Source organism: Carassius auratus, chromosome 9, assembly GCF_003368295.1.
Source record: "Carassius auratus strain Wakin chromosome 9, ASM336829v1, whole genome shotgun sequence".
NCBI lineage: Eukaryota > Metazoa > Chordata > Actinopteri > Cypriniformes > Cyprinidae > Carassius > Carassius auratus.
Window position 1 is genome coordinate 5,473,860 of NC_039251.1, and position 72,089 is coordinate 5,545,948.

At 33.8% G+C, this 72,089-nt stretch overlaps 2 protein-coding genes across 5 annotated transcripts in view; both read left to right on the plus strand.

Annotated features, from left to right (window-relative positions):
- The first annotated feature begins 5,831 nt into the window (after positions 1 to 5,831).
- LOC113108210 (rho GTPase-activating protein 6) lies at positions 5,832 to 40,668 on the plus strand. 2 transcript variants are annotated; one of them, XM_026271094.1, is made up of 13 exons: positions 5,832 to 6,535; positions 20,274 to 20,433; positions 20,565 to 20,633; positions 24,309 to 24,565; positions 27,132 to 27,333; positions 27,604 to 27,659; positions 28,517 to 28,667; positions 29,466 to 29,614; positions 32,421 to 32,600; positions 35,067 to 35,164; positions 36,571 to 36,743; positions 37,768 to 37,848; positions 39,843 to 40,668. In XM_026271094.1, exons 1-13 carry the CDS (start codon positions 6,104 to 6,106, stop codon positions 40,274 to 40,276), a joined length of 2,442 nt encoding a protein of 813 aa, XP_026126879.1. In that variant the 5' UTR covers positions 5,832 to 6,103; the 3' UTR covers positions 40,277 to 40,668. The 2 variants fall into 2 exon arrangements, with proteins under 2 accessions (XP_026126879.1, XP_026126881.1); XM_026271096.1 differs by lacking the exon at positions 5,832 to 6,535 and adding an exon at positions 15,885 to 16,358.
- Positions 40,669 to 54,913: 14,245 nt separating this feature from the next.
- mid1 (midline 1) overlaps positions 54,914 to 72,089 on the plus strand; it is a 47,538-nt gene continuing 30,362 nt past the window's right edge. The window contains exon 1 of one of the 3 annotated variants that reach the window (XM_026271100.1): positions 54,914 to 54,975. The gene's annotated coding sequence lies outside the window, so the exon portion shown is untranslated. Of the gene's footprint in view, positions 54,976 to 62,278; positions 62,364 to 67,169; positions 67,352 to 72,089 lie in introns of those variants that run through there. The other 2 variants (XM_026271099.1, XM_026271098.1) reach the window with 2 other exon arrangements.

Consider the following 72,089-nt stretch of genomic DNA (forward strand, 5'->3'; position numbering starts at 1 on the left):
TACATTTTCTGTATTAAACATCCAATGGAAGTGTAAAACATGCATGATATATATTTGTCTGTAAACTGACCTTTTTCACCTCTTTTTCCTTGTTTCTTCTTGTTGATGCATGTGAAATGTTCTTTGTTATACAGAGGGAGATGGCATTGTAGATGCTATTTGTTGACAATAAAGCATTAAAAAATGTAAAAAAAAAAAATTAATAGATGACAACTTTGAAGTGAATGTCAGTAGAGAAAGATGCACTTTTGTGCCAGATGGTGTATGACGACACCCCACGCTAACCAAACCTTGACCCTCGGAGTGAATCTCATGAATGAGAATTACAAAAACATGCATTATGCATTATGAAAAACAGTCACATTTAAAAGACTCTAAAGTTTTAATCATGCTATTAACCAAAATTAGTTTATAAAGATTTATAGCATAAAAAGTCAAAATTATGTCATAAAAGTTATAAAACATGACATTGAAAGTTGACATTATGACATACTATGTTGGAACATCATGACAAGTAAAGCATGGGATAAACATAAAAAGGTAAAAGTAGGTCAGTAAAGTTAAAACATAAAAAACATGACAAAAAGTCAAAATTATGACATGGACAGTTTAAAATAAATGATATGAAATATCAAAATGATGAAACAGAAAATCTAAATTATAACATAAAAGGTCATAACTATGACATAAGAAGCAGAAAACATTACATAAAATGCCAAAATTAAGACTTTAAAAGTCAGAAATATGACACAAAAATATGTGAATTTCAGAAAGTGAAATTATAAACACAATTTTTTTAAAATTATGACATAATTATTACCATTTTAAAAAGTGCAACTAAACATAAAATTATGAGAGAAAAAAATTAACATTTATAACATTAAAACTTGATACTCAATATACAATATACAAAGTCATAAAGACATGAGTCAACATTGAAATTAAAGGTTATTATAACTATGACATAAAAACATACTAAACAGAAATTATGACAATAACAATAAGGTTCCATTTGTTAACATTAGTTCAAATGAACTAACAATAAAACATTACTTCTAAAGCTTTTACAGTATTATTCTCACTCAACGTTCATTTTACCATTAACATGGAAACAGTTATTGTCTCTGTTGTATTTCTATTAACTTGCTTTAACAAAGATGAAAAATTACTGTAATATGGACGTATTTAAAGTTTGCCAGAGTCACTGTTATTTTTTGTTTTGTTTCCAAATACAGTGTAACAGCGGAGACTAGTGTCTAACACTGGAACTGACTCTCTCTCTCTCTCTCTCTCTCTCTCTCTCTCTCTCTCTCTCTGTTACAGTGGTTTTAACTGTACTGTGATTTATAAGGCCACCAGTGGATGACACACACACACACACACACACACACACACTGCACATCACTTACATCTTTATGGGAGCTCAGAAACACTTACATCTTAACAACTACTCCACAAGCACACAGAAAACTCAAACCAGTCACAAAGGCATCAATTATTCATCTCTTTTCGAAAGAGTCAAAATTGAGTGAATTAATAACTGAAATGCTATTTCTTTCTGGGAAGTTCTTCGAGGACAGTGTTTCTTAACTGGTTGTTATTGTTAACTGGAGGTAAACTAACATTTTAAAAAAGTTTGATCCAATGCTTTAAGTGGGCCGGTACGCACCTGTACTCAGTATACTGCCACTTCCAAACATAACTCTTGAGCATACGGTACCTCTCCGTGCGCCGCTTTTAGCGTACCGGTACGTTCATTTGGACATCTGTTTCAATAGCGGTTTGAATCCTTTGCCTGCGCTGCCGCTTATCAGAGCGCCCTTCACAATGTACGCTTCCTTATTCTTCCTAGTTCGGAGCGTGAATCAATTCGAGAGTTCGTATAGGGTTCGCGAATCATTTGAGTCAGTTTGTGGATCGCGAATCATAGGAATCAGTTCGGGAGTTCGTAGCGGGTTCGCGAATCATTTGAGTCAGTTCGGGAGTTTGGAGCAGCTTCGCGGATCATTTGAATCATGTGTGAAATCGGAGCGGGTCGCGAATCATTTGAGTCAGTTTGGGATTTCAGAGCGGGTTCGCGAATCATTGAGTCAGTTTGGGGATCGCAAATCATTTGAATCAATTCGGGAGTTCGAAGCGGCTTCGCGGATCATTTGAATCAATTAGAGAGTTCGTATAGGGTTCGCGAATCATTTGAATCAGTTCGGGAGTTCAAAGCGGGTTCGCGAATCATTTGAGTCAGTTTGTGGATCGCGAATCATATGAATCAGTTCGGGAGTTCGTAGCGGGTTCGCGAATCATTTGAGTCAGTTCGGGAGTTCAAAGCGGGTTCGGGAATCATTTGAGTCAGTTTGGGGATCGCGAATTATTTGAATCAGTTCGGGAGTACGGAGCATGATTCATTTGAGTCAGTTCGGGAGTTCGGAGCTGGTTCGCGAATCATTTGAGCTCTTTCTAAAGGTACCTATTTTTTCAAAATCCTTTTGCACATTTTATTTATGTTCAGTTGTTCTTTCTAGCTCAAGCAAATCCACAAACTAATAAAATGATTAATTATTAAGGTTGCCTGTTGGCCTTCTGTATATAAAAGCCCTTCAATATAGTTGTTGTTACCTCAGGGGATGAGGGGAATCATCAAAAAAAAAAAACAACAACAACAGAATTTTCAGAATTTTAAAAGCAAAACTGAAAATATTAAAATAAATACGAATGAAAAATATCAATAAAAATTATAATGGTACCTCAATGATATAAAAAATAACACTGTTCTCAACTGATTTAGGGAAAACTTCAACCTAATCATAATTTGAACATGAAAAGCAAAGTATTTTCCAGACAAATTATGAATGTTAGCTTTACAAAACCTGACAAAGTAAAAAAATAAATAAAAAGCTTTAAAGATAGATTGCTAAATAAAATGTATCTCCTGTTCATGGTATTTAATAAACTAACATGTTGATTTCACTCAAAAAAATTTAATGATTAACTATCCTTATTTGAAGTTATTTAGTTTAACCACAATTTAATTTATTTCATTCAAATTCATTAATTTGTTAAATTTATTAACTTCAAGTCACTTTCATTAGATTATCATATAGCTGGATTAGGTCATTATTATAAGTGTAAATTAACTTTATTAGGTTTGTTAAACTAAATCTTATTTTGTCACTCCTGTTTCACTGAAGGTTTATTTATTTAATTAATTTAATTGTATTTTTGCTACTTAATTAAATGGATTTAGTTTTATTTAATGAATTATCAAATCTTGTTAATGGTTTAACTAAATGTTATATGTTGGTCTAATTGAAAAGAAAATGGAATATATATATTTTTTTAATTATTCTGTATTGTTTTTATGAGTCATTTGAAGAAATTGTGCAAGATAATCAAATGCAAAACATGCCAGCATACAAAACAGATTTGCAAACACAAACATGCAGTAAGCTTCATGTCTTACTTGTTTTCATCACAGACATGAGATCCATTTATGGATCAAGACCCAACAGAAATACAAGACTAATAACTTGTTTTTGTCACTGAACAGTGTGCAGTACATTCTTTTCTTATTTCTAAAACAAAGGCCAAAATTTGTCACGTCAGTCTAAATTCCCCAACATCCAGGCACAAACCTCAGTGTTTATCACGTCGTTGTGATAATGTCCTGCCAGCGTGGATGTCTTCAGAGTCTGAATGCATTGCAGTTATTGTGCAATCAGTCAGACAGTTGAGCAAGAGTCCAGAAAATATTCAGACGTGAAGACAATAAACTGACTGAAAAATATAACGGCATGAGTGGCATTGTGTCTGTCTCAGGCTTCTGTTTCTTCATCTTGTCTTTATGATAGGTTGGCTTGACAGTCAACATACAGTTATTGTACACACTTGGATTCATTTTTATTTTTTTCAATATCCCTTAATAATGTGCAGCTCTTAAAGTATTTGGGGTACAAAAGACCTTTTTAACTTCAGGCAGGACTTTGTCAACCAACATTCAAATTTTGTCTTGATGACCTTCATATTTCTAGCTTTATCTGGGCTCATATGTGTGACTGGTTTTGTTGCATATGATCCCAAAATGTAATCTGTGTGACCTCAAAATATATTTGGGAGCATGCAAATTTTTAATGCAGTTTTTAGATCGGTTAACATTATTAGAATGTTTACAATTAAAAAAGTCTTTTAAACATCTTTTGTGTCTCACAGAACAACAAAATGCATTCAGATTTGGAACAAAACAATTTAAAAAGTGCTTAAAAACACATGTACACTTTCAGTCTGAATATTCCTGACTATTCAACGCTGCTTGGACGAGCAATAACAGAGTTGTTATCATAACTGGTATCAAAATATTACTATTGTATATAAAAGACTCATACATAGATGTTTCTTACACTTCATCTATCTTTACAGTATGGAGACCTTCGGACATGCTCTCGGTTACACCCTTATTTGTTTACATTCACAGACCTTAAAAGAGGTCTTTGGAGATCCTTCTTCCTGTGCTAAAATGAGATAATAACCCCATGTCGGGAAGCTCTGGGGGTATCATGTAAACTCTGGAATAATATGTTGCAGATCTAAAGCAAAATCTTGGCTCTTTGGGGCAGATTTGATGGCTTTTATTATGTCTATGGAGTTTTTAACCTCTATTTTCTTCTTCTCTGTCTTCCCCAGCAGTCACATCCATCCTATTTCCCCATTGTGAAGACTGTTTTGAGCTGTTATGAAGTCATGCAGTGTTATGATATTCAGATTAAGATGGATTGTTCTATTCTGAAGGGGAAGATGGTTTATACGTGTGTGTGTGTGTGTGTGTGTGTGTGTGTGTGTGTGTGTGCAGCCCTTGGGGACTGATTGCTGTCATGTTGTGAGGATAAATTAAGCAGCGTTTGGGTGTGGAAGTGAAGAATTGTGACCAAAGCTTATATTTTCTGAAACTGTATTCTCTGGAGACCATTGTACTGCTGCGGTGGACAAGCAAAGCAGTCAACATTACTCTTTTAGTGTGTTTCAGGCTGGAAATCCTTCAGGAGAATTGGCTTTCTTTCCATTTACTAAAGCAATTCAACAGACAAAAACGTGAGGCATGCTTATGTTTTTTGTTTTGTTTTAACCTTTTGCTTTAGATTTACATGTAACAATTCATTTTACAGTACAGTACATTTTACTATAGCTCGAAATAATGCAACATTTATTATCTTAATCGATTTTGAATTAGGCTCTGCAAAGTAAAAAGTTTAGGCACATCTGGTCTTATGCAACAGCACAATATAAAACATATGAGTAATGATCTTGTAAGCTACTTCATGCCGGGTTTTTCTTTTGCTAACTTCGAGATAGTCCCAGACTCCCAGTATACACATATATACACACATACATACATACATACATACATACATACATACATGCATACACACACACACACACACACACACACACACACACACACACACACACACACACACACACACACACACACACACACATATATATATATATATATATATATATATATATATATATAGCTATATATGTTTTATCATTTATTTACCTAACCCTATTATTACCTAATAAAACAATACATAAATATTGTCATTATGCATCAATTTAATATATATTTAAATAGGCTACTGCACATATTTTGCAAACGTATTTATTTGATAAATCTGTAGAACAGGCCTAGTAGACTCTGGGCAAACTGAGCGAGACGCGCCAAAAATATTTGAATTGCGCAGAAATTCTAAAATTCTTTTAGATTCCACGTTATTACGTCATTAAACCTTCTAGCTCAACCGTCAATCAGTGAGAAGAGTGAGGGTCTAGCTCCTTTTCTCAGACTCAGGGAGGAGGAGGAAGAGGGTGGGATCCTTCACGGAGATGTAGTTGAGAAACTTCACTGACGCGCTTTTTGGCTTGAAATGTGGAAACAACCTCGCTGACAAGAACAGCACAGATGGATACGAGAATGTGAGAGGTTTTTAAAACACATTTTCGCGGTTTCTGTTAAACGGCGGATGAAAGCCCGACACCAGCAGCTGTTCAGTCCGTCTCGTTCACATGGGGTTTGTGTTTGGGAAGTCAGTCTGTGTCTCATATCGCAGGGATGTCCGCGCAAGGCTTGCTAAACAGCGTCTTCTCGTGTTCCTCATCTGGCTCTAAAACCCTCGCGAAGAGGAAACTGCAGCAGACGCGTAGTTTGGACTCTGCGCTGCTCAGAAACAGCGCGACGCTTGGAGACGCCAGCGGTCCTCGCTCGTCATCCTGCTGGAGCTCGAGCTCCACCGCTGGGTTCACGGAGAGCTTCGGTACCGACCCCAGACTCAAACCGCGGCTCTCCACGTCGAGCCTGTCCACATCTTCAGACGCTTCGTCGCTCTCCAGTCTCCACTTTGACTTCAGAAGCGGCAAACGCAACGCGTCCAGGGATTTATCTCTACACCTCTCTGCTTCAAGCAACATCTTCTCACCGAGAAAGTGGCTTCAAAGAAAGCTGCCTCAGTCGGATGCTGTTACGCACAATATCTGTAAATCTGAGGTAAGATTAATATTTATTAATAAAAATCAAGATTTCAAACTCAAATGAATGTTTTGTTGCCATGGATGCTGTTTGGCTTGAATAGAAGTTTGCAGATGTCAAAGCAAATGATAAATCACGAGACTTGTCTGGTCAGGCCATCCAGGTTGATCTGGCTTTTCTCGAGGATGAGCTTTTCATGCATTGTTAGTAAATGCACATAAACTGCATGACAGATTAATTCTATTACTAAAGGAAGAGGTTTTTTTTTTTTTTACTGTCTTTTTAAGTTTTTCACCACTTTTTAATCAGCTGAATGCCTGTTGTATTTCATTTTAAAATGTCATGTGGTGTGACAGTTTTTTTTTTCAGATATATGAATGTTTCATTTAGTCTTGTAATTAAATATGAGCTCAAATGTAAACTCCACAGTAATTTTATTACAATTTAAAGAATGCATATGGGCAGTTTCTTTATCTTTCAAGTTAACACATAGCATTGGATCTTCATTAACTTAGTCTTGGCAGTATATCATGTCTGATCAGATGCATAATCATGACAAAGCATGCATCCAAGTCTCAGCATTGAGATGGACACTTTTAAGGTAATTTCTGGATCACTGTACCATAGACTCTAATTCAAAATATTTTGAATTACTAAGTTGATGTTCAGTAATTTATCAAGTGTTTTGTCCCGAGGAGCTTCACAATCATGTTATCCTTCGGGAGCCAGCACTGATTGCACTAATGCATTGCCAAGTTTCAGAAGTTAGCTTGCATAGAAACCAGAGCTGAAATAAAATGCACAAATAGATTAAAGCAAGAACAAAAACAATTTATGGAAAATTAAGGGCAAGTTTTTTGAAGGTTGTGATGGTTTCAGCAGATCATACGGAGGTGTGATGTTAGATCCACCACAGAACAACAGAGACAGTGAACGTTCTGGAAAGCGTTTTTTTTTTATTTATATTTTTGCTTTGATGGAACCACCAAGTGACCCTTGCTTACTGACCATATAGAGGATGGGAAGAAATATAGACCTGTAGGAGTGTGTTGAGGTAGGAGTGCGTTGTTCCAGTGACAGCCTGACGTCAAAGCCTTGAATTTAATGCAGTCGGCTGTAGATAACCAGTGGAGTGAGACCAAGAATCCTGCGACATTGACTCTGTTTGGTTGATTGACGCTCAGACACGCAGAGAGCGTGGACAGAAGGCAGAAGACAGCAGACAGCGCTGGTAGGATGAAGACAGATGACTTAGCGTGACTCTTGGCAGCCTCAGGGTTTCAGCAGCAGACAGCAGGGAAGTCTTCATGGAATGTCCGCTTTCCTCCACTGCAGAATCCAACACAGATATAAAATCCTTACCCTAAAGACAAATGAAGATATTGAGCTCCTACAGTGGTTTAGCTGCTGATCCTGACTTTAATAAATGCATTATCCTCAAACCATTGAACTTTACACTAAATTCCACTGAATAATTTAGAAAAAGGACAATAAGTGCACAATGGGATGAAGATAATAGGAGGCCCAAATGGATGTGCATCGTTGCTGTCATTGTCAACGGATTGAAAAATTGCATTTGCATGCTTTCTTTTTATAACAAGATAATGTGCAATTGAGTGAATTAGACTTTCTAAAGTGCAACCTGTTGTCAAGATGTGTTAAATGTTCAGAGTAAATTAAAGTGGCATTAATCTCACACATGGCCGAAGTGCCAGGAAATACCAAGGTGTTGTGAAAGTGCTTGTTTTTTTGAAGTAGCTTTGCAAAGATCAGGAATGTGAACTAATGAAATTGGATTATTATTAAAGCATCTACGATTAGAGACCAATCAACAAACCCCTCTTTATAATTAATGCATGCTTTTTTTTATCAAACTGTGGCCATACTACAATATTGAGAAACCAAAACACCAAATTTGTAGATGTTTATGTTGGGCAGCCCAAAGGGGAGCTCTCTTTGTAACAGTTACCTAACCTCTCAGGAATCTGGAATTTATAAAGCTCCTCCTATAAAGCAGTTCAGCTGTGTCTTTTAGAGCACTGCTCTTTCTGTTATCTGGACAATGAAACTGACAGCCATGAAAGGCAGACTTTTTGTTTAACCACATTCAACTCAAATGCATGCATTTTTATTTGTTTTTTACAATCTTGATTGATAGGGCCGCATTGCAAAATGACAATAAGTCCTAAATATTGGATTTGAAAATCAATAAAGTCTGGAATCTGTAGGCTGTGAATTCATGTTTTCTCGCATGCAATGCATGCTTTAATTTATCTTAAGCAGCCACAGTGGCTCGTTTGCACAGACAACACACATCTTAAAAATAGTAAACTTGCAATACACAACAGTATTACGTGTGTATCTGTGCTTCCCTTTGACCTCTTTGCCAGTTACAGACCGTTTCAGGGAATCTGTTGCAGTAACAAGCTTAACAATGTTTAGATCTCGAGACAAAGTGCGCTGATATATCTCACTAAAATACAGCCACATTCAACTTTTATTGGGCTGCTTTTATATAAATTCCCATTTTCGGTCAAATTGCATTTATCTGTGCTCTTGTGCAAAGCTTAAATTGAGACTCGGCTTAAAATATTAGCTGTTATGTTTAATGTTTTACTTTAATGTTTTAATTTTCTTTTTTTTGTGGATTAACGAAACAGGAAACGAACAATGAAAACGTCATGTTCTTTCACTATTTTCTGTTTTGCTGAATTGCAGAACACTCATATTGACTGAAAAGAATTAAACTGAATGAGTTTTTTGTCGGGAAGCCCATATTGTTCTTTTATAGTCCCGTATACTTAGTGTCGCAAATAGCTTGTCTGCAGTAAGTCTTTGTACTGTGCTAGAAGAAACCGTGTAAGAGCAGAGCGTAGTTCTTCAGTGAAGTGACATCTGGTTTACATGAAGTCTGCCTCAGCTTCTATTTCTCACAGCAAAGCACCATGACCTGATCTTTGGCAGCGCTACCCATGCAAATAGTTCTTCCCACTGGAGACTGTCAACTGAGTACAACAGCACATTGGGGTCTTTTTAAGGTCTTCTTTCATGTTCAATAGTTTGGTGAATCTTCAAGCTTGCAGTAGTCTTTACCACCAATAAAACGAGCATGCACTGTTGAGTGCCAATGGGGAGTCTCTTGGGAATGTCTAAAATTAGGCAATATCTGAAGTCAACAAGTTCCTGGCCTTATTTTGCTATTTGTCCTCCTTGAATATCCTGTTTCCCTTAGAAATGCATAATTCTATGCAAGTCAGAGTGTTTTTGTGGTTTCCGTGATCCAACACTATTGAGTGTAGATAGTAAGATGTTTGCAGAACATGTGGTCCGTTCACAGACCAGTGAATGTAGGGCATGTTCATGAATCTGACTCACCTTAAGCTGTTTTCAGCTGGAACAGATCCAGCGTAAGAGACCTAAGATGCTTTAGATTATCGCATCTCCTCCAGACAAGTACAGTTGCAACATGCGATAAACATCTCCGATCCCAAAAGTCATGCATTTGGTTTTCAAGAATGATGAGTGGAAAAAGCTCGTCCTCTGAGGTTGGACCTCTTTAAACTTTATTTTCTAGCTACATTAAAGCAATTGCAACATCAGTGGCAGCCTAACCTTTAACCTTTTTATATTCCTCCTGCCAATCATCTCAGTGTATTGCTGCTCACACACACGTATGTGCAGCACATGTTCATGTTCAGGGGCGAACTGCAGATTTGTGGCCCTGTTTACACCTAGTGTTAAAGGAACAGTTCACACAAAAATGTAAATGTGCTCACCCTCAGGCCATCCAAGATGTGGATGAGTGTTCTTCCAAACAGATGAGTTTGGACTCTCATTCTGACGGCACCCATTCACTGCAGAGGAGTGATGCAAGTTTTCTGAATAAATTAATAAATACATACTAATTTAACTTAATTTGATTATAATAGATGTTTCTTAAAATCCTTTTAGAGGGTAAATATAAATATCATGGCTGCGCACATAATAATAATAATAATAATAATAATAATAATAATAATAATGATAATACATCAAATAATGATTGCACAAATAACCTTATCATACTAAGAGATGATTGCAGCATTTGATTTATATCTGCTAGTTGCAACAACTATTTTGTTGTTGTTTTTTATTTTTTATTTTTGCAACACAGAATTGATCATCTTAAGGGACATGTCTGTTTTTGCACATGTTTGCAATGATGAATAAAGATGCATTAGTCTATGAATGGTGACAGCTGTTCCTGTAATGAGTGCATGAGTCACAAATTGATGTTCTGTGTTTCACTTCTGCTCGCGGTTGCACATGATCACATCTTTGCGACAACTTTTGCATGGACAAGCATCACTCACTTTTTTTTCCTTTTTATTTTTGCAAAGTGTTGAGTTCTTATGACACGCTATATGAGTTTTCCCAGCATCATCCATTGCTAACAGCTTCAACAGTGCTGTACAGCCAACAAAAGAAGTTTGTGTGAATCTTGAATTTTCCCCACAACACTTTCCTTTCGAATCTGGTTGAAAGAGTTGTGATGAGATAGAGGAAGATGTTTTTCCGTTGTCATGCAGCTACTGTATGACTCTCATGTGTTCTTCTGTGAGGGTGTGTCCTGACTGAATCAGTGATTCATGTAGTGATGGTGAAACCCAGAATGTGGTACTTCCTGTTTCTTTGTGCCAGTCGGGGGTTTGACACTGGGGACAAGATAAAGTGATATTTAATTCTCTTACATCACCACAGCTATTAAACAGGATTGTTCAAGAGATTCCTGTGAACAGTTGAACTCTTTGTACCTTTGTGTGTTTTGTTAGTTTTGTTTGGTTAAAGAGTCAGACAACTTCATGAGTATGAGTTTGAAATGAATTGATCAAGTCCTTTTGGATTTTCAATGTGGAATTTGATTGACAGAAAGAGGAATTTTAGTAACAAAACAAATTTAACATTTTAGTTCGATACAAATAAAATGTGCAACAGATGAGAATGTCTTACTTTGAAGGTTTTTACTTTTTGTAAACCATTTTTTAGAGATTTATATTTCAAATAAATGCTGTTCTTTTGAACTTTCTATAAAATGTATCACAGTTTCCACAAAAATAGTGGGCAGCGCAACTGTTTTCAACATTAGTAATGATTCGAAATGTTTCTGAAATGTTAATGATGCTGAAAATTCAGATTCGATCACAGAAATAAATTACATTTTAACAGATATTTACTTACAAAACAGCTATTTTAAATGTAAAAATATGTAACTTCTTTACTATAATTTTAATCAAATTAATGGAACCATCTTGAATAAAAAAAATTGAGTTTTTAAGAAATTCTTAATTTCTCTATGTTCTGCTGAATTATCTGGATGGACAATGACTCATGTGTTTTTTTTTTTTTTTTGTATAACACTTGTCATTATGTACCTCTGATTCCAAAGCATTTATACAAACAATAGTGCCTCCCAAAGCATGGTTCATCTTGTTTTACTTGTTCTGAAGGAAAAGCCACACAGAAAGTGACACACCCGGAGCACTCACTTTCTACCCTTCATTGTCTCAGGAGCTGGAAGTGATAAGTCTGGGAAAGTGACATTCTTACATGAAACTTCTGGAAATAGATTTCATTTGGCATTTCCCAGCCATTGGTGCAATAGAAAGTCCAGAATTATTATTATTATTATTATTATTATTATTATTATTTGTAAGTTTTCAATAAAAACAAACACAAATGAATCAATTACTGACATGCAATTATCTTGAGATCTCAAATTTTTGGTTGCATTCTAGTTTCTTGGAAAATCTGAGTAGTAAGGTTGTTGAGATTTAAAAAACATGAGAATAACCAGCCGAAAAAGTCTCATCTCATTGCTGTCGAGAAGAAACTGAGATTCTAGGGAGATCTCAATCGTGTTTCTTCTTTCCTATGGGAAGCTGACTCCCATGATGCTTTGGCTCAAGCGTAGCGTGAAGACGACATTAAGAAAGAAAGCAGCACTGTTTGTTTTTCTCAAGATATTCTCCAAAGAAGCCTCCTAATCCCCAAGCTCTTATTTCTTATCAAAACGAAAATGTCTAAACTGATCCTGAGTGAGGAAAAACCACAGGAAAATGAGTTTTCTCATATCTGCATTTCAGTTGGTATATTTTTAGATCATGTTATGATTGAATAATTATGAATACAAACGAGATCGGGCTGGTGAAATCGTTGTGGAGGATAGACGTGTGGCCATCAGAAATTACCATCAGATGTGATGCTTATTTGATGGTTCTCAAGTATCTCTTGTTAGACAGCTGTTCAAATGAAACTGTTGCTCACCTTTCATGCTGATTAGTGAGGCTTTCATTTCTGGTAAGTGTGCAGTCTTCGAGTGGCACTACAGCACCAAAGGATGAAGCGACTCGTGTTTTATACTTTACTAAATAAGCCTCCTGCTCATTGTTTTCATTTTTCTTACCTGTGCTATTATATTTTGTGTTTTTGATGCCTTGGATGTTAAAAGACTGCAGTACATTTCATATGAGGTTCTTTTTGCTGATATCTTATTATAAAATGCTAGAAATGCTGCACTATATAAACACACCCGTTAAAAGTTTGAAATGTTTTTAAGTGTTTTTGAAAGGAATCTCCTCTGATCACAAAGGCTGCACTTATTTGATAAAAAATACAGTAAAAATTTAGAAATATTTTTACAATTAAAAATATCAGTGTTCTATGTGAATATATTTCAATATGTAATGTATTCCTGTGATCAAAGCTGTATTTTCAGCATCATTCCTCCAGTCTTCAGTGTCACATGATCTTCAGAAATCATGAAAATATGCTGATTTGCTGCTAAATGAGCATTTCTGATTTTTATGCTGCTTCATGTTTTTATGTTTGTAATATATTTTAATATATGTAATTTTTGAAAGTTCAAAAGAACAAAATTTATTTGAATAAAAAATCTTTAAAATAAATGCTGTTCTTTAAACTGTCTGTGTTCAAATGAACAGATTTACATATGTACACTCTGTAGTGCACACTTTGTAGATTTGGAATGCAGCTCATGTGAAGCCAGGCTTATTTAATTCCACATCTGTGCACAAGCGTTATCTTGTACGCTGATATTTCTCTGGATTTCAGTGGGAGAGCTCGTCTGCTGTCTGGAAGAGCAGAGATTTTATGTCGGAGAATGATGAAGTGCAGGTGTTAGCGGGGTGTGTAGTGTAGTACTTAAGAAAGAATGCCATAGTTTAGTGTTCTGATGTAATTTTCATTCATATAACATGAGTCACATGAACTTTCTCTGTGCAGAATTGACCTCAGTGGCGCAACACCTCTAAATATCTGTTGTTTTTGGTGTTCAATGTGTTCTGTCCAGGCGTTGCAGCAAGATATTTGTAGTCAGCTTTATAGGTTGCACAATGCGAGGCCCGTATAGAAATGATTTGTCGAGCCTGGAAGGACTCAGCTGGGTTGCACACAGATCTGAACACCTTTGATCTGAACCATCATCACTCAACGTCAATGCCTGACCTTAAACCCCTGCATCCATGATCCAACATCTAATGAAAGTCTTTCTAAAAGAGTGGAAGCTGCTGTAGCTGCAATGCTTTTTTGCCATGCATTTGAAATGAAGTGTTCAACAAATGTGCAACATGGTGAGGGTAACAAAAACAAAAAACAAATCAAACGACGGATCACTTTACTTAAAGCCTTTGTGTAGAATGGCAAAACACGAAAGCGAACATATATTATTTATGAGTAAATGCAACGTATTTAGCGAAAATGCAAGCAAATGCAAAGTTTCTTAGTAGAATACAAAAGCGAAAACCAATTATTTATGAGTAAATGCAATGTTTCTTAGTGAAAAGGCTTTATGTAAAGTGTAAACAGTTTTATTTCAATGCATTTGCTCTCTCTTGCAAAACTTTTGCTTTCACCTGAAAAACTTTAGCAAACACTATTTCTTTAGCAAAACCGTTCAGTTCGCATGCAAAACATTTCTGATAGAAATATGAGTTGGGAATTAAAACTATGCTTTTCCATAGTTTGTGAATACAACGTTATTTTTAGTGAAACAATCAAACAATAATGCAAATGCAATCAAATGCAAAGTTAGTTTTTCATGTTAACACAATACTTTTGCGAGAATGAACACAAAGTTTCTTAGTGTAAAGCAATACTTTTGCAGGAGCGAACAAACTTTCTTAGCAGAAAAAGTTTCTTAATGCAATGCAATACTTTTGTGGAAGCGAACACAATGTTCCTTTGCAGGATGCAATAATTTTCTGTATCTTTCAAGTAAACAGAAAGTTTTTCGGGAGAATGCAATACTTTTGTGAAAGAACAAAAATGTTTCACAAGCAAATGCTAAGTTAGTTTCTCATGGGAAGGAAAAGCAATATTTTACAAGAAGGAACACAAAGTTTCTTATCAGAATGCAGAATTTATTAGCGAAATGCAATACTTTTGTGAAAGAATGTAAATGTTTCACTAACAAATGCAAAGTTACTTTTCTTTAGGAGCCCAATACTTTTGCAGGAACAAATGCAAAGTTCATTTGCAAAACACAAAAGTGAATATAAATTATTTATGAGTAAATGCAATGTATTTAGTGAAAAATGCAAGCAAATGCAAAGTTCCTTAGTAGAACACAAAAGCGAACACCAATTATTTATGAGTAAATACAATGTTTCTTAGTGAAAAAAACACGTTTTACAAGCAAATGGAAAATTTCTTAGGGAACACAATACCTTTGCAAGATAAAGTAAAAGCACTGAAATTTGTTCCTATCTCTTTAGGTAGTTTACCATATATCGGTAGAAAAAAAATGAATAATAAAAAATATCTGATTGTTTTATTGATCTCATTTTGAGTTGAGGCAGCTAATGTCTTGCTTGTGCACATCAGTGGGTTAATTCATCTGGGTTATTATGCAAGCAGACGAGGAACTGCTAGTGTTTGGATTGAGTGTTGACCTTCTGCAGCTGGGAAGGAAATGCTCAGTGAATGTTTGACTTGTGCTGTTAGGCATGCATGTGGTCCTGTTATCCAAGTTTATGAGATTGGCTAGAGCGGAAAAGTGAAATAAAAGTGCGGTTGAACATCACATATGCTACACAATGACCCATAAGAGGAGGTATTTACTTTATGATAATAGGAGAGACAACGATCAAAATTCAGTTTCCCACACAAAGAGTCACATGACTTAAGACGTTCAACCGAGTCATATGGACTACCGTTTTGTTTTCATTTTCATTTTTGGCGCTTAGTCAAAATAAACCATTGCATTAAAAAAAAGAGCTTCTTGAAAAGAAATGCATTCCATGAAGAAAATAGATGCACAAATAACTAATGTTTTCAAAGGAATAGATCTTGCATGAATGTCATGAAGTTCACCTGTAATTGTTGGAAAGGCCTTAGAAATGGGTCAGTATTTCTCATTGTTGCTGGACTGTAAGCCTCTTTGGGCTTTGGGGCTGGACTCATATGACAGTTTCTACTTCAACATGGATCAAAGAAAGCATAATCTGGTCGAGGCAGATTTACGGGCTGGTTAATCAGAGGTCGTGAGTATCTGCCTGCACAGTCTGTTTCCTTCCTAACCGCTCATTAGGGCTGTACGATACAGATAAAGAGAGAGAGAGAGAGAGAGAGTGTGTGTGTGTGTGTGTGTGTGTGTGTGATTTCTAAATATGAGTGTGTTCCGGAAGCCACCCTTTCTGCTTGTGCATTTATTTTTACTTGCATAGACGCTCAAACATGTAATGTTAATGAACTGACAGCATCTAAAACACGACAGCAAATGTTTAAAAATCGATATTTAGGAATATTGAATTCATCGGTTAATTCTACTCTATGTAGGATCCATGTGAGTATGTTTTCATTTATATGTATTTAACGCAATTGACTCATTTTCGTCATTTAAAATGAGAACGTTTTATTCGATTCTGCACACTGTTAACCCGACTAAGTTGGCAAAACTCCGCGAGCAGACCTGGCAGATTTGTATTTTGTCCACATACCCCTTACGAAAAAGTAGTATACTTCAAGTTTATTTTATGAAGTATACTTAAGTAAACTTCAAGTATTTTTTTAAGTATACTTTATGTAGCAAGTATACAAATATGAGTGTTCTAGTAATATACTTGTAAGTGTTCTGTTTCAATACTCCTTGGGACTAAATAGGCCAACTTTCTAGCATGTATACTTTTAAGTACAACAGTAGCAAAACTTTGAGTACACAACTAGTTTACCTCTATGTTTGTAGTTTGTACTGCAATTATACTAAAAGTGAACTTATAGGTATACTGATAGTTTACTAATTAAATACTGTGTACACTCTATTAGTCTCAGTAAACTACGTTTAGTAGTTTTATCCTGCAAGTATACTCATAAGTTTTCTTTAAGTGAACTTTACATCATACTTTAAGTATACTACTATGTCCCTATTTAGGTTTGAATGTGTATATATTTTGTTACATGAACATCTGAAACATATAAAACATCCAATGAAAGAACAGGTAACTGCTTGTAAAGAAAAACATTGTATTCTAGCTTAATTTCTTTTTTTAAACACTTTAATGTGTTTCATAAAAAATAAAGAAAGAACATTTTGAACAAAAAGCTGAAAAAGACTATGAATTGGATTCAGAATGAAAATCAAAACGTAGATGGAGCTGATCAACACCCCAAATCTTGACTGTAATCATTACCTCTTCATCTGTCAACATTTTATTCAGTAACATTACAGTTTTGATGCTGTTTCATGTCAGATGATCATGTTACAGGTGTTTCTTTTTTCTTCTTCACTTGTGTTTTTGTGGAAATTCTGTGCAGAAGATGTGTACTAGCGCCCTCTACTGTATAACAATGAAAACACGGATTCTAGGAGTATAGCTCAAATATATTTAGCCTTTTTGTAAGTACAAGTCAAGTATACTTAAATGACATTTTAAGTATATTCCTGAGGAGTACATAAAGCCCATTTCTGAGAAGTACATGAAAAGTAAACTAAGAACATTTTTTAGTAGTGGAAACTTATTTAATTTAACTAATTCAGTTAAATCGTAACTGGCTCATTAGTAACACAATGCCTTGATTAACATAGCAATTGCTGAATGTAGAGCAATATAGAACATTGCATATACCTTAGCAAAAAAACTCAATCTCCCACTTAACATTAAACTTGCACAAAACAAATATTATATAAGACATAGGATTTACTTTCCCCTTCAAGGACCAATCTGTTTAATCAAAATGTTTTTTTATTTTTATTGTATACTTAAATGATAATTAAAACATGTTTTGTGTTTCTTTTTCATTTTCCTAACTTTGTAATTGGTTCTCTTTTTTAAGCTGTTAATATGTAGTAATATTAATGTTTTAGTATTTGTCCTACACATCTACACACTACTACTAAATGCCAGTATTAAAAAAAAATATTATAATTATTTATTTAAATAATTATTTAATAACAATTATATTATTTATATAAGAATTACTTTAAAATATTTAATTATTTTTTCAAATAATTACTAATCATTTCAAATGGTCATTATAGCTAGTTTACAAGTAGTAAAATATAGTACATTTAAATTAGATGCAAGTCATAAAATGTATAAAAAACTGCAGTTAAAATAATCAAGGCATGTTTTCATAATGAAGAGGGTAATTTGAAGTATAGTCCTGCCAGATGGTTTTTATTGCATAACACCGGTTGTAAATGATTTGTGAAAATGACTAATTTGTTGTTTTCTATCGTGTAATCTGATCTAACTCGGCCTGAGACTCCTGGCTAAGTTTACTTGAGTGATCATTCCCAGAAAGCCCTAAAAGGCGAAGAGGAGTAAAAGCAAACCAACAAAACACGAGCGTCTGCCAGAGTCTGGGTTCGATTTCTCAAGTCCGAGGAGATTAGGCTGATCGGCGAAGGTCTGTGTAGATGCCAGGAATTCTCCAGTGCTTGTCACTGCATGTTCACAGAGACCTGGGCTTATTCTGAGGGAGTGTAGAGACACTGTGTGTGTGTATTCACTGTGTCTGTCCAAACATCACAATATAAAGGCAGCAGAGCACAAGAGCAGGATTACTGGAGCTGAACACCCATTCATTCTCCATTGAGATACCTGACATGAGCTCAGAGGCTGCTTTAGAAAACATGCGTCAAGCCTATGATTTCATATCTGAAATCATATTTGTTTAACAAATAAAAAAAACTATAAAAGACTATCCACAATCCTGAAACGAAATGCACCAATGAGAAACATTCTCAGCTTATACATGGAATAATTCCACATTTCTTACATGTTTCGGGAAAATACTCTTCTGCTCGCCAAGGCTGCGTTTATGTGATCAAAAATACAGTAAAAATTGTGAAATATTAGTAGAATTTAAAATAGCACACATTCATGCAGAAAACACACACATTTTGAAACAGTGGTTTATTTTTCCATGTATGTTAACCAGTGTTGGGCAGTAACGCGTTACTGTAACACAGTTCCATTTGACAATAACTGATACTGTAATCATTTGAGTGAGTTCGGGAGTTCGGAGCGTGAATCATTTTAATCAGTTAAGGAGCTTGGAGCGGGATAGTGAATCATTTGAGTCAGTTTGGGGATCGCGAATCATTTGAGTCAGTTTGGGAGTTCGGAGCGGGTTCGCGAATCATTTGAGTCAGTTTGGAAGTTCGGAGCGGGTTCGCGAATCATTTGAGTCAGTTTGTGGATTGCGAATCATTTGAGTCAGTTTGGGAGTTCGGAGCGGGTTCGCGAATCATTTGAGTCAATTTGGAAGTTTGGAGCGGTTTCGCGAATCATTTGAGTCAGTTTGTGGATCGCGAATCATTTATATCAGTTCGGGAGTTCGGAGCGTGAATCATTTGAGTCAGTTCGGGAGTTAGTAGCTGGTTCGCGAATCATTTGAGTAAGTTTGAAAGTTTGGAGCAGGATGGCGAATCATTCTAGTCAGTTTGTTGTTTGCGAATCATTTAAGTCAGTTCGGGAGTTCGGAGCGGGTTCGCGGTTTTATCTGTGAATATAAAGTAATATCTAAATTATTTCTGTGATGCTCCGCTGTATTTAAAGCAACATTCCTCCAGTCTTCAGTGTCACATGATCTTCAGAAATCATGAAAATATGATGATTTACTGCTCAAGAAACATTTCTGAATATTATCAATGTTGAAAACAGTTGTGCTGACCAATATTTTTGTGGAAACCATGATACATTTAAGATCCACAGATGAATAGAAAGTTCAAAATAACAGCATTTATTTGAAAATATAAATCTTTTGTTGCATTATAAATGTTATAAATAAAATTATTAATCTGATCAATTAAATGCATCAGTGCTAGATACAATTATTATAGTTATTTTTTTTATTAATACTTTCTTTTGAATACTAATGTCATGGTTTCCACAAAAATATGAAGCAGCACAACTGTTTTCAACACTGATAATAATCAGAAATGTTTCTTGAGCAGTAAATCATCATATTTTCATGATTTCTGAAGATCATGTGACACTGAAGACTGGAGGAATGATGCTGAAAATACAGCGGAGCATCACAGAAATAAATTACACTTTAAAATATAATCACATAGAAAACATCTATTTTAAATGTAAATAATATTTTACTTTGTGTACAAAAAATGCAGCATTGTTGAGCAAAAGAGACTTATTTCAACACTTTAGACCAGCAGTGTATATTTTTTATATATTGTAATATTTTGTTGATGCTGCTGGATTAAATAATTTATCTGTTTATTTTGCATCTGTCATAGGGAGATTTCACCTGTAAGAAAACAGCCGGTCATAATTTCCACATGCAGTCGGTTTCCATTCAGAGTCTGTCAGAGCTGGAGAGAGTCCGGCTGCAGGAAGTCGCTCTGGTCAGACTGATGAAAGACTTTGATTTGGGATGCCAGATCACCATCCCCAAAGGTACACAGAGACTCACATAAAAAAAAAAGAGAGAGAGAGACATCTTGAAGTGTCACTGGTTTGATTGTCTTACATTTTTGTAGTTATTTTCTGTTCTGTTTCTGAAGTTTTGTATGCAATGTCTTTTCCAGATGGTCAGAAGAGGAAAAAGTCGCTCAGGAGGAAGCTGGATTCTTTATCGAAGGAAAAGAGAGACAAAGGTATGCATTTGGTTTTTAGATATTCGTCTTCCTGAACCTCGAGAAGTTAAAGCTGCAAGCTGACCACTAGAAATAAAGGTCAAAGCTGATTTGTCTTTGATTAGATATGTCTTCTTTTGTGTGATGGATTAAACATTTTAATGAGATCTAGAAATGCACTAAGACTATTAAATATTTTAAATGGTGTAATAAAATTCCTAATTATCGTTACTTGGCGTCGGGTGATTGTCACAATTGCTGCCTCACATGTCTGGGCATTTAGTAATTTAATGCGTTATCATTTTCTAAATAGTAATTCGATTATATTTACAAGCCAAGGTCTCTATACGTTGCTGCCACATTACATTGCTAAAGAAATGCAGTGTTTTGTAATCTAGAGATTGTGAAATGATTCAAAAAAATATTGGCAACACTATATTTCAATAGTTCACTTTAGACATTCTACTAACAGTAAGTAACTTTGCAACTATATGTCAACTAGATGTTAGTAGAGTATTAGTAGACTGTCTGCTTAATATCTTCTAACACTTTCTTTGTCAACTTATACTAACCCTAAACCTACCTTAACAGTCTACTTTGAGTTAGTAGACATGTAGTTGCAAAATAATGCAGCAATGCAGTGCTAAAATTTGCATGCTCATGAACCCTCTTTATGACACAATAATTGTAGACATTATGAAAGATTCATTATGCATATATTTGTGTTATAAGAGAAATATGTTGATGTCTTTAAGATATTATAAATGCAGCGCTCTTTGCTGGTATTGTCAGAGGCGAAGACTCGAGTGCAGGCAGATAAGGAGTCTTTATTTATAACTCGCCAAAATTAACAAAAACACATCTGAAACCACCCCAGAGGTGAAAAAACCTGAGTAACATTCATGCTTACAATAAGACATAAACTGAACACAGGTCAGCCAGACATCAGAGGCACAAGCCTGTACATATGAGAGACAAATGAGCCCAGAACAGAAAACACAGGGAGCTTATAAAGAAGAGGCAATCAGGTAAACAGCTGGGGCAAGTTAAATCAAAGAATAAGGCAACAAGAGAACAGGTGAGTGGAGTTTAGGAGAATGGAGTCCAGAAGAAAGAGAGAAACACAGGCGGAGCAAATAAAACATGGGGAAGTCATGGTTTAGTGGTTAGAGAGTTTGACTCCTAGTTTGAGTTTCGGGCTGGCAATACCATGACCTAGGTGCCATTGAGCAAGGCACCGAACCAGGGCTGGATTGGGACTCCGTTTCAGCCCTGGAGTTTCATGCCTTAGACCGGCCCACTTTAGTTCACAACTGACTATATTAAAATAATGTAATTAAAACCTCAGAATAGAATTCCCTACAGCCTTGTCTTCATACAATTCATTCTGTTTTTAAAAAACATCATCATTTCCAATTCAGTGCAAAAACAATAGCCTAGGTTGTGCTTCACAGTGAAGATTTATTAGAACAGTAAATAACAGGATAGTGTAAGAATCTCTTTTCTTTAAGATTTAGTATTCATAAATATCCAAACATTGAAATAAAGACAAAAAATCTAATAAAAACAAATATATAAAACAAAATAAAAAATAAAGATTAAAATAAAACGTATTGCACTTTCTAACAACAGTTTCATTAATGTATTGCTGAATCATCAGGTATCATTAATTATCTCAGGGCATTTTTCATTGAGCAGGGCTCTTCATTACTATTAGTTCTTCTGAATGACAATCCTAGCTGCCCATTCTGGTGTGTTGGGCTCATTACTGGAGCTTGGTAATGTTACTGGGCCTTGCTCTTCACTGTTAGCAGCAAACTGGACTAGAGGCGCCTGCTGCTGAAGAGCTACAAGAAAAAGTTTGATACATGAGCGGTGGTTTGCAAACAACGCTGTTTTGCAATGTCGCTAGCATCTTGAACTGCTCCTAACTACCTTAACGTTAGCTTATTACCGGCCTCGACGTCTCCGTTTGTTTTTTTTTTAGGAAGAATGTGCTCAGTTTAGAACATTTGGCCGTGTCAGTTTCCAAAGCTTTCTTCTTATTTTTTCTGGACTTTTCAGCGCCGCATTTGCGCTTTCTGTTATCCATTTTTATCTCACTTTTTTTTATTTTGAGCAACTTGCAAGGTGACGTGTTGGGGGCGGGGCCAGGGAGTCAACAGATAATCACGTCATCATTATCTTGCAGGCTGCACTCTGCGAGAAAAAATGTAAATAAAAAATAGTGGGACGGTGGTAAAATAATAAATAAAAAGAGTGGGGCTACGGTAAAATAATAATAAAAATATATATTTATATATATATTTCAACCCAGTGCCATGACAACAATGGCCCTCGCAGCCAAACCACCGAACCCCAAACTGCTCCCTGGGCGCCACAGCGCAAATGGCTGCCTGCTGCTCTGGGGTATGTGCACTTAGGATGGGTTAAATGCAGAGTGTGAATTCGAAGTATGGGTCACCATATTTGGCTGAATGTCACATTACTTTACACTTTTTTTAAAAACAGTAATGAGGTAACAAGATGGGCTGGGTCAGACAATAGATAAGAGAGAGTACATTGCACCAAACAAACACAACACAAGCCACGTGCTCACAGAAAGACAGTGTCATTTGGTGGCTATCCTGGGCACACCAGCTGAAGACTGTGACAGGTTTTCTGCCAAATTGTGTACGCAGCAGTCGTTCGCTTTAGTTAACAATAACAGTGTTTTGTGAATGTTGATACTTTAAATTAAATAAATACAAATGAAAATGTGTTTTATTTTGGCTTTATTTCAAAAGTAAAATTTAATTATCTAAAATAAAAGGTACCGTAATATTTATTTGTGTGCTTATTTATTTAGCCTCATTATTGAAATGTTTACTTAAAACACCAGGGGGACTTTATGTAAAAAAAATTAGCAAACAAAACAAAAAATGAAACGGTAACAATTTGTCCATTAGTTAATGTTAGTTAATTTATTAATTAACATCAACAAACAATGTACAATACATTAGTGTATTTATTCATCTTTGTTAGTTAATGAAAATACAGTTATTGCTCAGCCGTGTATTATATTCACATGTATTGATAGTTCAATAACAACACACCATAACATGGATATGTTTGATGCTTATAAATAAATACAAACCTGCCAACTTCTTTAAGCAATGTCACACAGACACTCCTGCTTATTTCATATTGCTTAATATATAAAGTAATAAAACGTGGCATATGCAAATATTTTTGTATTGTGTCATTCCACACTGAACGCCTCACACAGAAGTGGTTTAATGCGCAGAGCGTCTCGGACTGTTGTTGTTATTTCTCTGGAGCATCTGCATTCCAGCACACATTACTGCGAGCCGCACAGACAGATCACTGCCATCACGATGCATTCTGGGTAAAAGCACTACCAGTTTAGATCTTTATAATGATACATAGATTGTCAAGATTAAATTTGTCCCGTTTCATTTAATCTATTCATAAACACTGACACGTGCAAGTTGAAAGGCGTTGAGGACGAGGACGTCTTTGTGCTGGCTAAGAGGCTAACCTTTTATCTTTTGTGTTGTTAAAACATTTAAATATCAACTAAAAACCCCAGGTGCACCTAATGTAACTATTTTAGCTTCAAAGGCATTTGTTCTTTGTGAAATCCTGTACTAGAGAAGCAGAAGTGCAGTAAATCTGCGTGTGTTTGTCTCTCAGAGTCGGATCCTCAGGCGTTCGGCGTGCCGCTCTCGCAGGTGATCGTGAACGACCGGCGTCACAAGCAGCTCCAGGAGGAGCAGGAGGAGCAGCGGGGTCCAGTGGATCGAGTCTCTTCACTCCTGCACCTGACGGGACGCAGATCCACCAACAAGGAGCTCTCCAGCAGTAACTCGTCCCTCAGCTCGTCCTCCGAGACGCCCAACGAGTGCACCACACCCGGCACACCGGAGACACCGCTGCGCTCACGCAGACGGGTAGAGTATCACTTCAACTGCTTTACACTGAAGCCACACCAGTGTCGGGGAAAGATGCTTTTAAAAGCAATGCATTACGATATTGCGTTACTCCCTATAAAAAGTAACTAAGTTGCTTGGTCACTTTTTGTGGAAAGTAATGCATTATGTTTCTTTTGCATTACTTTTCAAATATGAGAAGGGCTTGATTTGTTTTAAGAAGTTCTATTTTTAGCAAATGTTTAAACCCTTTCACTCCAAAAAGTGTAATGAATAGACCTCAGGCTGAAGGAAAGGTAAACTCACGTCTAATTTTAGTTTATCTAAAGTCATATTTGCTTATCAGTATGATTAAACTGGATCATCAAAGGTCAGCAGCAAAGACATTAGTTAATAAAATGAGATTAGATACATTTGTGTTATTTAACATTTAACTATTGCGGTTTTGCATCATATGTCATTTTAATGCATTTGGATGAATACTAAATTAGTGTGAGTGGGATGAATTAATGCACATTCACGTTTAGTCACATTAATGCACATTCACATTCACATTTTACCATTCAGTCAATAAATGGTAAAACACAAAGTAAATGGCCTAACTTAAAATTAACTCAGATATTTTCTTGTAAATTAAAAAGTAATGCATTACTTTACTAGTTATTTGAAACAAGTAATCTTATAACGTAACTCCCGATACTTTATAATGCATTACCCCCAAAACTGGATCCTATTTGTTATGTATTTCATGCATAATTAACATTAATTAAATAGTGAGCAATGCATCTGTTGCTGTATATAATTATAGTCTATATTTATCTTATATAATCAATACAACTATTCATCATTAGTTCATGTTAGCTTAAGTGCATATAATAATATTTACACAAGTAAATGTTGAAATGATCATTAAAGTGCCTCTGTTATATAAAATGAGCTTTTATATAGTGTGTAGCACAGCTTTATGAATAAAAAAGTTATAAATCTGAAAGTGCACTGTGTATGAAGTTATTGTCTCTCAAAAGAAAGAGTCGACTTTGAATCAATGAAGCGGGTCATTTTTAAAATTCATGAATATGAAACTTTTAGTTGCTTTTTCTGTGTAAACTTTTGTTTAGTGCTGTTTGAGACCCAAAACTGGTGCCACACATCATTAGACCTCACATTTAGGAATCAATAATTCATTAAGTAGAAATCTTTAAATCTCTGTGGGGGGGAAACTAATGTTTCCGTTGTTTATTCATGACAACTGGGGATGATGATTTAATGCATATTAAAAAATGTATTTGCTTTGATTATGTTGGAGATAAGTAATGCTATAAATAACGCCAGTGTTGGGGAGTGACATTACATTGCATGTATCTAAATGATGTACTTTAATTGCAAAATAAAAATAATTGTAACTAGTAACCATATACAGGTTCAACTGATATCTTTCTTAAATCAACAATATTAGACAGCAATGTTTCAGGAGTTTAGGACACAGAATATGACACATGCATATTTGATAACTGTTTTATTTTCTATTTTGGTTTATGGCATGTGCATTGACTGTTTTAGTTTTTTCACTGCATTGTTAGATGCCAGTGTTTCCTGTTTTAACTATATGGAAAGATTCGATTTCAAAAACAGTATCATACTGTAGCTACTAAACTACAGTTTTTCTTGTTATGGTTTTACATCGGTATTTAACCTCAGAATGATCTCCAAGTTAGTTCTTATATTGTGGTGGCTGTGTTTAAAATTAAACTTTAATCATTGTAAAATACTACTGTAAGCATAACCCTGCCTATTGAAATATTTACACTTCTTATTGGGTCAAAGATGTTAAAAAAATTTAAAAAAGTGATTTTGTGTCCATAGAAAGCACATTAAATGTAAGTAAAATGTCTACTTTTAATGTTTCAAATAAGTTTTTGGAGAATAAAATGTCAAAATTTGGTTGAAATAATGTTACATTGTCATTCAGTGTAACACGATATTTATGCAAAAAATCAAACATCGTGCTTATTCTGACGCATACTAAATTTTATTGTGTTTTAAATTAGTAAAAATTCTTACTGACAAATGGGCAAAACCTAGGATAGTGGCAAATGTTAAAAATGTAAAATTACAACTCATAAGTATTTGGGATGAAAGTAATTAGCCTTTTAATATGTCATAAATTGATTTTTGTTGTAAATATGCCTGACAAGATTGATACACTGAATGACATTTTACTGGGTGTTGTCTGTAAATCAGGGGAAAATGTATGATATTTAATTTTTGCTCAGAAAAGCAAAAACAAAATTGCAATTAAATAAAACAGAAAACTTTTTGCATTTTTTGGGGCGGTGGGGGGGGACTACAACAGTTTATAGCAGTATTACACTTTTTTTTATGCTTAAACACTTTTTCGTCTTTAACCCTATTGCATTTTAAATAGGGTAACTTGTAATCTGTATTCACATCCTATGTAACTATTTCACATCCAAAGTGGCCTTCAGAAAACACTGAATAATGCAATGGTTTTAATAGAGTTGGAACTGTATTTCTCAGCCCAAAATGCTGACAGACGTGTCTATATTTGTGTGTTTGACCGCTGCAGGGCGGTATGTCTGTGGACTGCATCACTGATCTGGACGACAGTCAGTCTCGTCTGCTGGAGGCTCTTCAGCTCTCCACGCCTGTGGAGTCACACAGCGAGAAGAAGAAGAAGAAGACGAGCGACGCCAAGCTCAGCCTGAACCCCATCTACAGACAGGTGCCACGCGTGCTGGACAGCTGCTGCCAACACCTGCAGAAGTATGGTCAGTGCCACCTCAATACAAATCTCTTTTAAGGAGCCCCCAGTGTGAGGTCATCATGGTTCGATAAGCCCCGCCCCAACTTCCTGTTTCAATAGAAAACATCTACACAGGGAAAAAAAACAAGAAACGCTTCCTTTTCCATTTCATGGGGTCTGCAGAGTTCAGAATAACAGTCGGACTAGTCTGAGCGTAGTCTAAACACAGTTTTAAGACTGTTTCCGTGTAGACGTTGATGTAACCGTGCCGGTTATTTGCTCTGCTGCTGTTAAGGTCTGCAGACGGTGGGCATTTTCCGGGTCGGGAGCTCCAAGAAAAGAGTTCGACAGGTGAGAAGCAAATGTTTTATGTTTTAGAAATTACATATTTAAATATACCAGAATGCATAAAAAAGCTACATATTTCTAAAATTAAATTACATTAAATTGTAAAAACAAATAATATTTCAGTTATTATATTTCAGTAAAGGAATATAAAATAAAGGCATTTTATTTAATTTTGTATATTTTTCTCATCATAAAATATTTCATCATCTAGAACAGGAATTTCCAAAACCCAAATGTTATTTTATTTTATTTTTGACCTAAAATATTTATTTACAGTTCCTCTATATTAATAAGTTTAAAGATTCAACAGCACATTTTCATATTCACAGTTCTCTGATGCCAATTAATGGTCACATGACAGCAATCAAATGAAATAATTAATCTTTTATTTTTATTATTTATCTTTTATTTTTAAACTTAAAAAACAAAAAATACAAACCTAAGCAATATTATAGTCACTCTTGTTAGTGCTTAATATATAACATAATAAAACTTACCAAAATTGTGTATTTTGACTTCCAGCTAAACAAATAAATTATTTCATTTTTTTATATAGTAAGTATTGCAATTTGTTTTCATTTTTAATTATTTATTTAAGTTGTACATTTTATTTATTCAATTAATTATTAGCTTTTTTCAACCCCTTACGGTTTCTTCATAAACCCAAGTTTGCTAAGCGTTCCTGTTGAACCAAGTGTACACAAACCTTTCAAGAAGGTTATTTTCAATGAATCTAGGCTAATCTGAATAATTGTAAACTGCATTAATGATCACAAATGAATGGAAAGGTTGTGCAACTTCCAGTATGTGAACCGATGTCAGTTCTCACAGTATTGAGGTGTGTTTGTTGTGCCGTTCAGCTGCGTGAAGCGTTCGATCGGGGTGCTGATGTTGTTCTGGACCAGCGGCACAGTGTTCATGATGTGGCAGCGCTGCTCAAAGAGTTTCTGAGAGACATGCCTGATCCTCTGCTGACCAGAGAACTGTACTCCGCGTTTATCAGCTGTGCATGTAAGCAAAACAACGCTGAGACAATCTCTCTTAAAGAATTCAAATATACTCACTCTCGGATCATCTAAGATTAGGATGAGTTTGATTTGGAGAAATGTAGCATTGTATCAGTGTCTCATCAATGGATGCTCTGCAGTGAATGGGTGCCGTCAGAATGAGAGCTGATAAAAACATCACCATAATCCACAGCACTCCAGTCAATCAGTGAACATCTGGAGAAATCAAAAGCTGAAACAAATCCATCATTTAGATGTTTTTTAACTTCAAACCATTGCTTCTGGCTAAAAAAATTAAATCAAAATCCATAATAACACTTCCTCCAATGAAAAGGTGTTCTGGTGTGAATCAGGAGAGAAATCTGCACAGATCAAGCAGCGTTTAAACAGCTCTAAACAAATATGTGGCTGGATTTTGATGTGACACAACATTATTATGTTATTATGGATTATGGACTCATATATTGACCAGAAAAAAATGGTTTGAAGTTAAGAGCATCTTAATGCTGGATTTGTTTTGTCTTCTCCAGATGTTAACTGATGGACTGGAGTGCTGTGGATTATTGTGATGTTTTTATCAGACTCTCATTCTGACGGCACCCATTCACTGCAGAGCATCCATTGATCAGACACTGATGCAGTGCTACATTTCTCCAAATCTGATGAAGAAACAAACTCATCCTAATCTTGGATGATCTGAGAGTGAACACATTAAAATATTTCTGGATGTTCACTGTTCCTTTAATAAATCTTCACTTAATTCTTCTTTACTGCACTCATCTTCTCTGTGGTGTTTGTGCAGCTCTAAACAAGGAGGATCAGCACACAGTCATGCAGTTACTCATCTGTCTGCTTCCTGCCTGCAACAGTGACACCCTCCAGTGTTTACTTCACTTCCTGTCAGACGTAGCCAATCACGCGGAGGATTCGCGGGACGCTGATGGAAACGAGGTGAGCTGTGTGGTTCATTTGTGATGATTTTTACAATTAAGCAAATTTTTAATGTGTTTTATTTATTTATAAATGTTTAATTTAGACTAGTATCATGATTAGTGTGTGCATGTGTGTGTGCATGTGTGTGTGTGTGTGTGGTTGTAGGCCACTCGCTAGTGCAGGTGAACACCAAAATGCTGCTTGGAAAAACGAAACAACCAAACCAGCTGTTAATGGCCTCGTTAATGCAATAGGTGCAGATAAGATGCTTTGACAAGTATAGTGGACTATGTGCTAGATTGCAACAGTTAAACTTGCATTCTTTGTTTCCTCTGGTGATCATGGAAAGTGGATAACACTAGCTGCATTACTAAACAGAATATTATTAAAAAACTGAGTTTTTAAAGTGGAAAGCCACAACGGTAAGCCGTTTGGATTACAACTCCTGAAATATGTTACAATAATTCATCATATTCCAAAAAAAGACAACATCCCTGATGATCCATCGACATTGAGGGATATATCCCTCCTTCCTTCCATCTATAAGGTGTACATGAAATGCATACTGGCCAGAGTTCTTCCTTTGCTGATGGAAGCTGATATCTTATTCACCATGCAAAAGGCATGCATCAATAGGCAAGGTATGAATGAACATGTATTTTGCCTTAAAACTGGGATTGTTGCCTTTAAGCATGAGTCATGTAGACTGTATTCAGTCTTCTAAGACTTTAGAGATGCATTTACTACTTTATCTCAAGATGTCATGATCAGATCACTGGAGGAAATACAGCTATCTCAACTGTTCAATGACACAGGGAAAGATGTATACAGATGCTCCTTTATAGAAACTAATCTGTGGAGAACAGGAAACACACCCAACACCACTTCAGACATCATTAAAACTGGATGCCCTTAGAGTACAATTCATTTTATAATTCCCATCAACCAATGGTTAAAGTGGATGTGTCAGTGGACTGAATACACACAGCACTCGCAGCATTATTTTTCATCCCCAATGGGAAGGAGGGTTGGGGGTACCAAATGTGATATGGGTTCATACCAGCATGAAGATTTCTCACCTTCTGAACATGCTGAATAATGATGACAAAGACATTAGTTGGCTCCATCCTCTCTGTTCCTGGATCTCAGGAGATTCAGGGACTCATAGCTTCAAAAGAAAACCCAGCGAGAAGCTTGACACCCACTCTGCTGGTTTTGGTGTGTGATCAGACCGGCCGGACCTGAATGACCTCTGTGTAAGAGCTGGAGTATCAGAGGAGGGGGCTCGTCTGACTCTGGGATGGTGAGGGTATCATCACTAACCCCCTGACTTATGTAATGACTTATGTCAAGGCAACAGCTACATTCGGTCGATGTAGCCAGCTGCTAACATCTGCAGGACCTTGCTGAACTCTCATGGATTTACATCAATATCACCAAAAACAAGACTGGACTGGACTAAACCTTCAGGGATCACGCTGTTTCTCACTCATTTCTCAAGAATACTGCACTCAGTGAGGACATTGACATTTTCACAGTAAAAGCCAGATTACAAGCTCTTCCTACTAGACTCAACCTTTCTATTTGGTTTCTTACAACTCATGTTCCTCGCTGTCTGCATCACGCTACAGAACAGATCACAGAAACACTGCCACACATCCCGAACGGCTGTCATGCGTACAAAGGGAGTGCACATCGCAGGCCACGACAGAATTGTTAAAGACATATCAAACCATTTACCACTTTTAGTAAGAACATGCACACATTTGTGTATACTCATCATTTTGAATAATGAGGAGTGTAGAGAGGTGTTTGTTTTGGAGGTTGCATGCTCCTTTGACTAGTGTGGAGGAAGCTTTCCTGACTAAAGTCATTAAATAACAGTCACTCCTAAATACCATTTTAGAAATAGGTTATCGAGGAAGATCACTAGTTTTTATATTTGACAGCTTAGGACACACACACAGGTTTGTTGTAAGAGGGCTTCAACAGCTTGGGATGCCCATAAAGAGGGCTAAACGGCTAGCGAAGTACTGTGCTTCGTCTTCTATAGGCAGCCGTTATGTATGGAGGAGACACTGTTATTTATAATCATAACAACGGAGTGATATGTTTAGTGTTGTAGAGACCTGCTGCATGTCACTGGTCCATGACTTTGTACATGTATTTAACTGTAGCTAAAATATTTATGTCTCTGTAGGTTAAATCCTTTAAATGGACTTAAATTGTTAAAGTGTGTGTGTGTGTGTGTGTGTGTGTGTGTGTGTGTGTGTGTGTGTATAATGACATGGGTATGACACAGGTATTACAAGGAGAGGGTGACTTGTGAGGACATAACCCATGTCCCCATTTTTCAAAACACTTATAAATCATACAGAATTAGGTTTTTTGAGAAAGTAAAAATGCACAAAGTTTCCTGTGAGGGTTAGGGTTAGGTGTAGGGTTGGTGTGGGGCGATAGAATATACAGTTTGTACAGTGTATGTGTGTGTGTGTGTGTTTGTGTGTGTGAGTGAGTGAAAATTGAACTGATGGATGTGATTGTTTGTTTGTTTGTTTAACTTATTTAGTCAAAGTAACTCATTCAAGATTACTTATGAGTTCTTGCGTGTGTGTAATTAACTGCATTAATCCCAAAGAGCTCAATGAACTCTGGGGTGTGTGGTCGGCCTGGAGAAAAATGTTATTATTTATTCCTGTTTTCAAACTTGTATGACTTTCTTTCTTCCTGGATAGTTTCCTTTTAAGAGTTAACCTCTGTTGTGCTGCTCTTTGCATGCAAAAGAAATGTTGTCTGTGTTTGTGACATGTATGCTGTATTGTAGGTGATTGGTAATAAGATGACGTCTCTGAACCTGGCCACCATATTCGGGCCGAACCTGCTGCACAAGCAGAAGAGCTCAGAGAAGGAGTTCAGCGTGGAGAGCTCGGCGCGGATGGAGGACAGCGCCGCCATCATCAGCGTGGTGCAGCACATGATCGACACGCACCAGTCCCTGTTCACGGTACATCACACACGCAACATGACCTTATGAGTGAGAGATGAGGATGCTGAGCCAGAGAAAACACAACAATCAAAATAAATCCCCACTTCCATGGCTGTTTGTTATGACAGTTTTATGAAAGTTCTGGAGATGTAGTTTCTGCTGCTCTGTCCTCTGGCATGTCCAAAAAAGGGCTGCTGAGATGATTTGAACCATTTCCGTTTGAATGAAGGACAAGTATGCTTGCAGAATAGAAACATATGCAGCTTTTAGGCAGATTGCACTCAGCAAAAGCGGAATATTATATGTTTGTTTGTCCAAGTGTTCCTAATCATAGTTTAAACCTAATTTAGTTTCATCATTTAAATTCTATATATAATATCATATTTAAATAATTTCTAATTTATATTTTAAATATACATATCATTTTTCACACTCTCTTTGTTGACCATGAGAATGAATGAATGATTGAATGAATGTAAACATTAAAAAATATATTTTTTAGTAAATATGATATTAAATATATAATTACAATAATAAAACTGAATTAACACTTAATTATGTTTAGTAACCTTAGGACCACATGAAGTACATGCAGTAATGTTAGTAATCATAATTTAGGCATAATGTAGTTATAACATTTATATTATATATTTAATAAATGATATAATATAGTTTACATATTTATATTACATATTTTTACATATGACATATTTATACAAATTTTTAAAATGGCATCCTTGAAAGAATTTGTATTTATTTATTTATTTCCTAAATGGTCCAAATGTTACTAATCATAATTAAGTGTTAATTCCGTTTTATTATTTTAATTATCTATTTAAAATCATATTTGATTAAATAATTTAATATTATCTTTTTTTTTTTTTTTTTTACATTTATCAGATTTTTTACATTGTTTCTCTGAATGAACCATGTTTCGCTGTTCAGTCTAAGATTTCATTAATATCTTCACATGTGAAATAAGTACAAGTCAAACGGGTAAGGGTTAGTCTGGTTAGTCTGCAAACCTGACAGATGTCCTAACAGATATCTCCAACACCTCACTGAGCCAGGCAGTCGCCCCCACATGTCTCAAATCCACAGCCATAATACCGATACCAAAGAAATCACCTGTGTCCTGTCTAAACGACTACTGTCCCATAGCACTGACTCCAATCATGATGAAGTGCTTTGAGAGGTTAGTCATGGAAAACATCAAAACCAGCCTCCCCAAAACACTCGATCCACTCCAGTTTGTATACCATCCAAACCGCTCTACAGACGATGCAATTTCCTCCACACTCCACCTGGCTCTTACACACCTAGAGAATAAATACTCCTACGTCAGAATGCTGCTCATCGACTTCTCCTCAGCATTCAACACAACAGCGCATTAAGAAACTAAACCTGTTGGGCCTCCCTCTGTAATTGGATCCTGGACTTACTAACTGGAAGACCTCAGTTAGTCCGTGTTGGCCGCTACACCTCCAGCACCTCCACACTGAGCACAGGTGCCCCACAAGGCTATGTGCTCAGACCGCTGCTCTTCACACTGCTGATCCATGACTGCACTGCCAAGTTCAGCTCCAACCACATCAGCAGCAGCAATGAAACACACTAGATAGAGAAAGTGGCACAGTTGGCTGAATGGTGTCCCTCAATGTGGGGTAGACAAAGGTGGTTGTGATGGACTTCAGGAGAAACTCCATTGACCAAACACCCCCAACCTTAACACATCACAGGAAAAAATGTCTGAAACCTTCTATTTTTTTTCCTTTATTTTTTTTCTGCAATTTGAAGTGTGCTACACACAGATGAGTTGGCCTGTACAGACCACCTGTAGTAACACACTCTCCTCTATGTGTGCACTAGACAGTTTTCACACACACTGCTGTGTGTACGTAATCCCACAAAAGACTTGTGTATGTTTACATGCTTGTGCACTACAAGTCATCTTGCACTGTTCCCCAGCCAGCTGCTTGACTTACGATGTTTCTCTTTACACATGTAAAATATTTATGTGAAGCATTCGTATAGTTTGTATTTTTTAGTTTATGTATAGATAAACATTTATATATAGTATATTTATAGTCAAAATCTGTCAGTAGGTTAGTTGTGTATAGGTTGATACTGTTTTACTTCATTGTTATATGCCTGTATTTATGTAGCACTGTGATGCTGTGAGGCACGGTCCACACATGTAGAGGAACGACAATAAAGCTCAACTTGATTTGAACTTGACTGTTTAGTGTGAACTAGTTTCCCCTGCTGGCAGAAGCTGTAACTACATCATTACATCATGAGGTTATCCATCACAGCTATAACTATAGTAATATTTAAATACTGTTATAATATATTTAATATTTTGAAATAACATTTACGTTTATATTTAAATTCCCTTTAATTTATTTTAAGTAATTTTAAGACTTCAGCGTAAACGTTATTTTCCAAGTTATTCAACTAACGTTTGTGTGATTTGTGCCGCAGATTTCAGCTGAGCTGCAGAACGAGCTTTTGCTGAGTTTGCTGGACACAGACAGTGATGTGGTGCATTATCTGCTGAGGAGGAAAACACCACAGTGTGAGTAAGTGAACATCAAGACTGACACATCATTACAGACAATAGACAATAACTGTGCAGTAATCAGATTAATCACACTGCATTATATTATATTATATTTATATTATATTATATTATATTATATTATATTATATTATATTATATTATATTATATTATATTATAAATTTTCACAGCATTACAGTCAATTATATGGGCCTGTTTTATTATAATTCTTATATTCAGTTTTAAGTTTAAAAAGAAGAAGAAAGAATAAAAAAACATACATGTTAAATATATTAACAAAAATTGTAATATATAAAAAAACAGACATAAACATAGACAAAGGTCTTCCTTCTTACTAAATCAGACTATATTATATTATATTATATTATATTATATTATATTATATTATATTATATTATATTATATTATATTATATTATATTATATTATATTATATTATTTTATATTATATTATATTATATTATATTATAAATTTTCACAGCATTACAGTCAATTATATGGGCCTGTTTTATTATAATTCTTATATTCAGTTTTAAGTTTAAAAAGAAGAAGAAAGAATAAAAAAACATACATGTTAAATATATTAACAAAAATTGTAATATATAAAAAAACAGACATAAACATAGACAAAGGTCTTCCTTCTTACTAAATCAGACTATATTATATTATATTATATTATATTATATTATATTATATTATATTATATTATATTATATTATATTATATTATATTATTTTATATTATATTATATTATATTATATATTTTATTGTATTATGTTATGTTATATTATGTTGTTATAGTTTAATATAGTATTAAAAATGTTTTATATTTGTTACGTTATGTTATAATATTATAATATTATATTAAAGTTTAATATAGTATAGTATAGTATAGTATATAAGATTCCAAGTAAAAAAAAACACATTAAGGCTACACTATAACAAGAACAAAACAACATTAAACGTTATATATTATATTATATTATATTATATTATATTATATTATATTATATTATATTATATTATATTATATTATATTATATTATATTATATTATATTATATTATATTATATTATAAATTTCTAATATTATATAGAATTCCAAGTTTTTAAAGAAAACTGTTAGGCTTAGAGTGTGACATGAATAAAATAGTTATATAATATAATATAATATAATATAATATAATATAATATAATATAATATAATATAATATAATATAATATAATATAATATAATATAATATAATATAATATAATGGAATGTAACAGCAAAACGCAACATAACATAATGAATATTATTAGTTTTCACAGCAATAAAGTAAATCATTAGGGCCTATTTAGGTATAGTTTGTATTATTTTATCATAAAGAGTTGAAGTTAACGGTGTGCTTGATCTGTGTTCCTGCAGAGATGTGAAGAGCTCCAGTGGAGAAATCTCTCCGTATGACAACAACTCTCCGGTGCTCTCTGAGTGGTTTCCTCCATCAGGACTGGAGCATCAGAGTCCCACACACCTCCAGCACGCTCTCGAGAGCAACAACACTGTCAACTTCTGCCTCTCACCCTCACAAGCCAGCGCCGGTGGGTTTATACACTAATGAAGACGTCCTGATTTCAGTTTAAACTCATAACAAAAGTGTTGAATCACACAAGAAGCTCTCAGTGAATAGAGTTTGTTGTTAGGTTATTCCTACTGATACTCTAATAAGCACAAAATGCACAGCACAAATATTGGGTAAAAAAATTATTTTAAAACCAGGTTATCATAGTTCATTAAAAGTTAGACCATAGAAAAACATTTGTCATTTAAAAATAAAATACATTTTAACCTAATCAAAACAAAATACAAAAGATATGCATTTAATATTCAATCATTAATAATAATAATTATTATTATTGTTATTATTACTAGTATTGTTTTTGTTGTTGTTGTTGTTGTTGTGGTTTTATGCCTTTTTGTGACTTAAATACTTACCCCACATATTGAGACAACAGTAATGCTAACAGAAATAATATAAAATCTTATTTAATTTCAGTTAGATCACAAGGAAACTTTTTTTCCATTTAGTCAAATTTATATTAAAATAGTTAAAACTTAAATAAAAATGTATACTTTAACAAATAAAATAAAAACTTTAACAATTTTTTTTACAGTATTACAGTAAATCATATAGCCTCTTTTATTGTGATGTTTTATTATAATATTCAATTACAAAAAAAGTATAAAAACTATATGCAAAGATAATGCAAGCTGCATTGTATTATTATATTATATTATATTATATTATATTATATTATATTATATTATATTATATTATATTATATTATATTATATTATATTATCAGTTATTATATTTTCTAAATCAATTAAACTAAAATCAAACCTATATATATATATATATATATATATATATATATATATATATATATGTGTGTGTATTTTTTGTTTACTTTTTTTATTTTTTTACCTGAACTCATAACAGCACAAAATCCGATTGCTTTCTTCTGCATTCATGTATTGCTGTCTTGTAAATGTGTTGACATGAGGCAGCACAGGTTTTGTGAGAGTTGAACATGTCAGTAATGAATTTTCTCTTCTCCTCAGGGGAAACCATACATGATAAGGCGTGTATCTGGAGAACACGACACGCTCTTCTGTCAGGTCTTCATGACAAACTCCTCACAGGTACAAACATGAGACAAAAGACATCAGTCAAAAGAAATATGCATGACAGTTTAAGTACTCTTTAAGAAGAGCCAGATAATTTATCATGTATTATGCAATACACTCAGTATTTTATACAGTAGAAGTTATTTTAATCAAAGGGAAACACATTGTGCACATTAACATTTTGTCTTTACTCCGTGCACTTTTATTCTTTTGATATTTTGATACAGTATCAATCTTAATTATTTATTACAGTTTTTAAATGGTCAAATAGTGAAATTTCATGACTGTATTCTTACTGGTTCAAATATATTATTTTTCAACAACATATGTGTGCTGAATTCTGGTGTCAATTAAAAAAATGTAATTTACTAGGTCCAAAATATAATACTGATATTTTGCAGCCCCAAATATTTTTCTAAAAAGGTTAATTATGATATACTTGAGATTATTATTTTCAAGAATTCAAATACTTTTGGGAATAAAGAATATAAATAAGAAAATTTGTATAAAATGGCAGTTAAGAAGAGTTTGTTTCTAAAACAGTTTTATAATTCTTAGAAATATTAACACAGCAAGATAAATCGTATCTTCATTATAGAAAATAATGGAAATTAAGCTTGTTTGATTTTATAATTTCCTAAAAAAATTCCACATTTATGAAACCTACATATTTATATCTAACAAAACAACATAAATGTTACTCTGAAATATTTAAGACTAAATAAGTTAATTTTAATTGCATACGTTTCACTTTAAGATGAAAAAATGTATTATGTTTTTCAAGCGGAATTTCAGTATCATTACTCCAGTCTTCAGTGTCACATGATCCTTTAGAAATTATTATGATTTATTAACAATATGTTGATTAAATATCAGTTGACTGCTTAATACTTTTTTTTAACCTGTGACACTTTTATCTGGATTCTTTGATGAACAAACAGTTAAAAATAACAGCATTTATTCAAATATAAATCTCTTTTTTTTTACAGTATAAGTCTTTACCATCACTTTTATTAAAGAGTTTTAATAAATATTCATATCAGAATGATTTCTGAAGATCATGTGACACTGAAGACTGGAGAAATGATGCTGAAAATACAGCTGCACATCACAGAAATAAATAGTTTTCAAGGATATTAAAATGGTAAACCATTATTTTAAATTGCAATAATATTTCATACTATTATTGTTTTTTTGATCAAATAAATACATCTTTCATGAGCATAAGAGACTTCTTTAAAAAATCTTTCTGATCCCAAACTTTTGAACAGTAGTGTATTTTACAAAAGTTTTTTGACACTAATTTAACTTCATAGCTAATTTTACAAAACGTATTTGTGACACTAATGGTACTCCATACATACCCAGGTCAAAAATGACCCAAACACAAGCAGGAATTCAACAATACCAGTTTTTCAGATCTGTGAATCTGTGAATTGACCTGATCAACACAATTTTGTGTTTAACACATTCTGCTAAATATAAGTTCATTTTAATGAAAAATAACAAATGAAATATATATATATATATATATATATATATATATATATATATATATATATATATATATATATATATATATATATATATATATATATATATATATATATATATATATATATAATCTAAAAAAGACTTCCATAAACTAGGTTAGCGGAAAATTCAGCAGCAAAAAATACTCTAGAAACATCATGGGTGCACAATGATGTAGTAAAATCTAAACATTTAGTGAAACAACATTATTTAGTGGGGATCAAATAAAATCTAACAAGTAAGGGACTAAATCTGGTAAAATGTTACATATTGCTCTTTGTACTGTTGTAAAATACATTCATGAGAAACAGTAAATATATCAGAAAATGCCAGTATCGGACATGTTATATCTTTTGCAAAATAAAATAAATTATGTGTATTTTGAGGGTCTAAAAGCATTCGCAATGTTTCATTACAATGTTTCAAACTGTGTGTTATGAGGGTTAAGAATAAGGAAATGTGTTTCTGTCCTTCAGGTTCGGATGGACACCTGTATAAACGCGCCTCTTCTGATGTTTTCTATGATGACGATAACGACATGGAACCTGTGCATGAGACGCAAATGTCCCATATGAACGTCTTTGCTGAAGGTAAAGCGCACCTTCAGGTCACAAGTGCAGATGGCAGTCCTCTGTGCTCCCCACGCCATCAATTGCATCCTATTGCATCAAGCTGCTGGACTGCATTTCACCAGTCAGAGGAGGCGATGGCACTTCCTGCCAAACCAGATGACAGACTTCCTGCTGTGTCCTTGCAGCCGCATGTCACTTCCTGTCAGGGTGCGGCGTCACACATGCCACCCAAGAGCTTCGGAGTGGAGCAGCATCCAGACTGGCCCACAGAGAAGTGGCAAATATGGCAACTCCTGTCATCAGAAAGCATAGACACACTTCCAGAGACTATGGTGTGAAACATGCAGCTTAAAGGGACAGTTCACCCAAAAATTAACTTAGTGTCATCAAAAGAAGATATTCGAAGGACACCATTGGCTTTCAATGAATGAGGCATTTCTCCAGATATTTTCTTTTATTAAAGGCATACAGGTTTGGAATGAGTGAAGGATGACAGAACGATCATTTTTGGGTGAACTGTCCCTTTAAGAGAGTCAATTTGAATTGAATTGGATGCAACACACAGAATGTTTAATTAGGATTTGAATTGGAAAGAGAGAAAGCACCGCAAAATGTTAGCGTATTGCTTACATATCATTTTAATACAAATAATTATTGATATAAAAATTTAGGAAGAATATTGTAATGTTTTACATTTAAGTTTGGGGTCGTCATGATTTTTTATTTATTTTTTTTCACAAAAGATAATAATTTTATTGATCTAGGATGCATTCAATTGATCAAAAGTACCAGTACAGACATTTATAATGTTACAAAAGATCTCTGTTTCAAATAAATGCTGCTCTTTTGAACTTTCAATTCATCTGTGAATCCTAAAAAAAATGTAACACAGTTTCTACAAGAATATAAAATATTTTCAGCATCATAATCAGAAATGTTTCTTGAGCAGTCAATCATCATATTTTCATGATTTCTGAAGATCATGTGACCCTGAAGACTGGAGGAATGATGCTGAAAATACAGCTGCGCATCACAGAAATAAATTACATTTTAACAAATTTTCACACAGAAAACATCTGTTATAAATGTTAATATCTCACATTTTTACTGTATTTCTGATAAAATACTTGCATCCTTGGTGACTTCTTTCTAAAACCATGTGTTGGATGTAGTAACACGGCATTGGTAATTATACCCGAAAAATTACTCTTTTAGCAGTTATATTAATTTATTTGAATAGAATTTTAACTCTAATTCTATAGAATGCAAATTGAATTGTAATTCTGCATTCTGTGTGTCGTGGCCAGTTCACTTCAAAGGACCGAAAATAAGCTTACATTCTGAATTCACTTCAGCCTCAGTTGAAGCACAATTGAATTTATCAATAGAATATATTTACTTTTAGTAGTTTGGTCATTTCCATAGAATCTCAATCATTTTTTTTTTTTTTTTTTTGTAGGTGATTTTAAACACTGCAAACATTTGCGCTTTGGAGATTTAAAGATTGATTTAGCTTTATCTGTTAATAATGCCTGATATTTCCAGCTTTGTCCTTCCTCTAGTCATCGGTTGATTTCATCACTGATGATGTTTTAGGAAGTATTTGGCTTCTTGTCGTCACTTCATCATCACTTCATACGGTAACGAGCATTTCAGATTAATTACAGTGCTGCAAACAACCAGAATGTCATATTTACGAAACCCAGTGTGTTTATTTATTAATGTTATTTATTAAATTAGCCACTAGTATGTTACCACTGTGTATAATCACCACAGAATAATGTTAGTTTGTTGTCTCAGTATTGCTTTATCTGAATAAAATCAATAATATTTTTATCTCCACCATATTCAGATTTTAAAGTCAGAATGACTCTTAATTCACGTTCCTGGTTCTATTACCTGTGATTCAGAGGTGCACATTATTCTGAAGAAACGTGTTTATCTTTATATCTTTTTTTAATGTAATAATTTGCTCTGCCTTTTGAAACAATTTTATTTTTTGACTGATGTTGCTGTAAATTTCCTCACCCTCAGGTCATCCAAGATGTAGATGAGTTTGTTTCTTCATCAGATTTGGAGAAATGTAGCATTGCATCAGTGTCTCATCAATGGATGCTCTGCAGTGAATGGGTGCCGTCAGAATGAGAGTCTGATAAAAACATCACAATAATCCACAGCACTCCAGTCCATCAGTGAACATCTGGATCAGACAAAAACTGAAACCAATCCAGCATTGAGACGATTTTATCAGCTGTTTGGACTCTCATTCTGACGGCACCCATTCACTGCAGAGCATCCATTGGTGAGACACTGATGCAATGCTACTTTTCTCCAAATCTGATGAAGAAACAAACTCATCTTAATCTTGGATGGTGTGAAGGTGGACATGTTTTCAGCTAAATATCACTTTTAGGTGAACTATTCCTTTAAATTACAACCACATGAAGAACAAAGCAATCACGTCCTGTATATGAGTTTATACACTTATAAGTGAGTTTTAGTACTTCATTATTTTCCCTGTCAGTGTTCTGTTTGATATTTCTGATATTTGTACAGTCAAGAGCAATCATTTTATAAAACAAATATATATTTTGATAATCAATTACTTTTATCCAAATAGTAGGAGAAAGACCAGAATACAGAGTATTTTAATGACGTTTGTTGTGTATCAAAAGTCTCTATGTTTTCATCATGCAGTTCATACACAATAGAATGTGATGAAACTGTTTCAAGAGCCTTAGGTTGGGTTTTTGGGTTGTGCTTTGTTTGTTTGTTTGTTTGTTTGTTTGTTTGTTTTGCCTGTAGTCAAACACATCTGTGTTCACAAAAACAATAAAATGAATGTCTCTCAAAGTTCATCTGTGCAACATGAAGATTTATTTTTATTAAGATCACAGCATTGTTTTACTGACATTGAGGTACTATTATAGTTTTTGTTAATATTTAGAATTTTTTTTATTTATTTTGTGTTATTTTTACTTTTTAAAACACTTTTACTTTTATTTTACTACAAGTTAATTCAGTTAAACTTTTATTTAATTTCAGGTAATTTTATTTTAAGTAAATGATTTTTTATTTTATTTTATATATGTATGGTTTTTGTTTTATTTATAATAACCCAGTAGTAATTTCCGTTCAGAATGGGGTCATTGTACTTTATATGTACTATAAATAGATTGATGTTTACTGTAAAGATTGTGTGTGTTCATGCTTGTCGGTTTCCTTGGGCTTTGTATTTAGTCCATTGTTTTGATTTCCCAGGAGCAGCATGAAACCACATTCACATCCCCTCCAAACAGGAAGTGACAAACAGTCGAGTGAACTGATGAAGTGAAGTGCACCGAGAGGCTTTTGGCCGATCTTTGCTCTGTTCTGGGACTTTTGCTTTTGCCACATTTCAGTTTGTTGATGGAGTGACCTGTTCAAATCACACACATAAAATATTATTTATAAAAGTTTACTTTTATAACTTTATTTACTTTAAAATGATATCGTAAAAGTACTTTATAAACATAGTCAATTTTTTTTATTTATTACATTTGTATTTATTATTATTATTAATAAATTAAAATGAATAAAATAATTATAAATTCCACAAATATTTATGGATGGAAACATTTATGATCATTTTTTTATTAAATTTTATTTAGTTATTTTTGCATGCATGAAAAACATTGAAGTAGCTTGAAAATTCTCCCTGCGCTGCACTTTTGGTAAGAGATGATTATATAGTAGTTTTGTTTTATTTATTTATATACAATATTTTATGATGCATCCCTTGTTTCATACATTTACACTATTTCTTGTATTTTACAGGTCTTTATGAAGTATGTATACAGATGATTGATTACAGACATTTATTATATTCTATAAGGTCAGTTCATTTTTGTTATTTGTTTTCCCGTACAAATATTTTTTTTAATTAGTATGCATATAATCGAGAAACAAAACAAAATAAAAAAACTGAAGTCTGAAACGTATCAAAAAGAAAATATATATCCATGAATATGATTTTTTCTGCCCCTATTAGCAGATATTTTCTCTTGTTTTAAGCAAAAAGTTAGTTATATATGTATACATGACAGTGCACATATATTTAGCAGGACAGCTGTTTGAGTAGTTACTAAATGAGCCTCTAGAGGGAGACACAAGAGTTCAGTTCAATCACTGACATTAACAAACACATTCAGCATTTAAAACACTAGAGTAAAGCATCATATTAGAACAAGAAAACAGTAGTTTAGATGTGTTGAGTGATTTAAAAACTGCAAATGAAATGTTTGAGTGTACTTAAACAACTAAACAAACAATATTGTGGTCTGAGAAATTCGGACTCCAGGATCACGTAGGTTCCCACAGTCATGGAAAACCTGGAAATGGCAGGGAAGGTTAAAACTGTGGTTTGCAGGCCTAGAGAAGTCAAGGAAAGGTCTTGGAAAATCACTGTGAAAATGCGGGAACTTTGATTTGTGTCTCGGCAGGTCTGTTATTATGATTTTAAATAAAATTCACCCAGAAATCATGAACTGCCTCTGATGACCACTGAAGGATTTACATTCTTCTGTGAAAAGATCAGAAAGACCTGTGAGCTTCTGTTGATCATACAACAACAACAACAACAAAAACCTCTGTTTTCTATGTGAATTTGTTAAAATGTATTTAATATTTTCAGGATTCTTTGATGAATAGAAAGTTCTTTTGAAACATTTTAAATGTGTTTGTTGTCACTTTGGATCAAGTTAATGTGTCATTGTTAAATAAAAGAATTAATTTGTTGTTGTTGTTAAACATCTTCATAACCAAAATGTGGTTAATTAATTTATAAATGTGAATATCTTAAATAATTATTATTAATATATGATAAATAATATATTATTATGCTTAATAATAATAATAATCGTACTAACCGCAAATATAATTATACATTTACAAATATATATATTTATTCGCATTATTTATTTAAAAAAAATTTACTGAGCCCAAATATATAACAAAATATGTGTAGACAATTAAAACCATATTAATATACTATATATTCTTAGTGAAACAGTTATAAATTAGTTATATATATTGATAACTCTTCTTGTCATATTTTATCTAAAGTATAGCAAATAAACTGTGATAATGTGACAAATGTTGAAGGTGTCTGAATGCAATTTATTTTGACTGTATATTTCATTTTTACAGTGAACACCAAACTTGAAAAAACTGAAAAATATAAATGACACAAATAACTAAATAAATAGGAGGAACATACAAATTAAGCAATTTAAAAGTATCAAACATGGCCTCTCAGACCCCAGCTATGACAAACTACAGTAAAAGATCCCCCCACTTTCACTGCATGGAAAACAGCAGCTTGAACATTCTTCCAACTATCTCAACAGACTCAGTAAAAGACACGATCACGAATAAATGGTGACTGAATTTTCATTTCCGGATGAAGTTTTCTGCACAGAGTAAGACTGTTATCAGACATGCTGCTCTCCTGATGAAACAAGCTGAAACAAGTGGGATTCCCCTCGTCTAGAAACATGTGCTTCAGCTTTATGAGCCAATCTGCAGCACAGCTGTGTGTTGCTCTGACTAACACTTAACTGTGATATACGGCTCAACCGACGGACGAGCATCCGCACTGATTTATGACAGATTCTGTCTGCTGCTGCTCGATCATCAGACGCTGGCCTGTCACTCAAAGCTTTTCAGAGTGAAAAAAAAAACAAACTAAACAACATTCAGTGAGAAAAAGACTGATTTCATCCATTAGGAATTGACTGGATCACTAAGTTTGGGTGTTACCAGAATGATGGAGAGGGATGGAGCTGAACAAAGGCATTTATAATGTTACAAAATATATAAATAATTAAATTCAGAGACAGTAAGAAAGATTAGTAATAACATTACAATTAATATTTGGTTCAGTGGTTTTTTTAAAATAATAATAACAGTAATAAAAAACATATTTATATTCATACAACAGTTCTTTCTGGTCCTTGAGTCTGATTGGCTGAGAGCTTTTACCAATGATGCGATATTCTAATGAATTCTAGTTTGTATCACTCCGCTTGCAGTATATCTCACAGGAAGTGTCATGGCAGACTTCCAAAGCCATTATAATTTCACAAATAATACTGTTTTTCTATCACAGAATGTAGTTTTAAGAGTTTTTTAGGTTAGGATGCATTTGTTTAGACTTACGATTGACGTATAGACTAATTAAGATAGCGCAGTAGTAGTAAAGACTTTTATATTGAAAGAGACTGAAACATGGTTGTAAACAAGGAAGTTATTTTTAATTTTTATAAATACCTTATAAGATGCAGCCAACAGGTGCACTGAGCACCGCTGTCATCAGAAATCTCCCTTAATTAACAGATGAAATGATAGTACGATAAAGATATCGCTTCCCTCAATGGACATTCAAACTAATGTTTTATTGTCAATATGAGATTGAGTCGAAGAATGAACGCTAACTCAGTCCATCTCTCTCTCTCATAATACTCTACTACACACAAAAAACTGGTTTTAATACAGTAATACAACACAAGGGTGTAGAATTTAGTAGTGATATCCAGCGACTACTAAATTGTCCTTAGCAATAATTTTGATCAGACAATTAAATATATGTGTATGTAACCACTCATTTTGGACACATCTGAAATAGATCATAATATTGATATTATCTGAGAAGTTAAAGAAAACTGAACTTTCAATAAAGCACATTTAATACATGAGCAGAGTGTGAACATATAAGAGCAGAAGTGTTTTAAACATACGAGCACAGCTCAGCTGAATGATAAAATTACTCTTTAACTTTTTTTTTTTATTTTTTTTTTACATTGACCATCACTCTATATTGGCTTATACAATCAGATAACCTCGATAGCGATAACCTCCCCATGCTGGGTTGCATCATAATCATGTGTCAGATATATTGTCAAAAGCATCAAATATTTGCTATATTAAGAGGATTTGGCATTTCCAATAAATGTAGGCCTGTTACATTGTTCTTATTATTAGGTTACTTTAGGTTTTACTACAAAAACTGTGGTTAAACTATAGTAAATGTAACAAAACAATGGTTAATTTGTACCATTGTACCATGATTTAAGTATAGTACCCATTTTTTTTTTTTCAGTAAATTTTTTTATTGTATTGTATTTTTTTATTCATAAATTCATAAGGGATGTATTGCCAGGTTAATAAAGAAAAAAAGTGATACATTTACCACCTTGAGAGTATACAAAGGATGAATCTAGAGTTGCGGTTTTCAATGATTTAGGATTAACAAACTTTAATTTACTTTTAAATTTGCATACACTCGTCTAGATCTACTCTGAATAAGGAAAAGAGAGATTTAGAGCCAGATTTATTTTTATTATTATGAAATTCATCTAGCAGGAAACACAAATGTAGTTATATTTTCTTATATTCTCTTTTAAATAGTCCTACTGTCTAAATAAAGCATCTTTAAAACAAAAAAATTAGATTTGATGAACATTGAAAAATCTGAAATAAATTCTACTTTGATCACAACAAGAAATTACATTTTAACGTATATTCACACAGAAAACAGATATTTTAAATAGTACAAATATTTCATATTTTGATCCAATAAATGCAGCCTTGGTGAGCAGAAGAGACTTCCAGTATTGTGTTTAATGATCATTCAGAATGAACTGAAATGCTGTTTCAATCTTTTTGACCGTCTTTCCATGTAATGTCAGCAGTAAAGCATTCGCTGTATTCTGAGTTGTGGAGCCTCAGAGATCTGAACTCAGCTCTGAACAGGACATTAAATCAGAAGAGAGGAACAGAGTGAAGCTGTAGTTGTGCTGTTGATCAAACATTGGTTTCCTCACATCGTCACAGGAGAATTCATCCATCTGAACCTCAGAAACAATCACAGCTTTATCCAGGCCTGAGATGAGCGTGTGTGTGTGTGTGTGTGTGTGTGTGTGTGTGTTCCCTCGAGTGAATCTCAATCACATCACCAGATGTTAGACTGCAGATGCTCATTTAAAAACTCTTATTTCCATGTGTTTGATTCACGTGTTTTCTCTTGTGATTCGGACTTCAGAAAAGATGTTCATCCTCATGAGTTTGATTCATTTTTTTATATTGTTTTTTATATATTTTTTAAATGACATATTTTATTTTTATTTTAATGTTAAAGTTTTAGTAATTGTCTAAATAAACAAAAAATCTGTGTAGTTTTATTTATTTATTTATTTATTTTTATTAAAAATTAAATTAAATGTAAAATTAAATTAAATTAAAACAAGAAATATTTTATTATTATTATTTTTTTTTTATTATTATTTTTTTTAGTTTAGTTTCAGTTAACCCACTCTGGTTTGATTGAACAAAGGAAGTGTTTCTTCTGTCTTTAGTTGCATGGGTTTACTTGCATGCACCATTATTTCTCCTGCTGTCTGTGATCTGTGTCCAGAGTCACTGATCTAAAGCACTCACATATTTTCCCTCCACTGGCATTAAAACATTTCTGTAAACTCATCGTCAAGTTCATGCATGTCTGTTTTACAGCTATGAAAAACACATTTATATGAATCATTCAAACACAGAGCAAACTAACTCTACAGAGAATCACAGCAACCCACCGCCGCATAAACACACACACACACACACACACACACACAGACACACACACACACACACACACACACTCAGGCCCTTCTCAACGACTGCTGGCTGAATGGTAATAAATACAGCATTAAGAGGATCTTTGAATTCACTCAAACTCTGCTCCTGGATGTTTTGCTTTGATTTATTTCAGGAATTATGAAATTATTTCTTCCTGCACTGTGTTTTATTGTAAATTACATTTTAAACAAGTGTTATTTTATTATCATTATTCATTTATTTCTATGTTTTCCGTTTTCAGTATTTTGTCAGTTTTATTAGTTTTTGTCTATATACTATAGCTTTTATTCTTTTTTATTTTGGTTTTAGTTGTTTTAGTTCATATTGGTTAACTAAAGGAAAGTGAGAAATGTTGTTTTCACAAAACAATATATATATATATATATATAAATAAAATGCACACACATATTTTTTTATTAAGTTTTCTTTTAAGTAACAAGCTTTTTTTTTTTTATATTGTTATAGCATTTTTTGTTTTATAATAATTATAACCAACCGCTACAAAAAAAAATATATATATATTTTGAATTAAATTTTATTTTTATATTTTCTTTTATTTTAGGTAAAGTTTTAGTTATTTTGTCTATATTGTTTTTATTCTTTTTTAAATTTACGCTTTATTTTAGTACATCAAGTAAAACTAAATGAAAACATAATATTTTTTATTTTTTCTTGGCAACTAGCTGAAATAAAGTTTATTTTTAATTCAGGTAACATTTATTTTAATTTATATATATATATATATATATATATATATATATATATATATATATATATATATATATATATATATATATATATAGATAGATAGATAGATAGATAGATAGATAGATAGATAGATAGATAGAGAGAGAGAGAGAAAGAGAGATAGATAGATAGATAGATAGATAGATAGATAGATAGATAGATAGATAGATAGATAGATAGATAGATAGATAGATAGATAGATAGATAGATAGATTTGAATCATTTGCCTTCAATGCCCCTTATCAGAGCGCCCTTCACAATGCACGCTTCCTAATTCTTCCTAGTTCGGAGTATGGAGCGTGAATCATTTGAACCAGTTTGGGAGTTCGAAGCGGGATCGCGAATCATTTGAGTCAGTTTGGGGATTGCAAATCATTTGAATCAGTTTGGGAGTTCGGAGCTGCTTCGCGGATCATTTGAATCAATTCGAGAGTTCGGAGTGGGTTCGCGAATCATTTGAGTCAGTTTGGGGGTTCGGAGCGGGTTCGCGAATCATTGAGTCAGTTTGAGGATCGCAAATCATTTGAATCAATTCGGGAGTTCGGAGCGGCTTCGCGGATCATTTGAATCAATTCGAGAGTTCGTATAGGGTTCGCGAATCATTTGAATCAGTTCGAGAGTTCGTAGCGGGTTCGCGAATCATTTGAGTCAGTTTGTGGATCGCGAATCATTTGAATCAGTTCGGGAGTTCGGAGTGGGATCGCGAATCAATTGAGTCAGTTTGGTAGTTCAAAGCGGATACGCGAATCATTTGAGTCAGTTTGGGGAACGCGAATCATTTGAATCAGTTCGGGAGTTCGTAGCGGGTTCGCGAATCATTTGAGTCAGTTCGGGAGTTCAAAGCGGGTTCGCGAATCATTTGAGTCAGTTTGGAAGTTTGAATGCAGTAATGCAGTAGCTCTTTCTAAGGGTATTTTTTTCAAAATCCTTTTGTACATTTTATTTATGTTCAGTTGTTCTTTCTAGCTCAAGCAAATGCACAAACTAATAAAAGGATTCATTATTAAGGTTGCCTGTCCTGTTGACTGCTGTATATAAAAGCCCTTCAATATAGTTGTTGTTACCTCAGGGGACGAGGGAAGTTAATCCTATTGTGGCTATAATAGAGTACCGGCACCTCTATTGGGCCACTTAAAGCACTGTATACATTCATATATATATTGAATTTTAGGATTTTTATTTTTAAGATTTAGGAATTTTTATTTAATTTTGTCCATATTGTTTTGTTTATTTTTATTTAAGATTTAGTTATTTTAGTGCTCAGTTAAAATGACGTTTTAATGATTTTAGTTGTTGTTAACTATAATAACCCAGTCTTGGAGGGCCACAGAAGTCATGATTTAGATTGAGACCGTCTGCCCGGTGTCTGGGAGCGACGGATGATAATCATGCGGAGCGGCTAAAAGCAGGAACGTTTCTTCCCAGTCTGTGAGAAGCAGGGAAATTCCTGTGAGTGTCTCCGTGGCTCCGGCTGCAGTTTATAGCTCTGTTTCCACTCGCATTGAACCCAAACCACCAAATGTTCTGCAGCAGGACTTTATAGAGTTTCTTCTCAACATGCTGAGAACTCAAGTGTGTGCAACTATTCGCTCTGGTCATTGAGATCCTGAACAAACAATTGAAAACAGATACACAGACAACAGCACTAACATACATTATATCCAGTCTAAACCATCGTGGAAAAAAGACTTCTTGCTTCTTCAATTTCATACACTAGAGTCAAAATGTTTGTTGATGTTTCAGAAAAAAATTCTCTTCTGCTCACCACTGCTTTTATTTATTTAAAAAATACAGTAAAATTTGTAATATTGTGAAATATTATTGCAGTTTAAAATGACTGTTTTCTGTGTGAATCTCTGTTAAAGTGTAATTTATTTCTGTGATGCTCCGCTGTATTTTCAGCATCATTCCTCCAGTCTTCAGTGTCACATGATCTTCAGAAATCATTCTACTATTACATTTTAAATTGCAATAATATTTACATTGTAATAATTATTTGTAAATTGTAATATTAATTCTTCTTCTTCTTCCTCCTCTTCTTCTTCTTCTTATTATTATTTTACTGTAGTTTTAGATTTGGTAAGCAGAGAACACTTCTTTAAAAAACCTTACTCTTATTCATTCATTCACTCATTCATTCAGTTGTTTGTTTGTTTGTTTATTACCTAATAAATTACATTTTATTTGTTTATTAATATTATTTCTAATAATAATGAATTTAAACGTAATTTAAATTAATAATAATCATAGTACATATATAATTTATTTAAATTAAATTAATTAATTAAATTCAAATAATTAAATTAAATTTAAAAGTAATTCACAATTAAAATAAATAAATAAAATACATTTAATAAGTAAACTTTATTATAATATCAGTAATGATAAATAATATTTAAATAATAATAATAATAAGAAGAACTACCTTTTAACATTTATTTATTTATTTTTATTTATTTTTAAAAAAAACAGAGTCATGATCACTTGATCACAAATAATTCAATTCTTCTTTTGCGCCCAGAGAAAAAATGACTGGCGTCCTGCAGATTTAACTAAGTATGAGTGTTGTTCTGTAAGGGTTAAGTGACTTCGCTCCTGTGTGAACATGTCTGAAACACACCCAGATCTTCATAACCCCACAGATTCACTGCACTCCTCTCAGATGATCCTCAGGAACGACGTCTTCATTCCCTTCATCATCATCATCTTCATCTTCATCATGGGGAAGCAGGTGAGACTCCAGCCTCGTATAGTCTGGGATCATCAATACAGAAGTGTGTGTGTAAAGCGTGCTGAGACTTCTTCATGAATGCAGATCTGTTGTCCATCAAGATTCCAGATTTTTTTTCTAGAATCGATACGCATTCAACCCCAAACATGCGCATGTTTTTCTGATCATCTTTCTGCGGTGGAGGTCTGTGGAGGTCTGTGGTTTTCTGCACATCATTCACACCAAACCAGAGGTTTCTGTTTCTGTTTGGAGAAATATTGCTCTAATTATGGCATGTTCAGCATTAGCGGTGATGTTTGTAATAATGTCATAGAGGAGGTCTGAAATCTGGATGAGATCAGCCTCTCAGACTCCACAGACATCAGCACACGGAAAGACTTCAGGCTAGAAATACACAAATGAACATAAACTCAGCAGAATAATGCCATTATGCGTTTTCAGTTTATTCAACAACTGACTGAGAGGCCAAGACAAATATCACATAATTATGAACATACTATGAATATAATAGTTAATGCACACCAATAAGACTTAGAAAATAAATTAATATTTTTATATCATGTTTTATTTTTAATATTATTTACAGTATGCATATACATATATATATATATATATATATATATGTATATATGTGTGTGTGTGTAGTTATAGTAAATACATAAATACTATAAAATAAAATTAATTGCATATTATTAATGGCAACTATGCAATGTAGAACAATATAACTTACATAATTCAATAATTCATTATGTAAATGTAAATATATATGTAAATGTTCATGACTAATTGTATTTAATGCATATTTATATTTTTTTGGATATAATTTATATTCAGTTATTTATATAATAATAATTTATATAACAATGCAATGTAAAATCAGATTTTATGTATGTAACAAATTATATTTCCTCCTTTTAAGTTTATAGAGTTTCAGTAAACAAAAAATAAAATGTAGATAAAAATAATATGTATTTATATAATATATAATATTATAATAAATATATATATAATATTTAAATATTATTTTTTACCTAAACTACAGTTACAGTTAACCTTACATATACTGTATGTAATATTTTTATTTATTTAAATTAAGTAATATGGATAAAAAATATTGATTTAGTTTATTTATAAATTATTTATTATAGTGTCATATATCTAGAGGTAGTGCTTTTCAGAACTGTGAAAGTTGTAAAGTCAAACCAGCACAGGAAAGCGCCGCTCACTTCTTCTTCAGAAATGTGAAAGTCTAGTTATTATACACTGTTTGTAACGTGAATATTTTAATGGAGGTCAGATTGAGGAGCACTTCTCTCTACTGGTGATGGAGTGTGACGTGTGGGATGTTTTTGAAGGGTGCTTGTGAGCTCCCTCTCGGTGTTAATGTGCTCATCTGTCGATCCCACACAGATTCACATTCTGTCCAATCACAGGAGGAGCTGCTTCTGAGTGACGTGTAAAGCGACCAATCACAGTTCACTCTGAAACAGTTGACGCCACAATAACAGACTGAGTTTGACAAACATACAGTCGTGCTGGGAGATGGGCAGTGGGTTTTTCTGTATTGTAGGAGCAGAAGAAAGAGTTTTGTTCGGGTCAGTGATCTCAGAGCTCCTCACAGCCTAACGAGCCCCTGCTAATTACACAACAGCCCAGAGCCACAGAGAAACAGAGCGCATGAAGAATTCACATTCATTTACACTTTCACAACACTTGCACTGCACAGAAAACATTGCAATTCATTTATATACATATTATTTATTTATGTATTTATTAGTGTGTATAAAATATTATATAAAACGTGTGTGTGTGTGTGTGTGTGTGTGTGTGTGTGTGTGTGTGTGTGTAAAAAAAACACATGAATCACATTAATGAATATGCAAATACTTTTCAAAACACTTGTACAGAAAGCATTGCAAATATTTGGCAAAATACATATTGCACATAAAGCATATAAATGTATATATTCATATGTAATATGCATGAAAATTTCAAATATAATATATTAAAATATTATAAATGTAAGTCATATGCAAATGTAATTTCAAAATATGTAATAGACTGCACACAAAGCATATATGTGTATCTGTGTGTAAACGTAATATAACAATTAGTAAATAATATGAATATTCACATATATTCATATTCATTTATAATACGACATTTATCATATGTAAATGTAACTTTAAAATATGAAACAATTGCACACAAAGCATAATGTGTTATACTTTTTAAATATTATATAAAAAATAATTACATATATGCACATATATATTCATATGCATGTAAATGTATTGTTAAAATATGTAAAAAAAATAGCTTGGAAGGAATAAAATATAATATATGCATATATATTCATATAGATAAATATAGCTTAATATATATTTGTAATTGCTCAGAAAGCATTGCAATTCAAACGTCTTTTCACAAAATGATTCATTTTCGTACAGTGTATTTTCATATTAGTCAGCTGTGTATTAAAGTATGTTTATACAAGCATCATCTTACACATGCAACAATACCAGACTCTAGCAATCATTAGTGAGTGTTGCTGGTGTGAATCAGTGTTTCTGAGCTGGTTTTAGCTGCTCTGTTAATGTTAATGCTAATGTTCTCTGGTGAAGTGCTTGGGCCTGGTCACACATGATATGACCATCAGCAGTCCTTTGTTGTGAGAGATGGAGGCGTGTCCAGGCCGACAGCATGTCTGTTCGAGGGGTTCCCTGCATGCAGTAATGCATGATGATGCTGCACGCTTCACGCTCGCATGAACACACACACACACACACACACACACACAGCAGCGCTTCATTGTCCTTCACATGCGTCTGTCTGGACATCAGCTCTGTTCTGCTCAGTAGCTGTTTACTCGTGGAAACTCAGCTGAGATTCACTGTAAGTCTCTCTGAATGTCTTTACTAGTGTGTTGTTTTGTCCTTTTAATTGATGACCTACTTATTTAGTCAGTTATGGTTGAGCAGCAGATGATGTCGGTGACCAGCGCTCATGAGATCTGAATAGAGAACTCTTTCTGGAAATGTGATGATGTAGTTAATTAAGTTATTGAAGTTTGCATTGCATTTAAAAGAACAAGTGATTATTTATTAACAGTGTCCACATGCTTTTGGAAAAGCTAATCGTGATTTCCAGGGCCTGGAAAAGTTTTTGAAATTAATTAAATATATATATTATTTATATATATAATTTATTGTAACAATATACAGTGTGCTTTTTATCGCTATCATTATTTTTCTAGTAATGCTCAACTTTAAAAAATATTTAAGCTAAAAATGTTCTTTGTGAATGCATTTATTTTTACAATGCAATAATATTGTGAGGTTTGTGAAACTAAATTGAAGAAATGTAAAAGGAAAAGAGTAACTAAATAAAAATAAACTTATCTGAAAATAAGTCTTTAAGATAAAAATAAATATAAAATATAATATTTAAATATGAAATAATAAATTAAGTGGCTTTTACTGTAAAAATATACATTATTTTTAATGCATTTTTATGTATATATATATATATATATATATATATATATATATATATATATATATATATATATATATATATATATATATATTCACATTGTCACATTGTCATGCAAGTAAACAAATTAAATATTTTTTATTTTTAGTGCTCAAGAGTTTAAATAACTTATTTTACATATTTATTATGTAATTAATAATTAGCGTTCTAATAACTCACAAACACACTGCAGATCCTACATTAAGCCCAGTTTGAGAAACCCTCATTTAATCAATTTGTAGTGCATTTTATGATGTTGCCATCAAAAATGTAATATATTTTCTTTCTCTTTGCTGTTTTATATCAATATGTTATGTTTATTAATGGTATGTTTAAAACAAGTTACATAAAAAGTAATCTAAACATGGTCAGAATGTACTGTATTAACTAAAATGAGTAACCTAGATTACATTACTAACTAAAGTTTTCATCATGTAATCTGTAATGGACTACAATTTGTAAGTAATCTAGCACTATATACAGTACTATAACATATATATTAGGGCTGTCAAAACTAACATGTTAATTATGCAATTAATGCATGCTTTGGCTTATATAATGCATTAGATCAATATGAACATGTTATCAAGCACAATAAGATGCAAAAGAGGCACAGATAGCACTTCAGATAGCATAACAGAGCTTCAACAACAACAAAAACTCATAATTATGTCAAATTGCTAAATGTTTTTGGCAAGTGACCTTGTAAGTACAGTCTTAAATGAGTTCAAAACTAAATGATCATAAAGAGACGAGAGAAAACCAAATGTACATCAGGATTTAAAGAGACAGTGCTGCTTTTAAAGTCAAACCTGCTGCAGCCTGTCATTAATGGAAATCACAGAACTAAAAAAAAATAATTATTTGCTATTCTTCGCCAATGAACTTTTGTGGATAGAATAAAGATGAATCAATATTACATTTTGTAGTCAATGTAAAGATTGTTTTATGTTCACTTATAATAAATAATAAAGTTATTGTTATATATTTTTAAAACCCATTCAATGTTAAAAAAATGTTTTGTCTATTACTGAAATTCATTGCTTGCAAGGTTTGGAAACACTGCATTAATTAAGTAGAGTCACACAAATGTGCACATGCTCATAATTCTGTCACATGTCTGATGATGTAAACATTGTCAAATACAGTATGCATTGCATTTAAATGGCTTGTTTATTGACAGTTGTACAAGCTCACTGCCTAAAGGAATATTTTCTGTTGATTTGAAACGGTCAGGTCCGTCTTTTGATGTATAATTCAAGCGTGCTAAATTAATAATGCTTAGCATTTGTTATTGGAGCACTGAATGGCATAGCTTGGGAATCGCTGGCAGGAGGGCAGAGCGGCGTTTGGCAGAGAAGACAGAGATGAGTTTAGCATACAGTCATTCACTTCTGCTGCTGCTGCTGCTGCTGGCAAACACTGAATACAACTGTTGTCAATGCAATATGATCCTCTCTCAGGGCCGCTTCATCACCGCCAGCAAATAACTTTCATTTGCAAACATGCATGGATTTTACATCAGTGTTTATAATAATCATGACAGAAAATGAAAGGAGGGACACGTATTAAACTGATAGTTTTACTCTGAGATTGAACTTGTTTTTCAGTTTAAGTGTCACTTAAGAAGAAGAGATTATTTCTATTTAAACTAGACGAGGAAAGTTTGACCAACACTGGCCTGAAAAGGTTTATAAAAGCCCCGTGGAGTGACAACTTTTACAATAGCTGTTAAAGTGTTTCGGTGGTTGCTAGGGTGCAGTTGCTAATGTGTTCTGCATGGCTCTACAAACCCTGTGGAGTTTGAAAACGTGTCTTTCTGGGCCACTGCTAAAGGTATTATATGTGTTTCCTATGCAGTTGCTAGGGTTTTTGCTAAGGTGTCTCCAGGCAGTAGCAAGGGCGGTTGGTTGGTGCTCGCTAAGGTTTTGCTAAACAGTAATGTGTTCTGGATAGTTGCTAAAGAAGTTTATTAAGTGTTCCAAATAATTGGTTGGCCAGTGCTAAAGTATTCATAATGGACTTCTAAGGAGGTTGCTTAGGAATTGAAAGACGCTTGTTAAGCTGTTGCTAAACAGTTACTAATGTAATTGACTAATTTGTCATAAGATATTACTCTCTCGCCTTGCAGAAGTTGGCATCTCAGGTTCTGCATTATCCTGGTTCTCTTCATATCTCACAGACAGGCAATAATGACTCTTACTGTCTTGCTCAAACAAGGAGTTCCCCAGGGCTCAGTTCTCGGACCATTATTATTCATCCTTTATATTCAACCTCTTGGCCAAATAATTTGTCGTCATCATTTTAACTACCACTGTTATGCTGATGACATCCAGATACAGTACAGACCAAAAGTTTGGACACACCTTCTCATTCAAAGAGTTTTTTTTTTATTTTCATGACTATGAAAATTGTAGATTCACACTGAAGGCATCGAAACTATGAGTTAACACATGTGGAATTATATATGGAATTATATACATAACAAAAAAAGTGTGAAGCAACTGAAAATATGTCATATTGTAGGTTCTTCAAAGTAGCCTCCTTTTGCTTTGATTACTGCTTTGCACACTCTTGGCCTTCTCTTGATGAGCTTCAAGAGGTAGTCACCTGAAATGGTCTTCAACAGTCTTGAAGGAGTTCCCCGAGAGATGCTTAGCACTTGTTGGTCCTTTTGCCTTCTGTCTGCGGTCCAGCTCACCCCTAAACCATCTCGATTGGGTTCAGGTCCGGTGACTGTGGAGGCCAGGTCATCATCACTCTCCTTCTTGGTCAAATAGCCCTTGATGCCTTCAGTGTGACTCTACAATTTTCATAGTCATCAAAATAAAGAAAACTCTTTGAATGAGAAGGTGTGTCCAAACTTTTGGTCTGTACTCTATATACTGCTTGTCAACCAGATTCTACCCAGTCGATGGCATCCTTATCTTCATGTGTCAGTGAGTAAAAGGATTGGCTACATTCTAATTTTCTCAGTCTGAACTTGAATAAAACAGAAATTTTAATAATTGGTCCCCCATCTCTAATAATAATAAAAAAAAGATGTTTCTAGCATTGACCTTGATGCTGTTAACCTATTTTTCCATCGGCTACTGTTAGAAACTTAGGTGTCACTCTAGACCCATCACTAACCTTTGCCACATTAGTAAACTCTCCAAAGCTGCTTTTTTTTTGTCGAATTGCCCAACTTCGTCCTTTTCTCAGTAGAAAAGATGCGGAGTAATTAGTGCATGCATTTATTACCACTCGCCTAGACTATTTTAACGCTTTTTTCTCCAGCTTACCAGCGATCCATTGTTCGTCTGCAAAAAATGCAAAATTCTGCTGCCAGATTATTAACTTCAACAAAAAAATCTGCTCACATCACCCCTTTCTTATTTAATCATCACTGGTTTCCTGTATCTATTCGTGTGCAATACAAAATTCTTCTGCTTACCTTTAAGACACTTAAAGGTCTTGCTCCTTCCTATCTTTCTGACCTACTCTCTTCTTATATACCTTCTCGCACACTCTGGTCTCCTAATTCTTAACTTCATTCTGTACCGAGGTTCGGCCTATCTTCAATGGGCGGCAGGTCCTTTTCCGTTATTGCACCAAAACTTTGTAATTGACTTCCCCTGACACTCAGAACAGTCACCTCTTGTAGTGAATTCAAGTCAAACCTTAAAACCTATTTGTTTAATCAACACAATCACTAATTTACATGTGTATTTGTCCGTTTTCTTTTCCATTTTTATGTCTTCAATCAGTGCTTTAAGTGGCCCAAAAGAGGTACCGGTACTCTATTATAGCCAAAAAATATATATATTTTCTGTTTTATTTTTTTTAATTTTTTTTGATGATTCCCCTCATCCCCTGAGGTAACAACAACTATATTGAAGGGATTTTATATACAACAGTCAACAGGCAACCTTAATAATAATCATTTTATAAGTTTGTGGATTTGCTTGAGCTAGAAAGAACAACTGAACATAAATAAAATGTGCAAAAGGATTTTGAAAAAATACCCTTAGAAAGAGCTACTGCATTACTGCATTCAAACTTCCAAACTGACTCAAATGATTCGCGAACCAGCTCCGAACTCCGGAACTGATTCAAATGAATCACGCTCCGAACTCCCGAACTGATTCAATTAATTTGCGATCCCCAAACTGACTCAAATGATTCGCGAACCCGCTTTGAACTCCCGAACTGACTCAAACGATTCGCGAATCCGCTTTGAACTCCCGAACAGATTCAATTGATTCGCGTTCCCCAAACTGACTCAAATGATTCGCGAATCCGCTTTGAACTCCCGAACTGACTCAAATGATTCGCGATCCCACTCCGAACTCCCGAACTGATTCAAATGATTCGCGATCCACAAACTGACTCAAATTATTCGCGAACCCGCTTTGAACTCCCGAACTGATTCAAATGATTCGCGAACCCTATACGAACTCTCGAATTGATTCAAATGATCCGCGAAGCCGCTCCGAACTCCCGAATTGATTCAAATGAGTTGCGATCCCCAAACTGACTCAATGATTCGCGAACCCGCTCCGAACTCTCGAATTGATTCAAATGATTCGCGAACCCTATACGAACTCTCGAATTGATTCAAATGATCCGCGATGCCGCTCCGAACTCCCGAATTGATTCAAATGATTTGCGATCCCCAAACTGACTCAGTGATTCGCGAACCCGCTCCGAACTCTCGAATTGATTCAAATGATTCGCGTACCCTATACGAACTCTCGAATTGATTCAAATGATCCGCGAAGCCACTCCGAACTCTCGAATTGATTCAAATGATCCGCGAAGCCGCTCCGAACTCTCGAATTGATTCAAATGATCTGCGAAGCAGCTCCGAACTCCCGAACTGATTCAAATGATTTGCAATCCCCAAACTGACTCGAGAACCCGCTCCAAACTCCCAAACTGATTCAAATGATTCGCGAACCCGCTCCGATTTCTCGAACTGATTCAAATGATCCGCGAAGCTGCTCTGAACTCCTAAACTGGAGGTGGTATGCTCAAGAGCTATGTTTGGAAGTGGCTGTGCGTACCAGCCCACTTAAAGCACTGTCTTCAATACATAATCTGTGTAATATGCAACTGCATTATGTGCATTGGGCAAATATCCATTGATATTTTTTCTTGTTATCAATTTTTGTTGCTTTGGTGTACAATGTTCAGCGTCCTCGAGCACAAGAAAGGCGCAATATAAATGAAACATATCATTATTATTATTATTATTTGTTAGAAATGATAATGATAAATGTTGCAGAACAGAGCAGAATACATTGAGTGCAGCTGGTGAATATCTCGTCAGGTCTGGAAATAAACTCTGCATTGCATTTGAAGGCGCTGACTTAAGAAACTCAGCAGATCCAGTGCTGGTGAACCCATCTGAGGCTGGGACTAGTTTACATGTAACCTGCAGTAGACGAGTCTCTTGCTTTGGTCCAAACTCCTCAGTGTCTCCAAAAGTGAAGGAGTCTCAGGTTTTACGCGACTGCCAAGATGTGTAGCAGATGCCCGCAGAGCGCCATGGCAACAGCTGGCATGACAAGCATGCAATGGATTTAAAGGAGCAGTTCACCCCAAAAGACCTTACTCAAAAAGACCTTACTCACTCTTATTACTTCTGTGGGATATTTTACAGGAGTTCAATATATGATGTAACAATTCCAGATTTTAAGTATAGAAATATTCCTAGTAAATTGAAAATTTGTGTCACATACTACAAAACAACTTTTTTTCAATCTTATATTTAGCTGGAATATCTTTCTTTCATCTTTAAATCATAAAAAATGGAGCAGAATCTGCACTCAAAAGATTTATGTATTTGTATTGCATATAAACTGTACATTCTTTTGAATTATGTAGTTTTAAAATAAACAAACTACAATTAACTTTATAGTTATAAATACTCTAAATGAAACAGGTAGTACTAATAAACTGGATGTGTTTTAAATACACAATAACCATGTCAAAATATATTTCACAATGTGTTTCAAGGGCAAATAATAAAGAATAAAATGCATAAAAAAACATTTCCAATCTTACAGTAATCAAAATGTAACTACTATATATCAAAACTAGATTTATAATGATTTAATTATGTTTATTTTTTATAAATTTTGTAAATTTGTTCTTTGGAATATTGTATATGTTATTTGCTGATGCTGATTTGGTGATATATTTGAGCAAATATAGGTTTGGCAATGGCATTAAGTTTTTTTTATGCAATTCAAATACATGCATTGGCTCTGTTGAGCATTCTGGGTACAAATTGGTTAAAAAAGCCCCATTGCTCTTCACTCTTGAAGTCGACTACTCACATTGAGTCAGTTTTCACGGCCTGTTTTAAAGTGAATGCAGCCTGGCATGATTTCCATGCAAATGAGCGCTGGGAATGAGAGGCGTTATTTAGACGCTGCCCTCATGCTGTCAGGTCCTTCTAACCTTGTTTTAATGCTTTTGTCCTAATTAGCAAGTGTCTGTGACTGCAAACGCCTCCCTCCGGATGTCTCTCCACTTTGAGTGGCAGTTTCGCCGGGCGACGGGGGGAAATTTACTTCTAAAGTGTCCCGAGACAAAAATACAGAGACAAAAGCTCAGGGCTTGAAGGAAGGCGTTTGGATCCGTCCTCACCAGCATGATTTGCCAGTAGAGCTGGAGGGAAAATATCACATTTAGCATCTGGTTCTTAAGGTGCTCGAGGAAGGCGTCTCAGAAATGGCCAAACGCTGGGTCTCAGACTGGTGAGGAGGGATTGTTTGCTGCTTTCTGCTTGCTGTGTTTCAGTGGCTGATTGTTTGATATCTGGTCCGCTGAAGAGGACTAATCATCAAGCCGTTTCATGGTTGTTTTCTTTCTGCGGAGTTTGTCTCAGTCATTCTGCTCAGGGTTTGTTTTAAATCTCTAAATCTAAAGGTTTCAATTTAGCAATTAATTCAGCCTGAACTGTTACCCTGCAGGTTTCATGCAAACTTTGTTTTGCAGACATTTTCAGTATTAGTGATACTATGTATGCATGTATTTATTGCCATGCAATCTTCATGTAAACTTGGCTTTTCCCTTAATTTTAGTCTTGGAGGGGCTACTACTATTCATTCATTCATTCATTCATTCATTCATTTTTTTTTTATTTACTTATATGAAGTATTCATTCAAACTTTGTTTTGCAGATCATTTTAGTCTTAACCGTGCTACCATTTATTTATGTATTTATTTATTTATTTATACATTCATTTATTTGTTTGTTTGTTTAGCTCAATTCATTTATCTCTAATCATATATATTATTAGTTATTATGCAGTCTCTTTGTTTTGCAGATAATTTTAGTTTTAGGGGCACCAATATTTATTTATGTATTTATTTATTTGCTTATTCGTCTTTATTTAGAATGTTTTTTTTTCATGCAATTTTCATTCAAGCTTTATTTTGCGTATAATTTTAATCTAGTATTGATTTGTTCACCATTCAAAAAGTGATGGCCTGCTGTAATATTTGCATACTGAATTCTGATTGGTTTTCTTTACTTGCATCTATTCAACTATATACTGTTTAGGCCATTAAGTCAGATTACATTCTGATTCTTATTTTTACACAAAATCAAAGACTTAAACCTGAATTCATGCACTTTACTGCTGCTGCTCAAACACAAATGCATCTTTCAGGAAAGAAACATTTAGTTGTGCAACTCCAATGCAACATTTAATTTTAAAAGGAAATGTGGCTTGGGATAAACACCAAGCACCATTAACTTCCGTCTGAACTCGTCTTTTACAGTTCACAAATTCATTATGGAATCAATATCAGTTACTGGTGGACTCCACAGTTTATTAGTTAGTTTATTTAAGTTAGTTAGTTTCACTGAAGCTTTGGTTTTATTGCTTTGCTTTGGCTGAAGATTTTCAGACAGAATTAGAGCTGCTGAATAAAGCCAGAGTGAGGCTTGGAAAAAATGCATGCCCCAGGCACAGAACCACAGATCATATGTGGAACAATCATTATCCCAATCCATATCAGACGGCTGGAGGTATCGATAGCATTCATGCTTACAAGAGCTGGTGAACAATGCATTGCAGTCGAACTCAAATACAGTGCAGATGAAGGATTTCTGTAGACTGCACAAATTCCAGCATTCTTCAGTTTTACCACAGACTTGGGAAAGAGTGGCAATCATATTACAGCAGCAGACCAAAGTATTTCCACACTCGCACACATATAGAGCAGAGTAAACGTTTGTTTAGTGAAAGCGGTTGGGTGAAATGAGCGAGTATATAAAGCAGGCGATCAGATTGCGTGTCAAATCGTCAAATGCAGCGTGTTAAATCTATAAACGGCTGTTTCTTCAACGCTGGGAACTTCTTGTCAACTTGAGCTTTTAGAAAACAATCTGACAGCTAACAGAACTCAAATGCACTTGATCAAATGAGTTCTGTCATTCGGTTAACCAGCAATCAATCATTCCTATCTCAGATTGTGCACTCGGATTTTAATCATTAAAATCTTTTATCTTTCACTGCAAAAGTTGACTGTTTTAATAATTCACATCGTGCATTTAGTTATTTTTGTTTTGTTTAGTTTTTTTTTTCAAACATCCTGGTTGGTTAAACTTAAATTTTAAGGCTATTGAACACTTAGTTTTAAGTTGAAACAACCTTTTATAATAATGTAACATTTTAAGTCATTCTAAGTGTATCAATTGCATCAGTGAGTGCATGTGTTTAATAATATTTGTGCATAATTTGGTAAATTGATAAACAATTATGCACAAATTCATATTTACCTTAATTTTTATTTGTTTTTACAAAATGCATCTTATATTTCCTCTCAAGATCTTCATTGCCATCTTCTCCGCAAACAAGTACACTAACATTTAAAACTGTATTAGCCTTTTATTCTTTATTTTGCTGGTTTTGATGGAAATTACAGTTGAAATGTATAACATATTGTTAGTAAATATTGATATAAATGAATGCAATATTTACAAAACATTTGTATATTTTAGTCTAGTCCTCTAGTTCTGATTTTTAGTTTTTATGTGCTATAATTCTTTTTTTAAGAAAATACATTTTGTAATTTTGAGTGCAAACTGTTTCAACACCAATCTTTGCTTCAGTGTATGTTTATTAGATTGCCATAGTTTTAAATATATATTTTTGTTATTGATTTTCATACTTTAAGACAAAGTCTGAGTCTGCAACAAAATATACAATTTATAGCGAAAGATGAAGGCATGATAACCCAGTTTCCAAAAAGTTTTGATGAGACCTTCATATAACAAAGAGTTAAAATACGTTAGTTTGAATAAAAATCAACCCCTGTGACATACTGGAAAAGTGCCTGAAGTTGAAGAAACACCCAATTATAAGTTGTGCAATGTGCTGAAAGTTTCATCGTCGCACATGTTGTAGAAACATGAGTTAGGCCTGTTCAAGATGTGAAGGAAATCCCCTTTTAGTTCATACATTTGAAACCACAGAATACGGTCATAAAGTAATTTGTCCTTTTGTGCATCAGCTGGTGCTTCCAGAGACCTTCATGATGATAATGTAGCTCTATTAGAACAGAAGATATTTACTGTATGTAGCGCTTGTCACACAGTGATTCGTTCACTGTCTCTGCAGAAGATAATTAACTCTTGCAGACACTGACTGGCAGCCGTGGGATCAAATTAAACTGGATTTCTCAGCGCTGTCATCATGAGTTGTGTGGTATAGCGTGAACTAAATATGCCTTTGTGGCCATTAGTTACAGTACCCTCATGTAATTTCATACCTGTATGCTGTTATTTTTCTCTGGAACGCTAAAATATAGTTTTAGTAACACTTTTTCATTGGTTAACAGGTAGCTGCATTAGGTAAGATGAACTAACAATGAAAAATACTTCTAAATCATTTATTAATCAATGTTCATTTAACCAATTAGGCAAGTAATGCATTACTAAAAAATAAAACAAATTTATGTGTGCAATTTTTTCGCGAAATCCGTCCCGACCACTCTATAAAGCGTTTATTCAGCATTTATTTGCGAAGCCAGTCAGTTAACAACGGCTCCATGTAGTAACAGCTGCTCTATGTAAAATCACGCACCTGATCGAATATAGCGCTGATTAGAGAACCGGCTTTACTGACGAGATCATCGGCCAATATTTATAGTGCACCACTAATGAATGTTTAATATTTTAATCAAAAAAGTTGCATGGTGTAGTTTTAAAGTGTCAGATCTTGAATGAACTAATTTAATTTCAATAGAAATCCGATCACGCGAGTTGGATTTGGATATTGGATTTCGCTCGTGAGATTTTGGCAAACAGCAGTAAAGGTCCTTGCACACTGAGTCTGAAATTTAATTTGCCATTTTTTCAAATTCATCATCCTTTACTATCAAAATACTATACGGATGCTAAAACGCAGAAAATCAAACTCAATCTGATTTCTTTGTTTTTTATTTTTATGACTTTCAGAGGCATTTTGAAAACATGATCGACACAAAGTGAGGTCGTATTTATTTTTTAACGTGCGAGAATTTCAGACTCTTGTTCGCTAAACGTTGCTTTAACTAACGTTAGAATCGAATAACAAATACTTCTTTGCCTTAAAGCTGCTGTAGGGAACTTTTGACGCTCTAGCGGTTAATAAACCGAACTGCTTGCGTGTTGCGGAAGAACATTGTAGCCGGAACTACTTCTCTCTGTTTATGTCTATGAAGAATCACAAAGGTACTGGGTTACTCCGCCGCGGACGGTTTGGAAAATGGATTCATGGTGTACTCGCCTATTATATACATTTTTCTACATTTTGAACACAAACAAAGTTACGGGCCGCAGCTCTGATTGGTTATTTTTTACATGGAGCGATGGAGTTTCTGCAAATGGCAATAGGACACTGGGAGGAGCCAGAGGAGCTTGATTTTTTCACAGATTATCCGTCTCATATTCTACTGTCAGGACATAATGACAGGTTTAATAAATATGTAAAAAATATATTTTTACAAAAGTTCCCTACAGCACCTTTAAGGATCCTTACTGTCTATTGACGGGGGCATTAAAAATATTAATAATTATTTTATAATAATAAATGATAATTCGTGTTCCGATGATGAATGAAGATCTTCTGGGTTTTGACCTACATGAGGGTGAATAATTAATGACAGAATTTGCTTTCTTGGGTGAACTATCCCTTTAACAAATGTATCCTATTGTATAATTAATGTTATGTAAGTGATAATGTACATCCAGCCAGTTGTTATCACAGAATAACATACCTAGGCATGTCGCGATTGACCAATCAGAATCAAGTATTCCACAGAGCCGTGTAATAAGGTTATTGTAAAGTGTTACCAGTCTTTCCACAACATCAGTTCACAGTGATGTTGTTGAGCTGAAAAGGTTCTTCTTTAGTGTTCCACAGAAATAAAACAAAGTTTTAGTGAATTAGTTAGCGTTTGAATCAACTTCACTCAGCCCCGCCCACATTGTGCACGCCACGCCTCCGCTCTCTGATTGGCTGGTTGGGCGGTCCGTCATGAACAGGCTCTGATGTTCTGCCAGAAAGCGAAGAGGGAAAGACGGAGGATAGAGAGAGAGATGGAAAGAGAGCAGAAACTGAGGCGGAAGACAAGAGCGGAGCACAGCAGCTCTCTGACAGTCTGAGACAGACTCACTGAACTCATTCAGCTGATCGCTTCTGGGAAAACTTGAGCTCTCTCATCTGACGGCGAGGCTTTCATCATGTTGCAGGTGAGAAGAGACTGCATTCCTTCAGGAGCTTTTCAAAGACACTTTTATTAAGTACAGACGCAGGCGTGGGCAGCTCTGAGGAGCTTTTCAGTTACGCAGATTCAGCAGTTTCTGACGTCTGTGAAGGTAATAAGTCAGTAGGAGCCAGTGACTCCATCAGTCAGTCGCTTTACTTCCATGATCTGTTGCCAGAAGTAGAAAGCGCCTCAGATGTTTGAAAGTTTATCTCGGTACATTTCCATTTTTCTAATAACTACCAATAGATGTCACTGTTAAGATGTCATATTTCAGTCCACAGCATGTGCATTGCGTTTGAACTCCAGATTATGCACGTTTTATACATGCGTTTTACAATTCATTGATTTATTTAACCATGCAATACACAAATGCATGCTATGAAACGATGCTGTTAACAAGTATATTATATCGCAAAATTATTTTGGTCCTAACGGCATAAAATAGCTAATAAAAGTATATTTTGTAAGCATTCTGAACATTGAGGGTTCCAAACAATTTTTCCTTGTTAAATGAACATTAAGGGGAAATTCCATTATACAATTTTACAAACAATATATGAACACAGATTTTTAATGATAATAAGATCGTTAATCGTATAAACCAATATAAATGCATTGGTTTTCACAGTTATGCATCCATACATAAATGGCAGAAATCTGAACATAGTTTTTTTAAAATAATGCTGTATACAAATGCATGCTTTAAAAACGTGCAATTTGCAAATATATCCCAAAATTGTTTCAAATAAAATAAAATTCACAAAAAAAAAAAAGAAAAAAAAAGAAAAGAAAAAAAGAAAGCAGACTTTTCAATTAAAACATTTCACAGTAAAACAGTTATGTTAGAAGTTATAAAAAAATAGAAATGCAATGGTTGGCAAACATATTCATAAAATTTTAATTAAAGATTTTCCACATTATATATATATATATATATATATATATATATATATATATATATATATATATATATATATATATATGCATGACACTTTGATGCTGAACATTGATTTAAATAACAATACAATATAAAAATGCATGATGTAATGCATGCAATTCATAAAATATATGCAAAGCATTACATGCAAATAAATAAGTAGTTTTATGTTGGAAATAAAAAAATGCAATTCACAAATATATCCCAACATTTATTTAGACCAAAATTCATAATTAAATGAGCAACAAAAAGGAGCAACGCTTTGTTATGTTGGAAATGATACGCAATATAACTTGGTTGTGAAACATTAGTGAACATGCCTGCATAATCTAATAATAATGTATGAACTTCATACTTCAACTAAATATCACCAAAATACTAGTTAATAAACAAACTTTGAGCAAAAGTGATGGCGTCAGTGAAGAGGAAGTTTAGTTTAATACATGTTGGAGTCACTTGTTTTAATACATTTTTGAACACAAAACTCTACCAAAGTTATGCAGCTGGAAGAAGAACAACAGCTGACTGCGAGTGAGCTATTGAAATATCTCGGTGGTGAGATCAAGAGCTGAACTGAGCTGAACCTTCAGCAGAGAAGGGCTGGTTTTCTCAGGGCAGGGCAGGAATCTGTCAACAATCACTGCAGGAATGAGGGATGGAATGGGAATATCAGGATCCTGAAAGCACGTCATTTGAAAGCTCTCTTTCACAACATCGTCCATCCAGCCAGCATTGATCTGTGATGCAGATGGCATGTGTGCTTTCATTGATCACAGTGTGCTTCGTGATAATACACTTTAAGGGGCTTTTTAAGTAGTTTGACGATGAACTGATCAACGAGATCAAGCCACGTGAGAGACATTACTAACTACTTACTAAAAATGTAATGCTAACATCCTAATATGACAAAAAGAATCTGGAAATCAGCACTGTGCCTTGTTTTAGTAGATGCTTTTACTGAAAAATATTACATGATACTTTTACTAAAGAAGCAAACTTATTGTCATGATAATAATTTTGAAGTTCAATTTAATATTAATTAATTTAATATAACATTTTATATCATTAGTAAATAGTTTTCTATTGTGTCAAGCATGCATTTATTTTATATTAATATCATTAATATCATAAGCAAATAGTTTTTTAATCATACATCCTTATTTTATTTTTATATCAATAGCTAATAGTTTTTAAGGTGTTAAGCATACATTTTTTATTAAGCATATTTTTTTGTATCTAACAAATCATTTTTAAATTAAATTAAGATTTTTTTTGTTACGCATACATTTTATTTTATTCTTCATTTTATATCATTTGCTAATTATTTTATTTTGTTAAGCATAATTTCAATTTTAATTCTATATAATCAGCAAATTGTTTTTAAAATGTTAAATATATATTATTTAATATCATTCTTTTATTTTATTTTTATATCATTAGCAAATAATTTTTAATGTAAAATTATATTTTTATTTTATTTTTTATAGCATAATAAAAACTTTTTAATATATTAAGGCAAACATTTTTATTTTATAGAATTTCTATTTTTAAATAATTAGCAAATAGTTTTTATTGTAAGCATGCATTTCTTTTTTATTTTATATATCTAGCAAATAGTTTTTAATGTTACATTTTTATTTCATTTTTATTTCATTAGCAAGTAGTTTTTAATATGTGAAGCATACATTTTTTATTTATTTTATATTATTATATTTATATTATTAAAAAATTGGTTTTAGCATAATTTATGAATCTTTAAACAATAGCTTTATTAGACGGTTATATCTTTAGCAAATTGTTTATTTTTTATATTTTAAGCACACATATTTGTTTTGTCTTGTTTAGTTTTAATACAGTTGTATTTGATGAACCTAGACTGAAAGGTTTTGGATTGCCTCGAGGCCACACATGCAAACAAAGCTGAGCTAAATGCAGTGTTAACTAGATGTTTATTCATATGTCTCTGTCGAGAGCCGATGAGTCCAGTGTAATGAAGTGTTGTGTGATGGAGTGAGTGTGTTCAGAGCTGCAGGTTTGCAGTGTTTAACTGGAGGTCAGTGTTTCGTTGTGTGAGAGTCACTGGGACCCGAGGCCACGTCTGACATGAGCTGCTCTGAAGCCTTGGACAGCTGCTTGGAAAAACTGACCTGCTCGGTCAAGATGTATTTTTCATGAGAGCAGAGAGATGCTGCGAGCCTGTGAGAGCACCCAGACGAGTGAGATCGCCCAATCAGGAAATGCATTCAATTTATGAAGCATATTTGATACCTGTCTCTGATGGGAGTGTGACCCATCTCATTCATAGATCAGATTTTCACTCCAGGATCAAATGAAAGAAATGAGTGATATATTTTGCATAAGGAAAATTTACATTTTGAGAACTGTTAAGATGCATTTTGCATTGCAAGATTATTTTCATGACATTTAGCACAGATTCTTGTATCGTATTGCAGCATTTTTGCATGAGGCCCTGAAAGTTATGACATTAATGAGAAAAAAATAAATAATAATAAATAAATAAATAAATAAATATATATATATATATAATATATATATATATAAGAATGAATCTGCGTTACAGTAATAAAATTTTACTGAAAATATTAGAATGCAAAAATGTAGTTTAAAGAACAATACAAAATGCAAAAACTACACATGAAAAATTCTACATAATAAAACAAAATATATACAGCAAAAAAAAAACATTAATATTAAAAACATAGGCTATATATATTAGTTCTGTCAAACAATTGATCACGATTAATCACATCCCAAAAAAAGTTTTTGTTTACATAATATATGTGTGTATTGTGTATATTTATTATGCTTATATAAAGACACTCTCATACAGTATATATTTTGAAAATATTTACATGTATTCATTTATATAATTTATATTATATATTAATATATTTAATATACAAATATAACATATTTATCTTAAATAAATTCATGCATATATATATATATATATATATATATATATATATATATATATATATATATAATATATAATTCAATATAAGTAATAAATATGTTATATTATAAATGTATTTATTTATTTAAATAAAAATATACATTCTTGTAACAATTATTTTAGATGAATTGTAATATTAAAAACAAACCAATTAAATATTTAGAAAATTATTGATATTGTAATAGCTTTACAATTATATTAATTATTAATATTCATTTGTATTTATAATTGTATATTAATATGTATTTATTTACTTATATTTACAATATCCTTTGAACATATTTTTGGCTCTTGACTGCAGTCACACAGAGAGAGAGAGAAAGAACCCACGTGTCCAAACACACTTTGATATTTTGATATAAATCCATCTGTCACTTGGTGTTACGGCTATAAAACAATATTTGTCCCAGTGCTAGCGTTAAAACACACTGTGTTGTTAGCCAGTTCTCTCTTCGGTCCGTCATGATGATCATTTTCATGAATGAATATCAAAGGCATTAATTCTAGGCTCTCTGTGTGAGATGTGTGTCGTGAAGCTGATCTGTCCTCTCTCGGGTCACAGCTCATCTGCTGATTAATCAACGCGTTTGTTTGTCTCTTCTCTCAGTCTTGTGCACATGTATCGAGCACAGATGAAGTCATCGCATAAACATTTATTCCTCCGCGAAAGTCCCTCCCGAGCGCTCTGGGGTGTTATTCCCTAGTGAGGGCCCTCGGATGAAGGGTGCATTGTGAGCGGCAGACAGACAGTGACCCGCTGCGCTTCTCTCGTTTCTCTCTTTTCTCTCGTTTCTCTGGGTGGAGTCG

What these genes read in the sequence shown, in the direction of transcription:
- LOC113108210 (XM_026271094.1), top strand. Translation starts at nt 6,104, where the DNA reads ATGTCCGCGCAAGGCTTGCTAAACAGCGTCTTCTCGTGTTCCTCATCT. An exon ending in GAAGGAAAAGAGAGACAAAG is followed by an intron (nt 20,634 to 24,308) that starts GTATGCATTTGG and finishes TTTGTCTCTCAG; the next exon opens with AGTCGGATCCTCAGGCGTTC. An exon ending in TCATGACAAACTCCTCACAG is followed by an intron (nt 37,849 to 39,842) that starts GTACAAACATGA and finishes TCTGTCCTTCAG; the next exon opens with GTTCGGATGGACACCTGTAT.